Genomic DNA, 67,141 nt, shown 5'->3' on the forward strand with positions numbered 1-67,141 from the left:
GGAAAGACGAGTGCGGAGAGAGAAGCACGCAGGAGAGTGGAAGCGTCCCGCTTCGGGAGGCCGGAGCGCCCGGGCCGTGGGGCCGGGCTCTCCCGGGGCAGCGCTCCGAAGCGGAGGTGGGAAGCTGGTGGCTGCCTCGGCCTCTGTGGCATGGCCCGCGTTCCGGCCCCCTGGAGCTCCCTGGGAGAAACAAGAGAGGGGGGCATGCCAACAGCACCACCCCGCACTCGTCGCTCCACGGAGAAGCATGCCTTCCGAAAGCTGAGCCTGGAAAGCTCGAGTGAGCACCACAGCCTTCCCTCCGAGCGAGAAGCCTGGAGCCGAGCGGCCTTGGGCGTGCAGACCTCTCTGGCCGAGAGCGAGAGAGTGGGCGCGGCGGGTGGAGGCGGAAGCCCAGGGAAGGCTGCCTGCAGGGCCTGGGGTCGGTGGCCGACCGAGATGTCGGCCCCTTCTCTCGGCCTCACCGTAGCCCCGCAGAAGGGCTGCGAAAGCGGCTCCTGCTGCCACGGTGAAGCGCCACATGGAGCAGGCCAAACGGCCTAGTTCGGAGGGCGCGGGAGAACGTCTGACAGCAGCCTCGTTTCCCTCAGCTGCAGAGAGCCTTCGGACGACCCCAGCGGAGCAAGCGTTCGGAAAGCCCCGGGCTGCACAGCCGGCTCGCGGAGAGAGCCGAACGGCTGCGCCGGCCTCCCACCAGCCTCTCTGGGGTGGCTCTGAGCAGGGAGCCCTGCCCGAAGCGGGCGGTGGAAGCGCAGAGCTCCTGCCAAGGGAGAGCGTCAGGACGAGGCAGTGGCCCAGCAAGCCCCACTCCGTCCCGGGAAGAGAGAAGCGCTTGTGGCCCCTAGGAGCACAGAGCAAGGGCCAGACCCTCAGCTCCTTCTGCGCGCGTCACGGAGCGGTCCCTGTCAGCTCCCCCTTCCCCTCAGTCCCAGAGCCTTCCCTCAGACGCAGTGGAGGACGCCCACGCTCTGCCGGCTCGGGCCTCCACCCCGGGGACGTGTGGGTGCCGCCCGCGCCTCCGGTCCGGCGGCGGGCTTCAGGGAGTCAGGCACTTTGGAAGCATGGGCCGGGCACGAGAGCGAGACAGCGGGGCCCTGAATTCACAGCAACACCGTGCTCCGGGGAGAACGACGTCCGGGGAAAGACGAGTGCGGAGAGAGAAGCACGCAGGAGAGTGGAAGCGTCCCGCTTCGGGAGGCCGGAGCGCCCGGGCCGTGGGGCCGGGCTCTCCCGGGGCAGCGCTCCGAAGCGGAGGTGGGAAGCTGTTGGCTGCCTCGGCCTCTGTGGCATGGCCCGCGTTCCGGTCCCCTGGAGCTCCCTGGGAGAAACAAGAGAGGGGGGCATGCCAACAGCACCACCCCGCACTCGTCGCTCCACGGAGAAGCATGCCTTCGGAAAGCTGAGCCTGGAAAGCTCGAGTGAGCACCACAGCCTTCCCTCCGAGCGAGAAGCCTGGAGCCGAGCGGCCTTGGGCGTGCAGGCCTCTCTGGCCGAGAGCGAGAGAGTGGGCGCGGCGGGTGGAGGCGGAAGCCCAGGGAAGGCTGCCTGCAGGGCCTGGGGTCGGGGGCCGACCGAGATGTCGGCCCCTTCTCTCGGCCTCACCGTAGCCCCGCAGAAGGGCTGCGAAAGCGGCTACTGCTGCGACGGTGAAGCGCCACATGGAGCAGGACAAACGGCCTAGTTGGGAGGGCGCGGGAGAACGTCAGACAGCAGTCTCGTTTCCCTCAGGTGCAGAGAGCCTTCGGACGACCCAGCGGAGCAAGCGTTCGGAAAGCCCCGGGCTGCACAGCCGGCTCGCGGAGAGAGCCGAACGGCCGCGCCGGCCTCCCACCAGCCTCTCTGGGGTGGCTCTGAGCAGGGAGCCCTGCCCGAAGCGGGCGGTGGAAGCGCAGAGCTCCTGCCAAGGGAGAGCGTCAGGACGAGGCAGTGGCCCAGCAAGCCCCACTCCGTCCCGTGAAGAGAGAAGCGCTTGTGGCCCCTAGGAGCACAGAGCAAGGGCCAGACCCTCAGCTCCTTCTGTGCGCGTCACGGAGCGGTCCCTGTCAGCTCCCCCTTCCCCTCAGTCCCAGAGCCTTCCCTCAGACGCAGTGGAGGACCCCCACGCTCTGCCGGCTCGGGCCTCCACCCCGGGGACGTGTGGGTGCCGTCCGCGCCTCCGGTCCGGCGGTGGGCTTCAGGGAGTCAGGCACTTTGGAAGCATGGGCCGGGCACGAGAGCGAGACAGCGGGGCCCTGAATTCACAGCAACACCGTGCTCCGGGGAGAACGACGTCCGGGGAAAGACGAGTGCGGAGAGAGAAGCACGCAGGAGAGTGGAAGCGTCCCGCTTCGGGAGGCCGGAGCGCCCGGGCCGTGGGGCCGGGCTCTCCCGGGGCAGCGCTCCGAAGCGGAGGTGGGAAGCTGGTGGCTGCCTCGGCCTCTGTGGCATGGCCCGCGTTCCGGCCCCCTGGAGCTCCCTGGGAGAAACAAGAGAGGGGGGCATGCCAACAGCACCACCCCGCACTCGTCGCTCCACGGAGAAGCATGCCTTCGGAAAGCTGAGCCTGGAAAGCTCGAGTGAGCACCACAGCCTTCCCTCCGAGCGAGAAGCCTGGAGCCGAGCGGCCTTGGGCGTGCAGGCCTCTCTGGCCGAGAGCGAGAGAGTGGGCGCGGCGGGTGGAGGCGGAAGCCCAGGGAAGGCTGCCTGCAGGGCCTGGGGTCGGGGGCCGACCGAGATGTCGGCCCCTTCTCTCGGCCTCACCGTAGCCCCGCAGAAGGGCTGCGAAAGCGGCTCCTGCTGCGACGGTGAAGCACCACATGGAGCAGGACAAACGGCCTAGTTGGGAGGGCGCGGGAGAACGTCTGACAGCAGCCTCGTTTCCCTCAGCTGCAGAGAGCCTTCGGACGTCCCCAGCGGAGCAAGCGTTCGGAAAGCCCCGGGCTGCACAGCCGGCTCGCGGAGAGAGCCGAACGGCTGCGCCGGCCTCCCACCAGCCTCTCTGGGGTGGCTCTGAGCAGGGAGCCCTGCCCGAAGCGGGCGGTGGAAGCGCAGAGCTCCTGCCAAGGGAAAGCGTCAGGACGAGGCAGTGGCCCAGCAAGCCCCACTCCGTCCCGTGAAGAGAGAAGCGCTTGTGGCCCCTAGGAGCACAGAGCAAGGGCCAGACCCTCAGCTCCTTCTGCGCGCGTCACGGAGTGGTCCCTGTCAGCTCCCCCTTCCCCTCTGTCCCAGAGCCTTCCCTCAGACGCAGTGGAGGACGCCCACGCTCTGCCGACTCGGGCCTCCACCCCGGGGACGTGTGAGTGCCGCCCGCGCCTCCGGTCCGGCGGTGGGCTTCAGGGAGTCAGGCACTTTGGAAGCATGGGCCGGGCACGAGAGCGAGACAGCGGGGCCCTGAATTCACAGCAACACCGAGCTCCGGGGAGAACGACGTCCGGGGAAAGACGAGTGCGGAGAGAGAAGCACGCAGGAGAGTGGAAGCGTCCCGCTTCGGGAGGCCGGAGCGCCCGGGCCGTGGGGCCGGGCTCTCCCGGGGCAGCGCTCCGAAGCGGAGGTGGGAAGCTGGTGGCTGCCTCGGCCTCTGTGGCATGGCCCGCGTTCCGGCCCCCTGGAGCTCCCTGGGAGAAACAAGAGAGGGGGGGCATGCCAACAGCACCACCCCGCACTCGTCGCTCCACGGAGAAGCATGCCTTAGGAAAGCTGAGCCTGGAAAGCTCGAGTGAGCACCACAGCCTTCCCTCCGAGCGAGAAGCCTGGAGCCGAGCGGCCTTGGGCGTGCAGGCCTCTCTGGCCGAGAGCGAGAGAGTGGGCGCGGCGGGTGGAGGCGGAAGCCCAGGGAAGGCTGCCTGCAGGGCCTGGGGTCGGTGGCCGACCGAGATGTCGGCCCCTTCTCTCGGCCTCACCGTAGCCCCGCAGAAGGGCTGCGAAAGCGGCTCCTGCTGCGACGGTGAAGCGCCACATGGAGCAGGACAAACGGCCTAGTTCGGAGGGCGCGGGAGAACGTCTGACAGCAGCCTCGTTTCCCTCAGCTGCAGAGAGCCTTCGGAAGACCCCAGCGGAGCAAGCGTTCGGAAAGCCCCGGGCTGCACAGCCGGCTCGCGGAGAGAGCCGAACGGCTACGCCGGCCTCCCACCAGCCTCTCTGGGGTGGCTCTGAGCAGGGAGCCCTGCCGGAAGCGGGCGTTGGAAGCGCAGAGCTCCTGCCAAGGGAGAGCGTCAGGACGAGGCAGTGGCCCAGCAAGCCCCACTCCTTCCCGTGAAGAGAGAAGCGCTTGTGGCCCCTAGGAACACAGAGCAAGGGCCAGACCCTCAGCTCCTTCTGCGCGCGTCACGGAGCGGTCCCTGTCAGCTCCCCCTTCCCCTCAGTCCCAGAGCCTTCCCTCAGATGCAGTGGAGGACGCCCACGCTCTGCCGGCTCGGGCCTCCACCCCGGGGACGTGTGGGTGCCGCCCGCGCCTCCGGTCCGGCGGCGGGCTTCAGGGAGTCAGGCACTTTGGAAGCATGGGCCGGGCACGAGAGCGAGACAGCGGGGCCCTGAATTCACAGCAACACCGTGCTCCGGGGAGAACGACGTCCGGGGAAAGACGAGTGCGGAGAGAGAAGCACGCAGGAGAGTGGAAGCGTCCCGCTTCGGGAGGCCGGAGCGCCCGGGCCGTGGGGCCGGGCTCTCCCGGGGCAGCGCTCCGAAGCGGAGGTGGGAAGCTGGTGGCTGCCTCGGCCTCTGTGGCATGGCCCGCGTTCCGGCCCCCTGGAGCTCCCTGGGAGAAACAAGAGAGGGGGGCATGCCAACAGCACCACCCCGCACTCGTCGCTCCACGGAGAAGCATGCCTTCCGAAAGCTGAGCCTGGAAAGCTCGAGTGAGCACCACAGCCTTCCCTCCGAGCGAGAAGCCTGGAGCCGAGCGGCCTTGGGCGTGCAGACCTCTCTGGCCGAGAGCGAGAGAGTGGGCGCGGCGGGTGGAGGCGGAAGCCCAGGGAAGGCTGCCTGCAGGGCCTGGGGTCGGTGGCCGACCGAGATGTCGGCCCCTTCTCTCGGCCTCACCGTAGCCCCGCAGAAGGGCTGCGAAAGCGGCTCCTGCTGCCACGGTGAAGCGCCACATGGAGCAGGCCAAACGGCCTAGTTCGGAGGGCGCGGGAGAACGTCTGACAGCAGCCTCGTTTCCCTCAGCTGCAGAGAGCCTTCGGACGACCCCAGCGGAGCAAGCGTTCGGAAAGCCCCGGGCTGCACAGCCGGCTCGCGGAGAGAGCCGAACGGCTGCGCCGGCCTCCCACCAGCCTCTCTGGGGTGGCTCTGAGCAGGGAGCCCTGCCCGAAGCGGGCGGTGGAAGCGCAGAGCTCCTGCCAAGGGAGAGCGTCAGGACGAGGCAGTGGCCCAGCAAGCCCCACTCCGTCCCGGGAAGAGAGAAGCGCTTGTGGCCCCTAGGAGCACAGAGCAAGGGCCAGACCCTCAGCTCCTTCTGCGCGCGTCACGGAGCGGTCCCTGTCAGCTCCCCCTTCCCCTCAGTCCCAGAGCCTTCCCTCAGACGCAGTGGAGGACGCCCACGCTCTGCCGGCTCGGGCCTCCACCCCGGGGACGTGTGGGTGCCGCCCGCGCCTCCGGTCCGGCGGCGGGCTTCAGGGAGTCAGGCACTTTGGAAGCATGGGCCGGGCACGAGAGCGAGACAGCGGGGCCCTGAATTCACAGCAACACCGTGCTCCGGGGAGAACGACGTCCGGGGAAAGACGAGTGCGGAGAGAGAAGCACGCAGGAGAGTGGAAGCGTCCCGCTTCGGGAGGCCGGAGCGCCCGGGCCGTGGGGCCGGGCTCTCCCGGGGCAGCGCTCCGAAGCGGAGGTGGGAAGCTGTTGGCTGCCTCGGCCTCTGTGGCATGGCCCGCGTTCCGGTCCCCTGGAGCTCCCTGGGAGAAACAAGAGAGGGGGGCATGCCAACAGCACCACCCCGCACTCGTCGCTCCACGGAGAAGCATGCCTTCGGAAAGCTGAGCCTGGAAAGCTCGAGTGAGCACCACAGCCTTCCCTCCGAGCGAGAAGCCTGGAGCCGAGCGGCCTTGGGCGTGCAGGCCTCTCTGGCCGAGAGCGAGAGAGTGGGCGCGGCGGGTGGAGGCGGAAGCCCAGGGAAGGCTGCCTGCAGGGCCTGGGGTCGGGGGCCGACCGAGATGTCGGCCCCTTCTCTCGGCCTCACCGTAGCCCCGCAGAAGGGCTGCGAAAGCGGCTACTGCTGCGACGGTGAAGCGCCACATGGAGCAGGACAAACGGCCTAGTTGGGAGGGCGCGGGAGAACGTCAGACAGCAGTCTCGTTTCCCTCAGGTGCAGAGAGCCTTCGGACGACCCAGCGGAGCAAGCGTTCGGAAAGCCCCGGGCTGCACAGCCGGCTCGCGGAGAGAGCCGAACGGCCGCGCCGGCCTCCCACCAGCCTCTCTGGGGTGGCTCTGAGCAGGGAGCCCTGCCCGAAGCGGGCGGTGGAAGCGCAGAGCTCCTGCCAAGGGAGAGCGTCAGGACGAGGCAGTGGCCCAGCAAGCCCCACTCCGTCCCGTGAAGAGAGAAGCGCTTGTGGCCCCTAGGAGCACAGAGCAAGGGCCAGACCCTCAGCTCCTTCTGTGCGCGTCACGGAGCGGTCCCTGTCAGCTCCCCCTTCCCCTCAGTCCCAGAGCCTTCCCTCAGACGCAGTGGAGGACCCCCACGCTCTGCCGGCTCGGGCCTCCACCCCGGGGACGTGTGGGTGCCGTCCGCGCCTCCGGTCCGGCGGTGGGCTTCAGGGAGTCAGGCACTTTGGAAGCATGGGCCGGGCACGAGAGCGAGACAGCGGGGCCCTGAATTCACAGCAACACCGTGCTCCGGGGAGAACGACGTCCGGGGAAAGACGAGTGCGGAGAGAGAAGCACGCAGGAGAGTGGAAGCGTCCCGCTTCGGGAGGCCGGAGCGCCCGGGCCGTGGGGCCGGGCTCTCCCGGGGCAGCGCTCCGAAGCGGAGGTGGGAAGCTGGTGGCTGCCTCGGCCTCTGTGGCATGGCCCGCGTTCCGGCCCCCTGGAGCTCCCTGGGAGAAACAAGAGAGGGGGGCATGCCAACAGCACCACCCCGCACTCGTCGCTCCACGGAGAAGCATGCCTTCGGAAAGCTGAGCCTGGAAAGCTCGAGTGAGCACCACAGCCTTCCCTCTGAGCGAGAAGCCTGGAGCCGAGCGGCCTTGGGCGTGCAGGCCTCTCTGGCCGAGAGCGAGAGAGTGGGCGCGGCGGGTGGAGGCGGAAGCCCAGGGAAGGCTGCCTGCAGGGCCTGGGGTCGGGGGCCGACCGAGATGTCGGCCCCTTCTCTCGGCCTCACCGTAGCCCCGCAGAAGGGCTGCGAAAGCGGCTCCTGCTGCGACGGTGAAGCGCCACATGGAGCAGGACAAACGGCCTAGTTGGGAGGGCGCGGGAGAACGTCTGACAGCAGCCTCGTTTCCCTCAGCTGCAGAGAGCCTTCGGACGACCCCAGCGGAGCAAGCGTTCGGAAAGCCCCGGGCTGCACAGCCGGCTCGCGGAGAGAGCCGAACGGCTGCGCCGGCCTCCCACCAGCCTCTCTGGGGTGGCTCTGAGCAGGGAGCCCTGCCCGAAGCGGGCGGTGGAAGCGCAGAGCTCCTGCCAAGGGAAAGCGTCAGGACGAGGCAGTGGCCCAGCAAGCCCCACTCCGTCCCGTGAAGAGAGAAGCGCTTGTGGCCCCTAGGAGCACAGAGCAAGGGCCAGACCCTCAGCTCCTTCTGCGCGCGTCACGGAGTGGTCCCTGTCAGCTCCCCCTTCCCCTCTGTCCCAGAGCCTTCCCTCAGACGCAGTGGAGGACGCCCACGCTCTGCCGACTCGGGCCTCCACCCCGGGGACGTGTGAGTGCCGCCCGCGCCTCCGGTCCGGCGGTGGGCTTCAGGGAGTCAGGCACTTTGGAAGCATGGGCCGGGCACGAGAGCGAGACAGCGGGGCCCTGAATTCACAGCAACACCGAGCTCCGGGGAGAACGACGTCCGGGGAAAGACGAGTGCGGAGAGAGAAGCACGCAGGAGAGTGGAAGCGTCCCGCTTCGGGAGGCCGGAGCGCCCGGGCCGTGGGGCCGGGCTCTCCCGGGGCAGCGCTCCGAAGCGGAGGTGGGAAGCTGGTGGCTGCCTCGGCCTCTGTGGCATGGCCCGCGTTCCGGCCCCCTGGAGCTCCCTGGGAGAAACAAGAGAGGGGGGCATGCCAACAGCACCACCCCGCACTCGTCGCTCCACGGAGAAGCATGCCTTAGGAAAGCTGAGCCTGGAAAGCTCGAGTGAGCACCACAGCCTTCCCTCCGAGCGAGAAGCCTGGAGCCGAGCGGCCTTGGGCGTGCAGGCCTCTCTGGCCGAGAGCGAGAGAGTGGGCGCGGCGGGTGGAGGCGGAAGCCCAGGGAAGGCTGCCTGCAGGGCCTGGGGTCGGTGGCCGACCGAGATGTCGGCCCCTTCTCTCGGCCTCACCGTAGCCCCGCAGAAGGGCTGCGAAAGCGGCTCCTGCTGCGACGGTGAAGCGCCACATGGAGCAGGACAAACGGCCTAGTTCGGAGGGCGCGGGAGAACGTCTGACAGCAGCCTCGTTTCCCTCAGCTGCAGAGAGCCTTCGGAAGACCCCAGCGGAGCAAGCGTTCGGAAAGCCCCGGGCTGCACAGCCGGCTCGCGGAGAGAGCCGAACGTCTACGCCGGCCTCCCACCAGCCTCTCTGGGGTGGCTCTGAGCAGGGAGCCCTGCCGGAAGCGGGCGTTGGAAGCGCAGAGCTCCTGCCAAGGGAGAGCGTCAGGACGAGGCAGTGGCCCAGCAAGCCCCACTCCTTCCCGTGAAGAGAGAAGCGCTTGTGGCCCCTAGGAACACAGAGCAAGGGCCAGACCCTCAGCTCCTTCTGCGCGCGTCACGGAGCGGTCCCTGTCAGCTCCCCCTTCCCCTCAGTCCCAGAGCCTTCCCTCAGACGCAGTGGAGGACGCCCACGCTCTGCCGGCTCGGGCCTCCACCCCGGGGACGTGTGGGTGCCGCCCGCGCCTCCGGTCCGGCGGCGGGCTTCAGGGAGTCAGGCACTTTGGAAGCATGGGCCGGGCACGAGAGCGAGACAGCAGGGCCCTGAATTCACAGCAACACCGTGCTCCGGGGAGAACGACGTCCGGGGAAAGACGAGTGCGGAGAGAGAAGCACGCAGGAGAGTGGAAGCGTCCCGCTTCGGGAGGCCGGAGCGCCCGGGCCGTGGGGCCGGGCTCTCCCGGGGCAGCGCTCCGAAGCGGAGGTGGGAAGCTGGTGGCTGCCTCGGCCTCTGTGGCATGGCCCGCGTTCCGGCCCCCTGGAGCTCCCTGGGAGAAACAAGAGAGGGGGGCATGCCAACAGCACCACCCCGCACTCGTCGCTCCACGGAGAAGCATGCCTTCGGAAAGCTGAGCCTGGAAAGCTCGAGTGAGCACCACAGCCTTCCCTCCGAGCGAGAAGCCTGGAGCCGAGCGGCCTTGGGCGTGCAGGCCTCTCTGGCCGAGAGCGAGAGAGTGGGCGCGGCGGGTGGAGGCGGAAGCCCAGGGAAGGCTGCCTGCAGGGCCTGGGGTCGGGGGCCGACCGAGATGTCGGCCCCTTCTCTCGGCCTCACCGTAGCCCCGCAGAAGGGCTGCGAAAGCGGCTCCTGCTGCGACGGTGAAGCGCCGCATGGAGCAGGAAAAACGGCCTAGTTCGGAGGGCGCGGGAGAACGTCTGACAGCAGCCTCGTTTCCCTCAGCTGCAGAGAGCCTTCGGACGACCCAGCGGAGCAAGCGTTCGGAAAGCCCCGGGCTGCACAGCCGGCTCGCGGAGAGAGCCGAACGGCCGCGCCGGCCTCCCACCAGCCTCTCTGGGGTGGCTCTGAGCAGGAAGCCCTGCCCGAAGCGGTCGGTGGAAGCGCAGAGCTCCTGTCAAGGGAGAGTGTCAGGAGGAGGCAGTGGCCCAGCAAGCCCCACTCCGTCCCGTGAAGAGAGAAGCGCTTGTGGCCCCTAGGAGCACAGAGCAAGGGCCAGACCCTCAGCTCCTTCTGCGCGCGTCACGGAGCGGTCCCTGTCAGCTCCCCCTTCCCCTCAGTCCCAGAGCCTTCCCTCAGACGCAGTGGAGGACGCCCACGCTCTGCCGGCTCGGGCCTCCACCCCGGGGACGTGTGGGTGCCGCCCGCGCCTCCGGTCCGGCGGCGGGCTTCAGGGAGTCAGGCACTTTGGAAGCATGGGCCGGGCACGAGAGCGAGACAGCGGGGCCCTGAATTCACAGCAACACCGTGCTCCGGGGAGAACGACGTCCGGGGAAAGACGAGTGCGGAGAGAGAAGCACGCAGGAGAGTGGAAGCGTCCCGCTTCGGGAGGCCGGAGCGCCCGGGCCGTGGGGCCGGGCTCTCCCGGGGCAGCGCTCCGAAGCGGAGGTGGGAAGCTGGTGGCTGCCTCGGCCTCTGTGGCATGGCCCGCGTTCCGGCCCCCTGGAGCTCCCTGGGAGAAACAAGAGAGGGGGGCATGCCAACAGCACCACCCCGCACTCGTCGCTCCACGGAGAAGCATGCCTTCGGAAAGCTGAGCCTGGAAAGCTCGAGTGAGCACCACAGCCTTCCCTCCGAGCGAGAAGCCTGGAGCCGAGCGGCCTTGGGCGTGCAGGCCTCTCTGGCCGAGAGCGAGAGAGTGGGCGCGGCGGGTGGAGGCGGAAGCCCAGGGAAGGCTGCCTGCAGGGCCTGGGGTCGGGGGCCGACCGAGATGTCGGCCCCTTCTCTCGGCCTCACCGTAGCCCCGCAGAAGGGCTGCGAAAGCGGCTCCTGCTGCGACCCTGAAGCGCCACATGGAGCAGGACAAACGGCCTAGTTCGGAGGGCGCGGGAGAACGTCTGACAGCAGCCTCGTTTCCCTCAGCTGCAGAGAGCCTTCGGAAGACCCCAGCGGAGTAAGCGTTCGGAAAGCCCCGGGTTGCACAGCCGGCTCGCGGAGAGAGCCGAAAGGCTACGCCGGCGTCCCAACAGCCTCTCTGGGGTGGCTCTGAGCAGGGAGCCCTGCCGGAAGCGGGCGGTGGAAGCGCAGAGCTCCTGCCAAGGGAGAGCGTCAGGACGAGGCAGTGGCCCAGCAAGCCCCACTCCGTCCCGTGAAGAGAGAAGCGCTTGTGGCCCCTAGGAGCACAGAGCAAGGGCCAGACCCTCAGCTCCTTCTGCGCGCGTCACGGAGCGGTCCCTGTCAGCTCCCCCTTCCCCTCAGTCCCAGAGCCTTCCCTCAGACGCAGTGGAGGACGCCCACGCTCTGCCGGCTCGGGCCTCCACCCCGGGGACGTGTGGGTGCCGCCCGCGCCTCCGGTCCGGCGGCGGGCTTCAGGGAGTCAGGCACTTTGGAAGCATGGGCCGGGCACGAGAGCGAGACAGCGGGGCCCTGAATTCACAGCAACACCGTGCTCCGGGGAGAACGACGTCCGGGGAAAGACGAGTGCGGAGAGAGAAGCACGCAGGAGAGTGGAAGCGTCCCGCTTCGGGAGGCCGGAGCGCCCGGGCCGTGGGGCCGGGCTCTCCCGGGGCAGCGCTCCGAAGCGGAGGTGGGAAGCTGGTGGCTGCCTCGGCCTCTGTGGCATGGCCCGCGTTCCGGCCCCCTGGAGCTCCCTGGGAGAAACAAGAGAGGGGGGCATGCCAACAGCACCACCCCGCACTCGTCGCTCCACGGAGAAGCATGCCTTCCGAAAGCTGAGCCTGGAAAGCTCGAGTGAGCACCACAGCCTTCCCTCCGAGCGAGAAGCCTGGAGCCGAGCGGCCTTGGGCGTGCAGACCTCTCTGGCCGAGAGCGAGAGAGTGGGCGCGGCGGGTGGAGGCGGAAGCCCAGGGAAGGCTGCCTGCAGGGCCTGGGGTCGGTGGCCGACCGAGATGTCGGCCCCTTCTCTCGGCCTCACCGTAGCCCCGCAGAAGGGCTGCGAAAGCGGCTCCTGCTGCCACGGTGAAGCGCCACATGGAGCAGGCCAAACGGCCTAGTTCGGAGGGCGCGGGAGAACGTCTGACAGCAGCCTCGTTTCCCTCAGCTGCAGAGAGCCTTCGGACGACCCCAGCGGAGCAAGCGTTCGGAAAGCCCCGGGCTGCACAGCCGGCTCGCGGAGAGAGCCGAACGGCTGCGCCGGCCTCCCACCAGCCTCTCTGGGGTGGCTCTGAGCAGGGAGCCCTGCCCGAAGCGGGCGGTGGAAGCGCAGAGCTCCTGCCAAGGGAGAGCGTCAGGACGAGGCAGTGGCCCAGCAAGCCCCACTCCGTCCCGGGAAGAGAGAAGCGCTTGTGGCCCCTACGAGCACAGAGCAAGGGCCAGACCCTCAGCTCCTTCTGCGCGCGTCACGGAGCGGTCCCTGTCAGCTCCCCCTTCCCCTCAGTCCCAGAGCCTTCCCTCAGACGCAGTGGAGGACGCCCACGCTCTGCCGGCTCGGGCCTCCACCCCGGGGACCTGTGGGTGCCGCCCGCGCCTCCGGTCCGGCGGCGGGCTTCAGGGAGTCAGGCACTTTGGAAGCATGGGCCGGGCACGAGAGCGAGACAGCGGGGCCCTGAATTCACAGCAACACCGTGCTCCGGGGAGAACGACGTCCGGGGAAAGACGAGTGCGGAGAGAGAAGCACGCAGGAGAGTGGAAGCGTCCCGCTTCGGGAGGCCGGAGCGCCCGGGCCGTGGGGCCGGGCTCTCCCGGGGCAGCGCTCCGAAGCGGAGGTGGGAAGCTGGTGGCTGCCTCGGCCTCTGTGGCATGGCCCGCGTTCCGGCCCCCTGGAGCTCCCTGGGAGAAACAAGAGAGGGGGGCATGCCAACAGCACCACCCCGCACTCGTCGCTCCACGGAGAAGCATGCCTTCCGAAAGCTGAGCCTGGAAAGCTCGAGTGAGCACCACAGCCTTCCCTCCGAGCGAGAAGCCTGGAGCCGAGCGGCCTTGGGCGTGCAGGCCTCTCTGGCCGAGAGCGAGAGAGTGGGCGCGGCGGGTGGAGGCGGAAGCCCAGGGAAGGCTGCCTGCAGGGCCTGGGGTCGGGGGCCGACCGAGATGTCGGCCCCTTCTCTCGGCCTCACCGTAGCCCCGCAGAAGGGCTGCGAAAGCGGCTCCTGCTGCGACGGTGAAGCGCCGCATGGAGCAGGAAAAACGGCCTAGTTCGGAGGGCGCGGGAGAACGTCTGACAGCAGCCTCGTTTCCCTCAGCTGCAGAGAGCCTTCGGACGACCCAGCGGAGCAAGCGTTCGGAAAGCCCCGGGCTGCACAGCCGGCTCGCGGAGAGAGCCGAACGGCCGCGCCGGCCTCCCACCAGCCTCTCTGGGGTGGCTCTGAGCAGGAAGCCCTGCCCGAAGCGGTCGGTGGAAGCGCAGAGCTCCTGCCAAGGGAGAGCGTCAGGACGAGGCAGTGGCCCAGCAAGCCCCACTCCGTCCCGTGAAGAGAGAAGCGCTTGTGGCCCCTAGGAGCACAGAGCAAGGGCCAGACCCTCAGCTCCTTCTGCGCGCGTCACGGAGCGGTCCCTGTCAGCTCCCCCTTCCCCTCAGTCCCAGAGCCTTCCCTCAGACGCAGTGGAGGACGCCCACGCTCTGCCGGCTCGGGCCTCCACCCCGGGGACGTGTGGGTGCCGCCCGCGCCTCCGGTCCGGCGGCGGGCTTCAGGGAGTCAGGCACTTTGGAAGCATGGGCCGGGCACGAGAGCGAGACAGCGGGGCCCTGAATTCACAGCAACACCGTGCTCCGGGGAGAACGACGTCCGGGGAAAGACGAGTGCGGAGAGAGAAGCACGCAGGAGAGTGGAAGCGTCCCGCTTCGGGAGGCCGGAGCGCCCGGGCCGTGGGGCCGGGCTCTCCCGGGGCAGCGCTCCGAAGCGGAGGTGGGAAGCTGGTGGCTGCCTCGGCCTCTGTGGCATGGCCCGCGTTCCGGCCCCCTGGAGCTCCCTGGGAGAAACAAGAGAGGGGGGCATGCCAACAGCACCACCCCGCACTCGTCGCTCCACGGAGAAGCATGCCTTCCGAAAGCTGAGCCTGGAAAGCTCGAGTGAGCACCACAGCCTTCCCTCCGAGCGAGAAGCCTGGAGCCGAGCGGCCTTGGGCGTGCAGACCTCTCTGGCCGAGAGCGAGAGAGTGGGCGCGGCGGGTGGAGGCGGAAGCCCAGGGAAGGCTGCCTGCAGGGCCTGGGGTCGGTGGCCGACCGAGATGTCGGCCCCTTCTCTCGGCCTCACCGTAGCCCCGCAGAAGGGCTGCGAAAGCGGCTCCTGCTGCCACGGTGAAGCGCCACATGGAGCAGGCCAAACGGCCTAGTTCGGAGGGCGCGGGAGAACGTCTGACAGCAGCCTCGTTTCCCTCAGCTGCAGAGAGCCTTCGGACGACCCCAGCGGAGCAAGCGTTCGGAAAGCCCCGGGCTGCACAGCCGGCTCGCGGAGAGAGCCGAACGGCTGCGCCGGCCTCCCACCAGCCTCTCTGGGGTGGCTCTGAGCAGGGAGCCCTGCCCGAAGCGGGCGGTGGAAGCGCAGAGCTCCTGCCAAGGGAGAGCGTCAGGACGAGGCAGTGGCCCAGCAAGCCCCACTCCGTCCCGGGAAGAGAGAAGCGCTTGTGGCCCCTAGGAGCACAGAGCAAGGGCCAGACCCTCAGCTCCTTCTGCGCGCGTCACGGAGCGGTCCCTGTCAGCTCCCCCTTCCCCTCAGTCCCAGAGCCTTCCCTCAGACGCAGTGGAGGACGCCCACGCTCTGCCGGCTCGGGCCTCCACCCCGGGGACGTGTGGGTGCCGCCCGCGCCTCCGGTCCGGCGGCGGGCTTCAGGGAGTCAGGCACTTTGGAAGCATGGGCCGGGCACGAGAGCGAGACAGCGGGGCCCTGAATTCACAGCAACACCGTGCTCCGGGGAGAACGACGTCCGGGGAAAGACGAGTGCGGAGAGAGAAGCACGCAGGAGAGTGGAAGCGTCCCGCTTCGGGAGGCCGGAGCGCCCGGGCCGTGGGGCCGGGCTCTCCCGGGGCAGCGCTCCGAAGCGGAGGTGGGAAGCTGTTGGCTGCCTCGGCCTCTGTGGCATGGCCCGCGTTCCGGTCCCCTGGAGCTCCCTGGGAGAAACAAGAGAGGGGGGCATGCCAACAGCACCACCCCGCACTCGTCGCTCCACGGAGAAGCATGCCTTCGGAAAGCTGAGCCTGGAAAGCTCGAGTGAGCACCACAGCCTTCCCTCCGAGCGAGAAGCCTGGAGCCGAGCGGCCTTGGGCGTGCAGGCCTCTCTGGCCGAGAGCGAGAGAGTGGGCGCGGCGGGTGGAGGCGGAAGCCCAGGGAAGGCTGCCTGCAGGGCCTGGGGTCGGGGGCCGACCGAGATGTCGGCCCCTTCTCTCGGCCTCACCGTAGCCCCGCAGAAGGGCTGCGAAAGCGGCTACTGCTGCGACGGTGAAGCGCCACATGGAGCAGGACAAACGGCCTAGTTGGGAGGGCGCGGGAGAACGTCAGACAGCAGTCTCGTTTCCCTCAGGTGCAGAGAGCCTTCGGACGACCCAGCGGAGCAAGCGTTCGGAAAGCCCCGGGCTGCACAGCCGGCTCGCGGAGAGAGCCGAACGGCCGCGCCGGCCTCCCACCAGCCTCTCTGGGGTGGCTCTGAGCAGGGAGCCCTGCCCGAAGCGGGCGGTGGAAGCGCAGAGCTCCTGCCAAGGGAGAGCGTCAGGACGAGGCAGTGGCCCAGCAAGCCCCACTCCGTCCCGTGAAGAGAGAAGCGCTTGTGGCCCCTAGGAGCACAGAGCAAGGGCCAGACCCTCAGCTCCTTCTGTGCGCGTCACGGAGCGGTCCCTGTCAGCTCCCCCTTCCCCTCAGTCCCAGAGCCTTCCCTCAGACGCAGTGGAGGACCCCCACGCTCTGCCGGCTCGGGCCTCCACCCCGGGGACGTGTGGGTGCCGTCCGCGCCTCCGGTCCGGCGGTGGGCTTCAGGGAGTCAGGCACTTTGGAAGCATGGGCCGGGCACGAGAGCGAGACAGCGGGGCCCTGAATTCACAGCAACACCGTGCTCCGGGGAGAACGACGTCCGGGGAAAGACGAGTGCGGAGAGAGAAGCACGCAGGAGAGTGGAAGCGTCCCGCTTCGGGAGGCCGGAGCGCCCGGGCCGTGGGGCCGGGCTCTCCCGGGGCAGCGCTCCGAAGCGGAGGTGGGAAGCTGGTGGCTGCCTCGGCCTCTGTGGCATGGCCCGCGTTCCGGCCCCCTGGAGCTCCCTGGGAGAAACAAGAGAGGGGGGCATGCCAACAGCACCACCCCGCACTCGTCGCTCCACGGAGAAGCATGCCTTCGGAAAGCTGAGCCTGGAAAGCTCGAGTGAGCACCACAGCCTTCCCTCCGAGCGAGAAGCCTGGAGCCGAGCGGCCTTGGGCGTGCAGGCCTCTCTGGCCGAGAGCGAGAGAGTGGGCGCGGCGGGTGGAGGCGGAAGCCCAGGGAAGGCTGCCTGCAGGGCCTGGGGTCGGGGGCCGACCGAGATGTCGGCCCCTTCTCTCGGCCTCACCGTAGCCCCGCAGAAGGGCTGCGAAAGCGGCTCCTGCTGCGACGGTGAAGCACCACATGGAGCAGGACAAACGGCCTAGTTGGGAGGGCGCGGGAGAACGTCTGACAGCAGCCTCGTTTCCCTCAGCTGCAGAGAGCCTTCGGACGTCCCCAGCGGAGCAAGCGTTCGGAAAGCCCCGGGCTGCACAGCCGGCTCGCGGAGAGAGCCGAACGGCTGCGCCGGCCTCCCACCAGCCTCTCTGGGGTGGCTCTGAGCAGGGAGCCCTGCCCGAAGCGGGCGGTGGAAGCGCAGAGCTCCTGCCAAGGGAAAGCGTCAGGACGAGGCAGTGGCCCAGCAAGCCCCACTCCGTCCCGTGAAGAGAGAAGCGCTTGTGGCCCCTAGGAGCACAGAGCAAGGGCCAGACCCTCAGCTCCTTCTGCGCGCGTCACGGAGTGGTCCCTGTCAGCTCCCCCTTCCCCTCTGTCCCAGAGCCTTCCCTCAGACGCAGTGGAGGACGCCCACGCTCTGCCGACTCGGGCCTCCACCCCGGGGACGTGTGAGTGCCGCCCGCGCCTCCGGTCCGGCGGTGGGCTTCAGGGAGTCAGGCACTTTGGAAGCATGGGCCGGGCACGAGAGCGAGACAGCGGGGCCCTGAATTCACAGCAACACCGAGCTCCGGGGAGAACGACGTCCGGGGAAAGACGAGTGCGGAGAGAGAAGCACGCAGGAGAGTGGAAGCGTCCCGCTTCGGGAGGCCGGAGCGCCCGGGCCGTGGGGCCGGGCTCTCCCGGGGCAGCGCTCCGAAGCGGAGGTGGGAAGCTGGTGGCTGCCTCGGCCTCTGTGGCATGGCCCGCGTTCCGGCCCCCTGGAGCTCCCTGGGAGAAACAAGAGAGGGGGGGCATGCCAACAGCACCACCCCGCACTCGTCGCTCCACGGAGAAGCATGCCTTAGGAAAGCTGAGCCTGGAAAGCTCGAGTGAGCACCACAGCCTTCCCTCCGAGCGAGAAGCCTGGAGCCGAGCGGCCTTGGGCGTGCAGGCCTCTCTGGCCGAGAGCGAGAGAGTGGGCGCGGCGGGTGGAGGCGGAAGCCCAGGGAAGGCTGCCTGCAGGGCCTGGGGTCGGTGGCCGACCGAGATGTCGGCCCCTTCTCTCGGCCTCACCGTAGCCCCGCAGAAGGGCTGCGAAAGCGGCTCCTGCTGCGACGGTGAAGCGCCACATGGAGCAGGACAAACGGCCTAGTTCGGAGGGCGCGGGAGAACGTCTGACAGCAGCCTCGTTTCCCTCAGCTGCAGAGAGCCTTCGGAAGACCCCAGCGGAGCAAGCGTTCGGAAAGCCCCGGGCTGCACAGCCGGCTCGCGGAGAGAGCCGAACGGCTACGCCGGCCTCCCACCAGCCTCTCTGGGGTGGCTCTGAGCAGGGAGCCCTGCCGGAAGCGGGCGTTGGAAGCGCAGAGCTCCTGCCAAGGGAGAGCGTCAGGACGAGGCAGTGGCCCAGCAAGCCCCACTCCTTCCCGTGAAGAGAGAAGCGCTTGTGGCCCCTAGGAACACAGAGCAAGGGCCAGACCCTCAGCTCCTTCTGCGCGCGTCACGGAGCGGTCCCTGTCAGCTCCCCCTTCCCCTCAGTCCCAGAGCCTTCCCTCAGATGCAGTGGAGGACGCCCACGCTCTGCCGGCTCGGGCCTCCACCCCGGGGACGTGTGGGTGCCGCCCGCGCCTCCGGTCCGGCGGCGGGCTTCAGGGAGTCAGGCACTTTGGAAGCATGGGCCGGGCACGAGAGCGAGACAGCGGGGCCCTGAATTCACAGCAACACCGTGCTCCGGGGAGAACGACGTCCGGGGAAAGACGAGTGCGGAGAGAGAAGCACGCAGGAGAGTGGAAGCGTCCCGCTTCGGGAGGCCGGAGCGCCCGGGCCGTGGGGCCGGGCTCTCCCGGGGCAGCGCTCCGAAGCGGAGGTGGGAAGCTGGTGGCTGCCTCGGCCTCTGTGGCATGGCCCGCGTTCCGGCCCCCTGGAGCTCCCTGGGAGAAACAAGAGAGGGGGGCATGCCAACAGCACCACCCCGCACTCGTCGCTCCACGGAGAAGCATGCCTTCCGAAAGCTGAGCCTGGAAAGCTCGAGTGAGCACCACAGCCTTCCCTCCGAGCGAGAAGCCTGGAGCCGAGCGGCCTTGGGCGTGCAGACCTCTCTGGCCGAGAGCGAGAGAGTGGGCGCGGCGGGTGGAGGCGGAAGCCCAGGGAAGGCTGCCTGCAGGGCCTGGGGTCGGTGGCCGACCGAGATGTCGGCCCCTTCTCTCGGCCTCACCGTAGCCCCGCAGAAGGGCTGCGAAAGCGGCTCCTGCTGCCACGGTGAAGCGCCACATGGAGCAGGCCAAACGGCCTAGTTCGGAGGGCGCGGGAGAACGTCTGACAGCAGCCTCGTTTCCCTCAGCTGCAGAGAGCCTTCGGACGACCCCAGCGGAGCAAGCGTTCGGAAAGCCCCGGGCTGCACAGCCGGCTCGCGGAGAGAGCCGAACGGCTGCGCCGGCCTCCCACCAGCCTCTCTGGGGTGGCTCTGAGCAGGGAGCCCTGCCCGAAGCGGGCGGTGGAAGCGCAGAGCTCCTGCCAAGGGAGAGCGTCAGGACGAGGCAGTGGCCCAGCAAGCCCCACTCCGTCCCGGGAAGAGAGAAGCGCTTGTGGCCCCTAGGAGCACAGAGCAAGGGCCAGACCCTCAGCTCCTTCTGCGCGCGTCACGGAGCGGTCCCTGTCAGCTCCCCCTTCCCCTCAGTCCCAGAGCCTTCCCTCAGACGCAGTGGAGGACGCCCACGCTCTGCCGGCTCGGGCCTCCACCCCGGGGACGTGTGGGTGCCGCCCGCGCCTCCGGTCCGGCGGCGGGCTTCAGGGAGTCAGGCACTTTGGAAGCATGGGCCGGGCACGAGAGCGAGACAGCGGGGCCCTGAATTCACAGCAACACCGTGCTCCGGGGAGAACGACGTCCGGGGAAAGACGAGTGCGGAGAGAGAAGCACGCAGGAGAGTGGAAGCGTCCCGCTTCGGGAGGCCGGAGCGCCCGGGCCGTGGGGCCGGGCTCTCCCGGGGCAGCGCTCCGAAGCGGAGGTGGGAAGCTGTTGGCTGCCTCGGCCTCTGTGGCATGGCCCGCGTTCCGGTCCCCTGGAGCTCCCTGGGAGAAACAAGAGAGGGGGGCATGCCAACAGCACCACCCCGCACTCGTCGCTCCACGGAGAAGCATGCCTTCGGAAAGCTGAGCCTGGAAAGCTCGAGTGAGCACCACAGCCTTCCCTCCGAGCGAGAAGCCTGGAGCCGAGCGGCCTTGGGCGTGCAGGCCTCTCTGGCCGAGAGCGAGAGAGTGGGCGCGGCGGGTGGAGGCGGAAGCCCAGGGAAGGCTGCCTGCAGGGCCTGGGGTCGGGGGCCGACCGAGATGTCGGCCCCTTCTCTCGGCCTCACCGTAGCCCCGCAGAAGGGCTGCGAAAGCGGCTACTGCTGCGACGGTGAAGCGCCACATGGAGCAGGACAAACGGCCTAGTTGGGAGGGCGCGGGAGAACGTCAGACAGCAGTCTCGTTTCCCTCAGGTGCAGAGAGCCTTCGGACGACCCAGCGGAGCAAGCGTTCGGAAAGCCCCGGGCTGCACAGCCGGCTCGCGGAGAGAGCCGAACGGCCGCGCCGGCCTCCCACCAGCCTCTCTGGGGTGGCTCTGAGCAGGGAGCCCTGCCCGAAGCGGGCGGTGGAAGCGCAGAGCTCCTGCCAAGGGAGAGCGTCAGGACGAGGCAGTGGCCCAGCAAGCCCCACTCCGTCCCGTGAAGAGAGAAGCGCTTGTGGCCCCTAGGAGCACAGAGCAAGGGCCAGACCCTCAGCTCCTTCTGTGCGCGTCACGGAGCGGTCCCTGTCAGCTCCCCCTTCCCCTCAGTCCCAGAGCCTTCCCTCAGACGCAGTGGAGGACCCCCACGCTCTGCCGGCTCGGGCCTCCACCCCGGGGACGTGTGGGTGCCGTCCGCGCCTCCGGTCCGGCGGTGGGCTTCAGGGAGTCAGGCACTTTGGAAGCATGGGCCGGGCACGAGAGCGAGACAGCGGGGCCCTGAATTCACAGCAACACCGTGCTCCGGGGAGAACGACGTCCGGGGAAAGACGAGTGCGGAGAGAGAAGCACGCAGGAGAGTGGAAGCGTCCCGCTTCGGGAGGCCGGAGCGCCCGGGCCGTGGGGCCGGGCTCTCCCGGGGCAGCGCTCCGAAGCGGAGGTGGGAAGCTGGTGGCTGCCTCGGCCTCTGTGGCATGGCCCGCGTTCCGGCCCCCTGGAGCTCCCTGGGAGAAACAAGAGAGGGGGGCATGCCAACAGCACCACCCCGCACTCGTCGCTCCACGGAGAAGCATGCCTTCGGAAAGCTGAGCCTGGAAAGCTCGAGTGAGCACCACAGCCTTCCCTCTGAGCGAGAAGCCTGGAGCCGAGCGGCCTTGGGCGTGCAGGCCTCTCTGGCCGAGAGCGAGAGAGTGGGCGCGGCGGGTGGAGGCGGAAGCCCAGGGAAGGCTGCCTGCAGGGCCTGGGGTCGGGGGCCGACCGAGATGTCGGCCCCTTCTCTCGGCCTCACCGTAGCCCCGCAGAAGGGCTGCGAAAGCGGCTCCTGCTGCGACGGTGAAGCGCCACATGGAGCAGGACAAACGGCCTAGTTGGGAGGGCGCGGGAGAACGTCTGACAGCAGCCTCGTTTCCCTCAGCTGCAGAGAGCCTTCGGACGACCCCAGCGGAGCAAGCGTTCGGAAAGCCCCGGGCTGCACAGCCGGCTCGCGGAGAGAGCCGAACGGCTGCGCCGGCCTCCCACCAGCCTCTCTGGGGTGGCTCTGAGCAGGGAGCCCTGCCCGAAGCGGGCGGTGGAAGCGCAGAGCTCCTGCCAAGGGAAAGCGTCAGGACGAGGCAGTGGCCCAGCAAGCCCCACTCCGTCCCGTGAAGAGAGAAGCGCTTGTGGCCCCTAGGAGCACAGAGCAAGGGCCAGACCCTCAGCTCCTTCTGCGCGCGTCACGGAGTGGTCCCTGTCAGCTCCCCCTTCCCCTCTGTCCCAGAGCCTTCCCTCAGACGCAGTGGAGGACGCCCACGCTCTGCCGACTCGGGCCTCCACCCCGGGGACGTGTGAGTGCCGCCCGCGCCTCCGGTCCGGCGGTGGGCTTCAGGGAGTCAGGCACTTTGGAAGCATGGGCCGGGCACGAGAGCGAGACAGCGGGGCCCTGAATTCACAGCAACACCGAGCTCCGGGGAGAACGACGTCCGGGGAAAGACGAGTGCGGAGAGAGAAGCACGCAGGAGAGTGGAAGCGTCCCGCTTCGGGAGGCCGGAGCGCCCGGGCCGTGGGGCCGGGCTCTCCCGGGGCAGCGCTCCGAAGCGGAGGTGGGAAGCTGGTGGCTGCCTCGGCCTCTGTGGCATGGCCCGCGTTCCGGCCCCCTGGAGCTCCCTGGGAGAAACAAGAGAGGGGGGCATGCCAACAGCACCACCCCGCACTCGTCGCTCCACGGAGAAGCATGCCTTAGGAAAGCTGAGCCTGGAAAGCTCGAGTGAGCACCACAGCCTTCCCTCCGAGCGAGAAGCCTGGAGCCGAGCGGCCTTGGGCGTGCAGGCCTCTCTGGCCGAGAGCGAGAGAGTGGGCGCGGCGGGTGGAGGCGGAAGCCCAGGGAAGGCTGCCTGCAGGGCCTGGGGTCGGTGGCCGACCGAGATGTCGGCCCCTTCTCTCGGCCTCACCGTAGCCCCGCAGAAGGGCTGCGAAAGCGGCTCCTGCTGCGACGGTGAAGCGCCACATGGAGCAGGACAAACGGCCTAGTTCGGAGGGCGCGGGAGAACGTCTGACAGCAGCCTCGTTTCCCTCAGCTGCAGAGAGCCTTCGGAAGACCCCAGCGGAGCAAGCGTTCGGAAAGCCCCGGGCTGCACAGCCGGCTCGCGGAGAGAGCCGAACGTCTACGCCGGCCTCCCACCAGCCTCTCTGGGGTGGCTCTGAGCAGGGAGCCCTGCCGGAAGCGGGCGTTGGAAGCGCAGAGCTCCTGCCAAGGGAGAGCGTCAGGACGAGGCAGTGGCCCAGCAAGCCCCACTCCTTCCCGTGAAGAGAGAAGCGCTTGTGGCCCCTAGGAACACAGAGCAAGGGCCAGACCCTCAGCTCCTTCTGCGCGCGTCACGGAGCGGTCCCTGTCAGCTCCCCCTTCCCCTCAGTCCCAGAGCCTTCCCTCAGACGCAGTGGAGGACGCCCACGCTCTGCCGGCTCGGGCCTCCACCCCGGGGACGTGTGGGTGCCGCCCGCGCCTCCGGTCCGGCGGCGGGCTTCAGGGAGTCAGGCACTTTGGAAGCATGGGCCGGGCACGAGAGCGAGACAGCAGGGCCCTGAATTCACAGCAACACCGTGCTCCGGGGAGAACGACGTCCGGGGAAAGACGAGTGCGGAGAGAGAAGCACGCAGGAGAGTGGAAGCGTCCCGCTTCGGGAGGCCGGAGCGCCCGGGCCGTGGGGCCGGGCTCTCCCGGGGCAGCGCTCCGAAGCGGAGGTGGGAAGCTGGTGGCTGCCTCGGCCTCTGTGGCATGGCCCGCGTTCCGGCCCCCTGGAGCTCCCTGGGAGAAACAAGAGAGGGGGGCATGCCAACAGCACCACCCCGCACTCGTCGCTCCACGGAGAAGCATGCCTTCGGAAAGCTGAGCCTGGAAAGCTCGAGTGAGCACCACAGCCTTCCCTCCGAGCGAGAAGCCTGGAGCCGAGCGGCCTTGGGCGTGCAGGCCTCTCTGGCCGAGAGCGAGAGAGTGGGCGCGGCGGGTGGAGGCGGAAGCCCAGGGAAGGCTGCCTGCAGGGCCTGGGGTCGGGGGCCGACCGAGATGTCGGCCCCTTCTCTCGGCCTCACCGTAGCCCCGCAGAAGGGCTGCGAAAGCGGCTCCTGCTGCGACGGTGAAGCGCCGCATGGAGCAGGAAAAACGGCCTAGTTCGGAGGGCGCGGGAGAACGTCTGACAGCAGCCTCGTTTCCCTCAGCTGCAGAGAGCCTTCGGACGACCCAGCGGAGCAAGCGTTCGGAAAGCCCCGGGCTGCACAGCCGGCTCGCGGAGAGAGCCGAACGGCCGCGCCGGCCTCCCACCAGCCTCTCTGGGGTGGCTCTGAGCAGGAAGCCCTGCCCGAAGCGGTCGGTGGAAGCGCAGAGCTCCTGTCAAGGGAGAGTGTCAGGAGGAGGCAGTGGCCCAGCAAGCCCCACTCCGTCCCGTGAAGAGAGAAGCGCTTGTGGCCCCTAGGAGCACAGAGCAAGGGCCAGACCCTCAGCTCCTTCTGCGCGCGTCACGGAGCGGTCCCTGTCAGCTCCCCCTTCCCCTCAGTCCCAGAGCCTTCCCTCAGACGCAGTGGAGGACGCCCACGCTCTGCCGGCTCGGGCCTCCACCCCGGGGACGTGTGGGTGCCGCCCGCGCCTCCGGTCCGGCGGCGGGCTTCAGGGAGTCAGGCACTTTGGAAGCATGGGCCGGGCACGAGAGCGAGACAGCGGGGCCCTGAATTCACAGCAACACCGTGCTCCGGGGAGAACGACGTCCGGGGAAAGACGAGTGCGGAGAGAGAAGCACGCAGGAGAGTGGAAGCGTCCCGCTTCGGGAGGCCGGAGCGCCCGGGCCGTGGGGCCGGGCTCTCCCGGGGCAGCGCTCCGAAGCGGAGGTGGGAAGCTGGTGGCTGCCTCGGCCTCTGTGGCATGGCCCGCGTTCCGGCCCCCTGGAGCTCCCTGGGAGAAACAAGAGAGGGGGGCATGCCAACAGCACCACCCCGCACTCGTCGCTCCACGGAGAAGCATGCCTTCGGAAAGCTGAGCCTGGAAAGCTCGAGTGAGCACCACAGCCTTCCCTCCGAGCGAGAAGCCTGGAGCCGAGCGGCCTTGGGCGTGCAGGCCTCTCTGGCCGAGAGCGAGAGAGTGGGCGCGGCGGGTGGAGGCGGAAGCCCAGGGAAGGCTGCCTGCAGGGCCTGGGGTCGGGGGCCGACCGAGATGTCGGCCCCTTCTCTCGGCCTCACCGTAGCCCCGCAGAAGGGCTGCGAAAGCGGCTCCTGCTGCGACCCTGAAGCGCCACATGGAGCAGGACAAACGGCCTAGTTCGGAGGGCGCGGGAGAACGTCTGACAGCAGCCTCGTTTCCCTCAGCTGCAGAGAGCCTTCGGAAGACCCCAGCGGAGTAAGCGTTCGGAAAGCCCCGGGTTGCACAGCCGGCTCGCGGAGAGAGCCGAAAGGCTACGCCGGCGTCCCAACAGCCTCTCTGGGGTGGCTCTGAGCAGGGAGCCCTGCCGGAAGCGGGCGGTGGAAGCGCAGAGCTCCTGCCAAGGGAGAGCGTCAGGACGAGGCAGTGGCCCAGCAAGCCCCACTCCGTCCCGTGAAGAGAGAAGCGCTTGTGGCCCCTAGGAGCACAGAGCAAGGGCCAGACCCTCAGCTCCTTCTGCGCGCGTCACGGAGCGGTCCCTGTCAGCTCCCCCTTCCCCTCAGTCCCAGAGCCTTCCCTCAGACGCAGTGGAGGACGCCCACGCTCTGCCGGCTCGGGCCTCCACCCCGGGGACGTGTGGGTGCCGCCCGCGCCTCCGGTCCGGCGGCGGGCTTCAGGGAGTCAGGCACTTTGGAAGCATGGGCCGGGCACGAGAGCGAGACAGCGGGGCCCTGAATTCACAGCAACACCGTGCTCCGGGGAGAACGACGTCCGGGGAAAGACGAGTGCGGAGAGAGAAGCACGCAGGAGAGTGGAAGCGTCCCGCTTCGGGAGGCCGGAGCGCCCGGGCCGTGGGGCCGGGCTCTCCCGGGGCAGCGCTCCGAAGCGGAGGTGGGAAGCTGGTGGCTGCCTCGGCCTCTGTGGCATGGCCCGCGTTCCGGCCCCCTGGAGCTCCCTGGGAGAAACAAGAGAGGGGGGCATGCCAACAGCACCACCCCGCACTCGTCGCTCCACGGAGAAGCATGCCTTCCGAAAGCTGAGCCTGGAAAGCTCGAGTGAGCACCACAGCCTTCCCTCCGAGCGAGAAGCCTGGAGCCGAGCGGCCTTGGGCGTGCAGACCTCTCTGGCCGAGAGCGAGAGAGTGGGCGCGGCGGGTGGAGGCGGAAGCCCAGGGAAGGCTGCCTGCAGGGCCTGGGGTCGGTGGCCGACCGAGATGTCGGCCCCTTCTCTCGGCCTCACCGTAGCCCCGCAGAAGGGCTGCGAAAGCGGCTCCTGCTGCCACGGTGAAGCGCCACATGGAGCAGGCCAAACGGCCTAGTTCGGAGGGCGCGGGAGAACGTCTGACAGCAGCCTCGTTTCCCTCAGCTGCAGAGAGCCTTCGGACGACCCCAGCGGAGCAAGCGTTCGGAAAGCCCCGGGCTGCACAGCCGGCTCGCGGAGAGAGCCGAACGGCTGCGCCGGCCTCCCACCAGCCTCTCTGGGGTGGCTCTGAGCAGGGAGCCCTGCCCGAAGCGGGCGGTGGAAGCGCAGAGCTCCTGCCAAGGGAGAGCGTCAGGACGAGGCAGTGGCCCAGCAAGCCCCACTCCGTCCCGGGAAGAGAGAAGCGCTTGTGGCCCCTACGAGCACAGAGCAAGGGCCAGACCCTCAGCTCCTTCTGCGCGCGTCACGGAGCGGTCCCTGTCAGCTCCCCCTTCCCCTCAGTCCCAGAGCCTTCCCTCAGACGCAGTGGAGGACGCCCACGCTCTGCCGGCTCGGGCCTCCACCCCGGGGACCTGTGGGTGCCGCCCGCGCCTCCGGTCCGGCGGTGGGCTTCAGGGAGTCAGGCACTTTGGAAGCATGGGCCGGGCACGAGAGCGAGACAGCGGGGCCCTGAATTCACAGCAACACCGTGCTCCGGGGAGAACGACGTCCGGGGAAAGACGAGTGCGGAGAGAGAAGCACGCAGGAGAGTGGAAGCGTCCCGCTTCGGGAGGCCGGAGCGCCCGGGCCGTGGGGCCGGGCTCTCCCGGGGCAGCGCTCCGAAGCGGAGGTGGGAAGCTGGTGGCTGCCTCGGCCTCTGTGGCATGGCCCGCGTTCCGGCCCCCTGGAGCTCCCTGGGAGAAACAAGAGAGGGGGGCATGCCAACAGCACCACCCCGCACTCGTCGCTCCACGGAGAAGCATGCCTTCCGAAAGCTGAGCCTGGAAAGCTCGAGTGAGCACCACAGCCTTCCCTCCGAGCGAGAAGCCTGGAGCCGAGCGGCCTTGGGCGTGCAGGCCTCTCTGGCCGAGAGCGAGAGAGTGGGCGCGGCGGGTGGAGGCGGAAGCCCAGGGAAGGCTGCCTGCAGGGCCTGGGGTCGGGGGCCGACCGAGATGTCGGCCCCTTCTCTCGGCCTCACCGTAGCCCCGCAGAAGGGCTGCGAAAGCGGCTCCTGCTGCGACGGTGAAGCGCCGCATGGAGCAGGAAAAACGGCCTAGTTCGGAGGGCGCGGGAGAACGTCTGACAGCAGCCTCGTTTCCCTCAGCTGCAGAGAGCCTTCGGACGACCCAGCGGAGCAAGCGTTCGGAAAGCCCCGGGCTGCACAGCCGGCTCGCGGAGAGAGCCGAACGGCCGCGCCGGCCTCCCACCAGCCTCTCTGGGGTGGCTCTGAGCAGGAAGCCCTGCCCGAAGCGGTCGGTGGAAGCGCAGAGCTCCTGCCAAGGGAGAGCGTCAGGACGAGGCAGTGGCCCAGCAAGCCCCACTCCGTCCCGTGAAGAGAGAAGCGCTTGTGGCCCCTAGGAGCACAGAGCAAGGGCCAGACCCTCAGCTCCTTCTGCGCGCGTCACGGAGCGGTCCCTGTCAGCTCCCCCTTCCCCTCAGTCCCAGAGCCTTCCCTCAGACGCAGTGGAGGACGCCCACGCTCTGCCGGCTCGGGCCTCCACCCCGGGGACGTGTGGGTGCCGCCCGCGCCTCCGGTCCGGCGGCGGGCTTCAGGGAGTCAGGCACTTTGGAAGCATGGGCCGGGCACGAGAGCGAGACAGCGGGGCCCTGAATTCACAGCAACACCGTGCTCCGGGGAGAACGACGTCCGGGGAAAGACGAGTGCGGAGAGAGAAGCACGCAGGAGAGTGGAAGCGTCCCGCTTCGGGAGGCCGGAGCGCCCGGGCCGTGGGGCCGGGCTCTCCCGGGGCAGCGCTCCGAAGCGGAGGTGGGAAGCTGGTGGCTGCCTCGGCCTCTGTGGCATGGCCCGCGTTCCGGCCCCCTGGAGCTCCCTGGGAGAAACAAGAGAGGGGGGCATGCCAACAGCACCACCCCGCACTCGTCGCTCCACGGAGAAGCATGCCTTCCGAAAGCTGAGCCTGGAAAGCTCGAGTGAGCACCACAGCCTTCCCTCCGAGCGAGAAGCCTGGAGCCGAGCGGCCTTGGGCGTGCAGACCTCTCTGGCCGAGAGCGAGAGAGTGGGCGCGGCGGGTGGAGGCGGAAGCCCAGGGAAGGCTGCCTGCAGGGCCTGGGGTCGGTGGCCGACCGAGATGTCGGCCCCTTCTCTCGGCCTCACCGTAGCCCCGCAGAAGGGCTGCGAAAGCGGCTCCTGCTGCCACGGTGAAGCGCCACATGGAGCAGGCCAAACGGCCTAGTTCGGAGGGCGCGGGAGAACGTCTGACAGCAGCCTCGTTTCCCTCAGCTGCAGAGAGCCTTCGGACGACCCCAGCGGAGCAAGCGTTCGGAAAGCCCCGGGCTGCACAGCCGGCTCGCGGAGAGAGCCGAACGGCTGCGCCGGCCTCCCACCAGCCTCTCTGGGGTGGCTCTGAGCAGGGAGCCCTGCCCGAAGCGGGCGGTGGAAGCGCAGAGCTCCTGCCAAGGGAGAGCGTCAGGACGAGGCAGTGGCCCAGCAAGCCCCACTCCGTCCCGGGAAGAGAGAAGCGCTTGTGGCCCCTAGGAGCACAGAGCAAGGGCCAGACCCTCAGCTCCTTCTGCGCGCGTCACGGAGCGGTCCCTGTCAGCTCCCCCTTCCCCTCAGTCCCAGAGCCTTCCCTCAGACGCAGTGGAGGACGCCCACGCTCTGCCGGCTCGGGCCTCCACCCCGGGGACGTGTGGGTGCCGCCCGCGCCTCCGGTCCGGCGGCGGGCTTCAGGGAGTCAGGCACTTTGGAAGCATGGGCCGGGCACGAGAGCGAGACAGCGGGGCCCTGAATTCACAGCAACACCGTGCTCCGGGGAGAACGACGTCCGGGGAAAGACGAGTGCGGAGAGAGAAGCACGCAGGAGAGTGGAAGCGTCCCGCTTCGGGAGGCCGGAGCGCCCGGGCCGTGGGGCCGGGCTCTCCCGGGGCAGCGCTCCGAAGCGGAGGTGGGAAGCTGTTGGCTGCCTCGGCCTCTGTGGCATGGCCCGCGTTCCGGTCCCCTGGAGCTCCCTGGGAGAAACAAGAGAGGGGGGCATGCCAACAGCACCACCCCGCACTCGTCGCTCCACGGAGAAGCATGCCTTCGGAAAGCTGAGCCTGGAAAGCTCGAGTGAGCACCACAGCCTTCCCTCCGAGCGAGAAGCCTGGAGCCGAGCGGCCTTGGGCGTGCAGGCCTCTCTGGCCGAGAGCGAGAGAGTGGGCGCGGCGGGTGGAGGCGGAAGCCCAGGGAAGGCTGCCTGCAGGGCCTGGGGTCGGGGGCCGACCGAGATGTCGGCCCCTTCTCTCGGCCTCACCGTAGCCCCGCAGAAGGGCTGCGAAAGCGGCTACTGCTGCGACGGTGAAGCGCCACATGGAGCAGGACAAACGGCCTAGTTGGGAGGGCGCGGGAGAACGTCAGACAGCAGTCTCGTTTCCCTCAGGTGCAGAGAGCCTTCGGACGACCCAGCGGAGCAAGCGTTCGGAAAGCCCCGGGCTGCACAGCCGGCTCGCGGAGAGAGCCGAACGGCCGCGCCGGCCTCCCACCAGCCTCTCTGGGGTGGCTCTGAGCAGGGAGCCCTGCCCGAAGCGGGCGGTGGAAGCGCAGAGCTCCTGCCAAGGGAGAGCGTCAGGACGAGGCAGTGGCCCAGCAAGCCCCACTCCGTCCCGTGAAGAGAGAAGCGCTTGTGGCCCCTAGGAGCACAGAGCAAGGGCCAGACCCTCAGCTCCTTCTGTGCGCGTCACGGAGCGGTCCCTGTCAGCTCCCCCTTCCCCTCAGTCCCAGAGCCTTCCCTCAGACGCAGTGGAGGACCCCCACGCTCTGCCGGCTCGGGCCTCCACCCCGGGGACGTGTGGGTGCCGTCCGCGCCTCCGGTCCGGCGGTGGGCTTCAGGGAGTCAGGCACTTTGGAAGCATGGGCCGGGCACGAGAGCGAGACAGCGGGGCCCTGAATTCACAGCAACACCGTGCTCCGGGGAGAACGACGTCCGGGGAAAGACGAGTGCGGAGAGAGAAGCACGCAGGAGAGTGGAAGCGTCCCGCTTCGGGAGGCCGGAGCGCCCGGGCCGTGGGGCCGGGCTCTCCCGGGGCAGCGCTCCGAAGCGGAGGTGGGAAGCTGGTGGCTGCCTCGGCCTCTGTGGCATGGCCCGCGTTCCGGCCCCCTGGAGCTCCCTGGGAGAAACAAGAGAGGGGGGCATGCCAACAGCACCACCCCGCACTCGTCGCTCCACGGAGAAGCATGCCTTCGGAAAGCTGAGCCTGGAAAGCTCGAGTGAGCACCACAGCCTTCCCTCCGAGCGAGAAGCCTGGAGCCGAGCGGCCTTGGGCGTGCAGGCCTCTCTGGCCGAGAGCGAGAGAGTGGGCGCGGCGGGTGGAGGCGGAAGCCCAGGGAAGGCTGCCTGCAGGGCCTGGGGTCGGGGGCCGACCGAGATGTCGGCCCCTTCTCTCGGCCTCACCGTAGCCCCGCAGAAGGGCTGCGAAAGCGGCTCCTGCTGCGACGGTGAAGCACCACATGGAGCAGGACAAACGGCCTAGTTGGGAGGGCGCGGGAGAACGTCTGACAGCAGCCTCGTTTCCCTCAGCTGCAGAGAGCCTTCGGACGTCCCCAGCGGAGCAAGCGTTCGGAAAGCCCCGGGCTGCACAGCCGGCTCGCGGAGAGAGCCGAACGGCTGCGCCGGCCTCCCACCAGCCTCTCTGGGGTGGCTCTGAGCAGGGAGCCCTGCCCGAAGCGGGCGGTGGAAGCGCAGAGCTCCTGCCAAGGGAAAGCGTCAGGACGAGGCAGTGGCCCAGCAAGCCCCACTCCGTCCCGTGAAGAGAGAAGCGCTTGTGGCCCCTAGGAGCACAGAGCAAGGGCCAGACCCTCAGCTCCTTCTGCGCGCGTCACGGAGTGGTCCCTGTCAGCTCCCCCTTCCCCTCTGTCCCAGAGCCTTCCCTCAGACGCAGTGGAGGACGCCCACGCTCTGCCGACTCGGGCCTCCACCCCGGGGACGTGTGAGTGCCGCCCGCGCCTCCGGTCCGGCGGTGGGCTTCAGGGAGTCAGGCACTTTGGAAGCATGGGCCGGGCACGAGAGCGAGACAGCGGGGCCCTGAATTCACAGCAACACCGAGCTCCGGGGAGAACGACGTCCGGGGAAAGACGAGTGCGGAGAGAGAAGCACGCAGGAGAGTGGAAGCGTCCCGCTTCGGGAGGCCGGAGCGCCCGGGCCTTGGGGCCGGGCTCTCCCGGGGCAGCGCTCCGAAGCGGAGGTGGGAAGCTGGTGGCTGCCTCGGCCTCTGTGGCATGGCCCGCGTTCCGGCCCCCTGGAGCTCCCTGGGAGAAACAAGAGAGGGGGGGCATGCCAACAGCACCACCCCGCACTCGTCGCTCCACGGAGAAGCATGCCTTAGGAAAGCTGAGCCTGGAAAGCTCGAGTGAGCACCACAGCCTTCCCTCCGAGCGAGAAGCCTGGAGCCGAGCGGCCTTGGGCGTGCAGGCCTCTCTGGCCGAGAGCGAGAGAGTGGGCGCGGCGGGTGGAGGCGGAAGCCCAGGGAAGGCTGCCTGCAGGGCCTGGGGTCGGTGGCCGACCGAGATGTCGGCCCCTTCTCTCGGCCTCACCGTAGCCCCGCAGAAGGGCTGCGAAAGCGGCTCCTGCTGCGACGGTGAAGCGCCACATGGAGCAGGACAAACGGCCTAGTTCGGAGGGCGCGGGAGAACGTCTGACAGCAGCCTCGTTTCCCTCAGCTGCAGAGAGCCTTCGGAAGACCCCAGCGGAGCAAGCGTTCGGAAAGCCCCGGGCTGCACAGCCGGCTCGCGGAGAGAGCCGAACGGCTACGCCGGCCTCCCACCAGCCTCTCTGGGGTGGCTCTGAGCAGGGAGCCCTGCCGGAAGCGGGCGTTGGAAGCGCAGAGCTCCTGCCAAGGGAGAGCGTCAGGACGAGGCAGTGGCCCAGCAAGCCCCACTCCTTCCCGTGAAGAGAGAAGCGCTTGTGGCCCCTAGGAACACAGAGCAAGGGCCAGACCCTCAGCTCCTTCTGCGCGCGTCACGGAGCGGTCCCTGTCAGCTCCCCCTTCCCCTCAGTCCCAGAGCCTTCCCTCAGACGCAGTGGAGGACGCCCACGCTCTGCCGGCTCGGGCCTCCACCCCGGGGACGTGTGGGTGCCGCCCGCGCCTCCGGTCCGGCGGCGGGCTTCAGGGAGTCAGGCACTTTGGAAGCATGGGCCGGGCACGAGAGCGAGACAGCGGGGCCCTGAATTCACAGCAACACCGTGCTCCGGGGAGAACGACGTCCGGGGAAAGACGAGTGCGGAGAGAGAAGCACGCAGGAGAGTGGAAGCGTCCCGCTTCGGGAGGCCGGAGCGCCCGGGCCGTGGGGCCGGGCTCTCCCGGGGCAGCGCTCCGAAGCGGAGGTGGGAAGCTGGTGGCTGCCTCGGCCTCTGTGGCATGGCCCGCGTTCCGGCCCCCTGGAGCTCCCTGGGAGAAACAAGAGAGGGGGGCATGCCAACAGCACCACCCCGCACTCGTCGCTCCACGGAGAAGCATGCCTTCCGAAAGCTGAGCCTGGAAAGCTCGAGTGAGCACCACAGCCTTCCCTCCGAGCGAGAAGCCTGGAGCCGAGCGGCCTTGGGCGTGCAGACCTCTCTGGCCGAGAGCGAGAGAGTGGGCGCGGCGGGTGGAGGCGGAAGCCCAGGGAAGGCTGCCTGCAGGGCCTGGGGTCGGTGGCCGACCGAGATGTCGGCCCCTTCTCTCGGCCTCACCGTAGCCCCGCAGAAGGGCTGCGAAAGCGGCTCCTGCTGCCACGGTGAAGCGCCACATGGAGCAGGCCAAACGGCCTAGTTCGGAGGGCGCGGGAGAACGTCTGACAGCAGCCTCGTTTCCCTCAGCTGCAGAGAGCCTTCGGACGACCCCAGCGGAGCAAGCGTTCGGAAAGCCCCGGGCTGCACAGCCGGCTCGCGGAGAGAGCCGAACGGCTGCGCCGGCCTCCCACCAGCCTCTCTGGGGTGGCTCTGAGCAGGGAGCCCTGCCCGAAGCGGGCGGTGGAAGCGCAGAGCTCCTGCCAAGGGAGAGCGTCAGGACGAGGCAGTGGCCCAGCAAGCCCCACTCCGTCCCGGGAAGAGAGAAGCGCTTGTGGCCCCTAGGAGCACAGAGCAAGGGCCAGACCCTCAGCTCCTTCTGCGCGCGTCACGGAGCGGTCCCTGTCAGCTCCCCCTTCCCCTCAGTCCCAGAGCCTTCCCTCAGACGCAGTGGAGGACGCCCACGCTCTGCCGGCTCGGGCCTCCACCCCGGGGACGTGTGGGTGCCGCCCGCGCCTCCGGTCCGGCGGCGGGCTTCAGGGAGTCAGGCACTTTGGAAGCATGGGCCGGGCACGAGAGCGAGACAGCGGGGCCCTGAATTCACAGCAACACCGTGCTCCGGGGAGAACGACGTCCGGGGAAAGACGAGTGCGGAGAGAGAAGCACGCAGGAGAGTGGAAGCGTCCCGCTTCGGGAGGCCGGAGCGCCCGGGCCGTGGGGCCGGGCTCTCCCGGGGCAGCGCTCCGAAGCGGAGGTGGGAAGCTGTTGGCTGCCTCGGCCTCTGTGGCATGGCCCGCGTTCCGGTCCCCTGGAGCTCCCTGGGAGAAACAAGAGAGGGGGGCATGCCAACAGCACCACCCCGCACTCGTCGCTCCACGGAGAAGCATGCCTTCGGAAAGCTGAGCCTGGAAAGCTCGAGTGAGCACCACAGCCTTCCCTCCGAGCGAGAAGCCTGGAGCCGAGCGGCCTTGGGCGTGCAGGCCTCTCTGGCCGAGAGCGAGAGAGTGGGCGCGGCGGGTGGAGGCGGAAGCCCAGGGAAGGCTGCCTGCAGGGCCTGGGGTCGGGGGCCGACCGAGATGTCGGCCCCTTCTCTCGGCCTCACCGTAGCCCCGCAGAAGGGCTGCGAAAGCGGCTACTGCTGCGACGGTGAAGCGCCACATGGAGCAGGACAAACGGCCTAGTTGGGAGGGCGCGGGAGAACGTCAGACAGCAGTCTCGTTTCCCTCAGGTGCAGAGAGCCTTCGGACGACCCAGCGGAGCAAGCGTTCGGAAAGCCCCGGGCTCACAGCCGGCTCGCGGAGAGAGCCGAACGGCCGCGCCGGCCTCCCACCAGCCTCTCTGGGGTGGCTCTGAGCAGGGAGCCCTGCCCGAAGCGGGCGGTGGAAGCGCAGAGCTCCTGCCAAGGGAGAGCGTCAGGACGAGGCAGTGGCCCAGCAAGCCCCACTCCGTCCCGTGAAGAGAGAAGCGCTTGTGGCCCCTAGGAGCACAGAGCAAGGGCCAGACCCTCAGCTCCTTCTGTGCGCGTCACGGAGCGGTCCCTGTCAGCTCCCCCTTCCCCTCAGTCCCAGAGCCTTCCCTCAGACGCAGTGGAGGACCCCCACGCTCTGCCGGCTCGGGCCTCCACCCCGGGGACGTGTGGGTGCCGTCCGCGCCTCCGGTCCGGCGGTGGGCTTCAGGGAGTCAGGCACTTTGGAAGCATGGGCCGGGCACGAGAGCGAGACAGCGGGGCCCTGAATTCACAGCAACACCGTGCTCCGGGGAGAACGACGTCCGGGGAAAGACGAGTGCGGAGAGAGAAGCACGCAGGAGAGTGGAAGCGTCCCGCTTCGGGAGGCCGGAGCGCCCGGGCCGTGGGGCCGGGCTCTCCCGGGGCAGCGCTCCGAAGCGGAGGTGGGAAGCTGGTGGCTGCCTCGGCCTCTGTGGCATGGCCCGCGTTCCGGCCCCCTGGAGCTCCCTGGGAGAAACAAGAGAGGGGGGCATGCCAACAGCACCACCCCGCACTCGTCGCTCCACGGAGAAGCATGCCTTCGGAAAGCTGAGCCTGGAAAGCTCGAGTGAGCACCACAGCCTTCCCTCCGAGCGAGAAGCCTGGAGCCGAGCGGCCTTGGGCGTGCAGGCCTCTCTGGCCGAGAGCGAGAGAGTGGGCGCGGCGGGTGGAGGCGGAAGCCCAGGGAAGGCTGCCTGCAGGGCCTGGGGTCGGGGGCCGACCGAGATGTCGGCCCCTTCTCTCGGCCTCACCGTAGCCCCGCAGAAGGGCTGCGAAAGCGGCTCCTGCTGCGACGGTGAAGCGCCACATGGAGCAGGACAAACGGCCTAGTTGGGAGGGCGCGGGAGAACGTCTGACAGCAGCCTCGTTTCCCTCAGCTGCAGAGAGCCTTCGGACGACCCCAGCGGAGCAAGCGTTCGGAAAGCCCCGGGCTGCACAGCCGGCTCGCGGAGAGAGCCGAACGGCTGCGCCGGCCTCCCACCAGCCTCTCTGGGGTGGCTCTGAGCAGGGAGCCCTGCCCGAAGCGGGCGGTGGAAGCGCAGAGCTCCTGCCAAGGGAAAGCGTCAGGACGAGGCAGTGGCCCAGCAAGCCCCAATCCGTCCCGTGAAGAGAGAAGCGCTTGTGGCCCCTAGGAGCACAGAGCAAGGGCCAGACCCTCAGCTCCTTCTGCGCGCGTCACGGAGTGGTCCCTGTCAGCTCCCCCTTCCCCTCTGTCCCAGAGCCTTCCCTCAGACGCAGTGGAGGACGCCCACGCTCTGCCGACTCGGGCCTCCACCCCGGGGACGTGTGAGTGCCGCCCGCGCCTCCGGTCCGGCGGTGGGCTTCAGGGAGTCAGGCACTTTGGAAGCATGGGCCGGGCACGAGAGCGAGACAGCGGGGCCCTGAATTCACAGCAACACCGAGCTCCGGGGAGAACGACGTCCGGGGAAAGACGAGTGCGGAGAGAGAAGCACGCAGGAGAGTGGAAGCGTCCCGCTTCGGGAGGCCGGAGCGCCCGGGCCGTGGGGCCGGGCTCTCCCGGGGCAGCGCTCCGAAGCGGAGGTGGGAAGCTGGTGGCTGCCTCGGCCTCTGTGGCATGGCCCGCGTTCCGGCCCCCTGGAGCTCCCTGGGAGAAACAAGAGAGGGGGGCATGCCAACAGCACCACCCCGCACTCGTCGCTCCACGGAGAAGCATGCCTTCGGAAAGCTGAGCCTGGAAAGCTCGAGTGAGCACCACAGCCTTCCCTCCGAGCGAGAAGCCTGGAGCCGAGCGGCCTTGGGCGTGCAGGCCTCTCTGGCCGAGAGCGAGAGAGTGGGCGCGGCGGGTGGAGGCGGAAGCCCAGGGAAGGCTGCCTGCAGGGCCTGGGGTCGGTGGCCGACCGAGATGTCGGCCCCTTCTCTCGGCCTCACCGTAGCCCCGCAGAAGGGCTGCGAAAGCGGCTCCTGCTGCGACGGTGAAGCGCCACATGGAGCAGGACAAACGGCCTAGTTCGGAGGGCGCGGGAGAACGTCTGACAGCAGCCTCGTTTCCCTCAGCTGCAGAGAGCCTTCGGAAGACCCCAGCGGAGCAAGCGTTCGGAAAGCCCCGGGCTGCACAGCCGGCTCGCGGAGAGAGCCGAACGTCTACGCCGGCCTCCCACCAGCCTCTCTGGGGTGGCTCTGAGCAGGGAGCCCTGCCGGAAGCGGGCGTTGGAAGCGCAGAGCTCCTGCCAAGGGAGAGCGTCAGGACGAGGCAGTGGCCCAGCAAGCCCCACTCCTTCCCGTGAAGAGAGAAGCGCTTGTGGCCCCTAGGAACACAGAGCAAGGGCCAGACCCTCAGCTCCTTCTGCGCGCGTCACGGAGCGGTCCCTGTCAGCTCCCCCTTCCCCTCAGTCCCAGAGCCTTCCCTCAGACGCAGTGGAGGACGCCCACGCTCTGCCGGCTCGGGCCTCCACCCCGGGGACGTGTGGGTGCCGCCCGCGCCTCCGGTCCGGCGGCGGGCTTCAGGGAGTCAGGCACTTTGGAAGCATGGGCCGGGCACGAGAGCGAGACAGCAGGGCCCTGAATTCACAGCAACACCGTGCTCCGGGGAGAACGACGTCCGGGGAAAGACGAGTGCGGAGAGAGAAGCACGCAGGAGAGTGGAAGCGTCCCGCTTCGGGAGGCCGGAGCGCCCGGGCCGTGGGGCCGGGCTCTCCCGGGGCAGCGCTCCGAAGCGGAGGTGGGAAGCTGGTGGCTGCCTCGGCCTCTGTGGCATGGCCCGCGTTCCGGCCCCCTGGAGCTCCCTGGGAGAAACAAGAGAGGGGGGCATGCCAACAGCACCACCCCGCACTCGTCGCTCCACGGAGAAGCATGCCTTCGGAAAGCTGAGCCTGGAAAGCTCGAGTGAGCACCACAGCCTTCCCTCCGAGCGAGAAGCCTGGAGCCGAGCGGCCTTGGGCGTGCAGGCCTCTCTGGCCGAGAGCGAGAGAGTGGGCGCGGCGGGTGGAGGCGGAAGCCCAGGGAAGGCTGCCTGCAGGGCCTGGGGTCGGGGGCCGACCGAGATGTCGGCCCCTTCTCTCGGCCTCACCGTAGCCCCGCAGAAGGGCTGCGAAAGCGGCTCCTGCTGCGACGGTGAAGCGCCGCATGGAGCAGGAAAAACGGCCTAGTTCGGAGGGCGCGGGAGAACGTCTGACAGCAGCCTCGTTTCCCTCAGCTGCAGAGAGCCTTCCGACGACCCAGCGGAGCAAGCGTTCGGAAAGCCCCGGGCTGCACAGCCGGCTCGCGGAGAGAGCCGAACGGCCGCGCCGGCCTCCCACCAGCCTCTCTGGGGTGGCTCTGAGCAGGAAGCCCTGCCCGAAGCGGTCGGTGGAAGCGCAGAGCTCCTGTCAAGGGAGAGTGTCAGGAGGAGGCAGTGGCCCAGCAAGCCCCACTCCGTCCCGTGAAGAGAGAAGCGCTTGTGGCCCCTAGGAGCACAGAGCAAGGGCCAGACCCTCAGCTCCTTCTGCGCGCGTCACGGAGCGGTCCCTGTCAGCTCCCCCTTCCCCTCAGTCCCAGAGCCTTCCCTCAGACGCAGTGGAGGACGCCCACGCTCTGCCGGCTCGGGCCTCCACCCCGGGGACGTGTGGGTGCCGCCCGCGCCTCCGGTCCGGCGGCGGGCTTCAGGGAGTCAGGCACTTTGGAAGCATGGGCCGGGCACGAGAGCGAGACAGCGGGGCCCTGAATTCACAGCAACACCGTGCTCCGGGGAGAACGACGTCCGGGGAAAGACGAGTGCGGAGAGAGAAGCACGCAGGAGAGTGGAAGCGTCCCGCTTCGGGAGGCCGGAGCGCCCGGGCCGTGGGGCCGGGCTCTCCCGGGGCAGCGCTCCGAAGCGGAGGTGGGAAGCTGGTGGCTGCCTCGGCCTCTGTGGCATGGCCCGCGTTCCGGCCCCCTGGAGCTCCCTGGGAGAAACAAGAGAGGGGGGCATGCCAACAGCACCACCCCGCACTCGTCGCTCCACGGAGAAGCATGCCTTCGGAAAGCTGAGCCTGGAAAGCTCGAGTGAGCACCACAGCCTTCCCTCCGAGCGAGAAGCCTGGAGCCGAGCGGCCTTGGGCGTGCAGGCCTCTCTGGCCGAGAGCGAGAGAGTGGGCGCGGCGGGTGGAGGCGGAAGCCCAGGGAAGGCTGCCTGCAGGGCCTGGGGTCGGGGGCCGACCGAGATGTCGGCCCCTTCTCTCGGCCTCACCGTAGCCCCGCAGAAGGGCTGCGAAAGCGGCTCCTGCTGCGACCCTGAAGCGCCACATGGAGCAGGACAAACGGCCTAGTTGGGAGGGCGCGGGAGAACGTCTGACAGCAGCCTCGTTTCCCTCAGCTGCAGAGAGCCTTCGGACGTCCCCAGCGGAGCAAGCGTTCGGAAAGCCCCGGGCTGCACAGCCGGCTCGCGGAGAGAGCCGAACGGCTGCGCCGGCCTCCCACCAGCCTCTCTGGGGTGGCTCTGAGCAGGGAGCCCTGCCCGAAGCGGGCGGTGGAAGCGCAGAGCTCCTGCCAAGGGAAAGCGTCAGGACGAGGCAGTGGCCCAGCAAGCCCCACTCCGTCCCGTGAAGAGAGAAGCGCTTGTGGCCCCTAGGAGCACAGAGCAAGGGCCAGACCCTCAGCTCCTTCTGCGCGCGTCACGGAGTGGTCCCTGTCAGCTCCCCCTTCCCCTCTGTCCCAGAGCCTTCCCTCAGACGCAGTGGAGGACGCCCACGCTCTGCCGACTCGGGCCTCCACCCCGGGGACGTGTGAGTGCCGCCCGCGCCTCCGGTCCGGCGGTGGGCTTCAGGGAGTCAGGCACTTTGGAAGCATGGGCCGGGCACGAGAGCGAGACAGCGGGGCCCTGAATTCACAGCAACACCGAGCTCCGGGGAGAACGACGTCCGGGGAAAGACGAGTGCGGAGAGAGAAGCACGCAGGAGAGTGGAAGCGTCCCGCTTCGGGAGGCCGGAGCGCCCGGGCCGTGGGGCCGGGCTCTCCCGGGGCAGCGCTCCGAAGCGGAGGTGGGAAGCTGGTGGCTGCCTCGGCCTCTGTGGCATGGCCCGCGTTCCGGCCCCCTGGAGCTCCCTGGGAGAAACAAGAGAGGGGGGGCATGCCAACAGCACCACCCCGCACTCGTCGCTCCACGGAGAAGCATGCCTTAGGAAAGCTGAGCCTGGAAAGCTCGAGTGAGCACCACAGCCTTCCCTCCGAGCGAGAAGCCTGGAGCCGAGCGGCCTTGGGCGTGCAGGCCTCTCTGGCCGAGAGCGAGAGAGTGGGCGCGGCGGGTGGAGGCGGAAGCCCAGGGAAGGCTGCCTGCAGGGCCTGGGGTCGGTGGCCGACCGAGATGTCGGCCCCTTCTCTCGGCCTCACCGTAGCCCCGCAGAAGGGCTGCGAAAGCGGCTCCTGCTGCGACGGTGAAGCGCCACATGGAGCAGGACAAACGGCCTAGTTCGGAGGGCGCGGGAGAACGTCTGACAGCAGCCTCGTTTCCCTCAGCTGCAGAGAGCCTTCGGAAGACCCCAGCGGAGCAAGCGTTCGGAAAGCCCCGGGCTGCACAGCCGGCTCGCGGAGAGAGCCGAACGGCTACGCCGGCCTCCCACCAGCCTCTCTGGGGTGGCTCTGAGCAGGGAGCCCTGCCGGAAGCGGGCGTTGGAAGCGCAGAGCTCCTGCCAAGGGAGAGCGTCAGGACGAGGCAGTGGCCCAGCAAGCCCCACTCCTTCCCGTGAAGAGAGAAGCGCTTGTGGCCCCTAGGAACACAGAGCAAGGGCCAGACCCTCAGCTCCTTCTGCGCGCGTCACGGAGCGGTCCCTGTCAGCTCCCCCTTCCCCTCAGTCCCAGAGCCTTCCCTCAGACGCAGTGGAGGACGCCCACGCTCTGCCGGCTCGGGCCTCCACCCCGGGGACGTGTGGGTGCCGCCCGCGCCTCCGGTCCGGCGGCGGGCTTCAGGGAGTCAGGCACTTTGGAAGCATGGGCCGGGCACGAGAGCGAGACAGCGGGGCCCTGAATTCACAGCAACACCGTGCTCCGGGGAGAACGACGTCCGGGGAAAGACGAGTGCGGAGAGAGAAGCACGCAGGAGAGTGGAAGCGTCCCGCTTCGGGAGGCCGGAGCGCCCGGGCCGTGGGGCCGGGCTCTCCCGGGGCAGCGCTCCGAAGCGGAGGTGGGAAGCTGGTGGCTGCCTCGGCCTCTGTGGCATGGCCCGCGTTCCGGCCCCCTGGAGCTCCCTGGGAGAAACAAGAGAGGGGGGCATGCCAACAGCACCACCCCGCACTCGTCGCTCCACGGAGAAGCATGCCTTCCGAAAGCTGAGCCTGGAAAGCTCGAGTGAGCACCACAGCCTTCCCTCCGAGCGAGAAGCCTGGAGCCGAGCGGCCTTGGGCGTGCAGACCTCTCTGGCCGAGAGCGAGAGAGTGGGCGCGGCGGGTGGAGGCGGAAGCCCAGGGAAGGCTGCCTGCAGGGCCTGGGGTCGGTGGCCGACCGAGATGTCGGCCCCTTCTCTCGGCCTCACCGTAGCCCCGCAGAAGGGCTGCGAAAGCGGCTCCTGCTGCCACGGTGAAGCGCCACATGGAGCAGGCCAAACGGCCTAGTTCGGAGGGCGCGGGAGAACGTCTGACAGCAGCCTCGTTTCCCTCAGCTGCAGAGAGCCTTCGGACGACCCCAGCGGAGCAAGCGTTCGGAAAGCCCCGGGCTGCACAGCCGGCTCGCGGAGAGAGCCGAACGGCTGCGCCGGCCTCCCACCAGCCTCTCTGGGGTGGCTCTGAGCAGGGAGCCCTGCCCGAAGCGGGCGGTGGAAGCGCAGAGCTCCTGCCAAGGGAGAGCGTCAGGACGAGGCAGTGGCCCAGCAAGCCCCACTCCGTCCCGGGAAGAGAGAAGCGCTTGTGGCCCCTAGGAGCACAGAGCAAGGGCCAGACCCTCAGCTCCTTCTGCGCGCGTCACGGAGCGGTCCCTGTCAGCTCCCCCTTCCCCTCAGTCCCAGAGCCTTCCCTCAGACGCAGTGGAGGACGCCCACGCTCTGCCGGCTCGGGCCTCCACCCCGGGGACGTGTGGGTGCCGCCCGCGCCTCCGGTCCGGCGGCGGGCTTCAGGGAGTCAGGCACTTTGGAAGCATGGGCCGGGCACGAGAGCGAGACAGCGGGGCCCTGAATTCACAGCAACACCGTGCTCCGGGGAGAACGACGTCCGGGGAAAGACGAGTGCGGAGAGAGAAGCACGCAGGAGAGTGGAAGCGTCCCGCTTCGGGAGGCCGGAGCGCCCGGGCCGTGGGGCCGGGCTCTCCCGGGGCAGCGCTCCGAAGCGGAGGTGGGAAGCTGTTGGCTGCCTCGGCCTCTGTGGCATGGCCCGCGTTCCGGTCCCCTGGAGCTCCCTGGGAGAAACAAGAGAGGGGGGCATGCCAACAGCACCACCCCGCACTCGTCGCTCCACGGAGAAGCATGCCTTCGGAAAGCTGAGCCTGGAAAGCTCGAGTGAGCACCACAGCCTTCCCTCCGAGCGAGAAGCCTGGAGCCGAGCGGCCTTGGGCGTGCAGGCCTCTCTGGCCGAGAGCGAGAGAGTGGGCGCGGCGGGTGGAGGCGGAAGCCCAGGGAAGGCTGCCTGCAGGGCCTGGGGTCGGGGGCCGACCGAGATGTCGGCCCCTTCTCTCGGCCTCACCGTAGCCCCGCAGAAGGGCTGCGAAAGCGGCTACTGCTGCGACGGTGAAGCGCCACATGGAGCAGGACAAACGGCCTAGTTGGGAGGGCGCGGGAGAACGTCAGACAGCAGTCTCGTTTCCCTCAGGTGCAGAGAGCCTTCGGACGACCCAGCGGAGCAAGCGTTCGGAAAGCCCCGGGCTCACAGCCGGCTCGCGGAGAGAGCCGAACGGCCGCGCCGGCCTCCCACCAGCCTCTCTGGGGTGGCTCTGAGCAGGGAGCCCTGCCCGAAGCGGGCGGTGGAAGCGCAGAGCTCCTGCCAAGGGAGAGCGTCAGGACGAGGCAGTGGCCCAGCAAGCCCCACTCCGTCCCGTGAAGAGAGAAGCGCTTGTGGCCCCTAGGAGCACAGAGCAAGGGCCAGACCCTCAGCTCCTTCTGTGCGCGTCACGGAGCGGTCCCTGTCAGCTCCCCCTTCCCCTCAGTCCCAGAGCCTTCCCTCAGACGCAGTGGAGGACCCCCACGCTCTGCCGGCTCGGGCCTCCACCCCGGGGACGTGTGGGTGCCGTCCGCGCCTCCGGTCCGGCGGTGGGCTTCAGGGAGTCAGGCACTTTGGAAGCATGGGCCGGGCACGAGAGCGAGACAGCGGGGCCCTGAATTCACAGCAACACCGTGCTCCGGGGAGAACGACGTCCGGGGAAAGACGAGTGCGGAGAGAGAAGCACGCAGGAGAGTGGAAGCGTCCCGCTTCGGGAGGCCGGAGCGCCCGGGCCGTGGGGCCGGGCTCTCCCGGGGCAGCGCTCCGAAGCGGAGGTGGGAAGCTGGTGGCTGCCTCGGCCTCTGTGGCATGGCCCGCGTTCCGGCCCCCTGGAGCTCCCTGGGAGAAACAAGAGAGGGGGGCATGCCAACAGCACCACCCCGCACTCGTCGCTCCACGGAGAAGCATGCCTTCGGAAAGCTGAGCCTGGAAAGCTCGAGTGAGCACCACAGCCTTCCCTCCGAGCGAGAAGCCTGGAGCCGAGCGGCCTTGGGCGTGCAGGCCTCTCTGGCCGAGAGCGAGAGAGTGGGCGCGGCGGGTGGAGGCGGAAGCCCAGGGAAGGCTGCCTGCAGGGCCTGGGGTCGGGGGCCGACCGAGATGTCGGCCCCTTCTCTCGGCCTCACCGTAGCCCCGCAGAAGGGCTGCGAAAGCGGCTCCTGCTGCGACGGTGAAGCGCCACATGGAGCAGGACAAACGGCCTAGTTGGGAGGGCGCGGGAGAACGTCTGACAGCAGCCTCGTTTCCCTCAGCTGCAGAGAGCCTTCGGACGACCCCAGCGGAGCAAGCGTTCGGAAAGCCCCGGGCTGCACAGCCGGCTCGCGGAGAGAGCCGAACGGCTGCGCCGGCCTCCCACCAGCCTCTCTGGGGTGGCTCTGAGCAGGAAGCCCTGCCCGAAGCGGGCGGTGGAAGCGCAGAGCTCCTGCCAAGGGAAAGCGTCAGGACGAGGCAGTGGCCCAGCAAGCCCCACTCCGTCCCGTGAAGAGAGAAGCGCTTGTGGCCCCTAGGAGCACAGAGCAAGGGCCAGACCCTCAGCTCCTTCTGCGCGCGTCACGGAGTGGTCCCTGTCAGCTCCCCCTTCCCCTCTGTCCCAGAGCCTTCCCTCAGACGCAGTGGAGGACGCCCACGCTCTGCCGACTCGGGCCTCCACCCCGGGGACGTGTGAGTGCCACCCGCGCCTCCGGTCCGGCGGTGGGCTTCAGGGAGTCAGGCACTTTGGAAGCATGGGCCGGGCACGAGAGCGAGACAGCGGGGCCCTGAATTCACAGCAACACCGAGCTCCGGGGAGAACGACGTCCGGGGAAAGACGAGTGCGGAGAGAGAAGCACGCAGGAGAGTGGAAGCGTCCCGCTTCGGGAGGCCGGAGCGCCCGGGCCGTGGGGCCGGGCTCTCCCGGGGCAGCGCTCCGAAGCGGAGGTGGGAAGCTGGTGGCTGCCTCGGCCTCTGTGGCATGGCCCGCGTTCCGGCCCCCTGGAGCTCCCTGGGAGAAACAAGAGAGGGGGGCATGCCAACAGCACCACCCCGCACTCGTCGCTCCACGGAGAAGCATGCCTTAGGAAAGCTGAGCCTGGAAAGCTCGAGTGAGCACCACAGCCTTCCCTCCGAGCGAGAAGCCTGGAGCCGAGCGGCCTTGGGCGTGCAGGCCTCTCTGGCCGAGAGCGAGAGAGTGGGCGCGGCGGGTGGAGGCGGAAGCCCAGGGAAGGCTGCCTGCAGGGCCTGGGGTCGGTGGCCGACCGAGATGTCGGCCCCTTCTCTCGGCCTCACCGTAGCCCCGCAGAAGGGCTGCGAAAGCGGCTCCTGCTGCGACGGTGAAGCGCCACATGGAGCAGGACAAACGGCCTAGTTCGGAGGGCGCGGGAGAACGTCTGACAGCAGCCTCGTTTCCCTCAGCTGCAGAGAGCCTTCGGAAGACCCCAGCGGAGCAAGCGTTCGGAAAGCCCCGGGCTGCACAGCCGGCTCGCGGAGAGAGCCGAACGTCTACGCCGGCCTCCCACCAGCCTCTCTGGGGTGGCTCTGAGCAGGGAGCCCTGCCGGAAGCGGGCGTTGGAAGCGCAGAGCTCCTGCCAAGGGAGAGCGTCAGGACGAGGCAGTGGCCCAGCAAGCCCCACTCCTTCCCGTGAAGAGAGAAGCGCTTGTGGCCCCTAGGAACACAGAGCAAGGGCCAGACCCTCAGCTCCTTCTGCGCGCGTCACGGAGCGGTCCCTGTCAGCTCCCCCTTCCCCTCAGTCCCAGAGCCTTCCCTCAGACGCAGTGGAGGACGCCCACGCTCTGCCGGCTCGGGCCTCCACCCCGGGGACGTGTGGGTGCCGCCCGCGCCTCCGGTCCGGCGGCGGGCTTCAGGGAGTCAGGCACTTTGGAAGCATGGGCCGGGCACGAGAGCGAGACAGCAGGGCCCTGAATTCACAGCAACACCGTGCTCCGGGGAGAACGACGTCCGGGGAAAGACGAGTGCGGAGAGAGAAGCACGCAGGAGAGTGGAAGCGTCCCGCTTCGGGAGGCCGGAGCGCCCGGGCCGTGGGGCCGGGCTCTCCCGGGGCAGCGCTCCGAAGCGGAGGTGGGAAGCTGGTGGCTGCCTCGGCCTCTGTGGCATGGCCCGCGTTCCGGCCCCCTGGAGCTCCCTGGGAGAAACAAGAGAGGGGGGCATGCCAACAGCACCACCCCGCACTCGTCGCTCCACGGAGAAGCATGCCTTCGGAAAGCTGAGCCTGGAAAGCTCGAGTGAGCACCACAGCCTTCCCTCCGAGCGAGAAGCCTGGAGCCGAGCGGCCTTGGGCGTGCAGGCCTCTCTGGCCGAGAGCGAGAGAGTGGGCGCGGCGGGTGGAGGCGGAAGCCCAGGGAAGGCTGCCTGCAGGGCCTGGGGTCGGGGGCCGACCGAGATGTCGGCCCCTTCTCTCGGCCTCACCGTAGCCCCGCAGAAGGGCTGCGAAAGCGGCTCCTGCTGCGACGGTGAAGCGCCGCATGGAGCAGGAAAAACGGCCTAGTTCGGAGGGCGCGGGAGAACGTCTGACAGCAGCCTCGTTTCCCTCAGCTGCAGAGAGCCTTCGGACGACCCAGCGGAGCAAGCGTTCGGAAAGCCCCGGGCTGCACAGCCGGCTCGCGGAGAGAGCCGAACGGCCGCGCCGGCCTCCCACCAGCCTCTCTGGGGTGGCTCTGAGCAGGAAGCCCTGCCCGAAGCGGTCGGTGGAAGCGCAGAGCTCCTGTCAAGGGAGAGTGTCAGGAGGAGGCAGTGGCCCAGCAAGCCCCACTCCGTCCCGTGAAGAGAGAAGCGCTTGTGGCCCCTAGGAGCACAGAGCAAGGGCCAGACCCTCAGCTCCTTCTGCGCGCGTCACGGAGCGGTCCCTGTCAGCTCCCCCTTCCCCTCAGTCCCAGAGCCTTCCCTCAGACGCAGTGGAGGACGCCCACGCTCTGCCGGCTCGGGCCTCCACCCCGGGGACGTGTGGGTGCCGCCCGCGCCTCCGGTCCGGCGGCGGGCTTCAGGGAGTCAGGCACTTTGGAAGCATGGGCCGGGCACGAGAGCGAGACAGCGGGGCCCTGAATTCACAGCAACACCGTGCTCCGGGGAGAACGACGTCCGGGGAAAGACGAGTGCGGAGAGAGAAGCACGCAGGAGAGTGGAAGCGTCCCGCTTCGGGAGGCCGGAGCGCCCGGGCCGTGGGGCCGGGCTCTCCCGGGGCAGCGCTCCGAAGCGGAGGTGGGAAGCTGGTGGCTGCCTCGGCCTCTGTGGCATGGCCCGCGTTCCGGCCCCCTGGAGCTCCCTGGGAGAAACAAGAGAGGGGGGCATGCCAACAGCACCACCCCGCACTCGTCGCTCCACGGAGAAGCATGCCTTCGGAAAGCTGAGCCTGGAAAGCTCGAGTGAGCACCACAGCCTTCCCTCCGAGCGAGAAGCCTGGAGCCGAGCGGCCTTGGGCGTGCAGGCCTCTCTGGCCGAGAGCGAGAGAGTGGGCGCGGCGGGTGGAGGCGGAAGCCCAGGGAAGGCTGCCTGCAGGGCCTGGGGTCGGGGGCCGACCGAGATGTCGGCCCCTTCTCTCGGCCTCACCGTAGCCCCGCAGAAGGGCTGCGAAAGCGGCTCCTGCTGCGACCCTGAAGCGCCACATGGAGCAGGACAAACGGCCTAGTTCGGAGGGCGCGGGAGAACGTCTGACAGCAGCCTCGTTTCCCTCAGCTGCAGAGAGCCTTCGGAAGACCCCAGCGGAGTAAGCGTTCGGAAAGCCCCGGGTTGCACAGCCGGCTCGCGGAGAGAGCCGAAAGGCTACGCCGGCGTCCCAACAGCCTCTCTGGGGTGGCTCTGAGCAGGGAGCCCTGCCGGAAGCGGGCGGTGGAAGCGCAGAGCTCCTGCCAAGGGAGAGCGTCAGGACGAGGCAGTGGCCCAGCAAGCCCCACTCCGTCCCGTGAAGAGAGAAGCGCTTGTGGCCCCTAGGAGCACAGAGCAAGGGCCAGACCCTCAGCTCCTTCTGCGCGCGTCACGGAGCGGTCCCTGTCAGCTCCCCCTTCCCCTCAGTCCCAGAGCCTTCCCTCAGACGCAGTGGAGGACGCCCACGCTCTGCCGGCTCGGGCCTCCACCCCGGGGACGTGTGGGTGCCGCCCGCGCCTCCGGTCCGGCGGCGGGCTTCAGGGAGTCAGGCACTTTGGAAGCATGGGCCGGGCACGAGAGCGAGACAGCGGGGCCCTGAATTCACAGCAACACCGTGCTCCGGGGAGAACGACGTCCGGGGAAAGACGAGTGCGGAGAGAGAAGCACGCAGGAGAGTGGAAGCGTCCCGCTTCGGGAGGCCGGAGCGCCCGGGCCGTGGGGCCGGGCTCTCCCGGGGCAGCGCTCCGAAGCGGAGGTGGGAAGCTGGTGGCTGCCTCGGCCTCTGTGGCATGGCCCGCGTTCCGGCCCCCTGGAGCTCCCTGGGAGAAACAAGAGAGGGGGGCATGCCAACAGCACCACCCCGCACTCGTCGCTCCACGGAGAAGCATGCCTTCGGAAAGCTGAGCCTGGAAAGCTCGAGTGAGCACCACAGCCTTCCCTCCGAGCGAGAAGCCTGGAGCCGAGCGGCCTTGGGCGTGCAGACCTCTCTGGCCGAGAGCGAGAGAGTGGGCGCGGCGGGTGGAGGCGGAAGCCCAGGGAAGGCTGCCTGCAGGGCCTGGGGTCGGTGGCCGACCGAGATGTCGGCCCCTTCTCTCGGCCTCACCGTAGCCCCGCAGAAGGGCTGCGAAAGCGGCTCCTGCTGCCACGGTGAAGCGCCACATGGAGCAGGCCAAACGGCCTAGTTCGGAGGGCGCGGGAGAACGTCTGACAGCAGCCTCGTTTCCCTCAGCTGCAGAGAGCCTTCGGACGACCCCAGCGGAGCAAGCGTTCGGAAAGCCCCGGGCTGCACAGCCGGCTCGCGGAGAGAGCCGAACGGCCGCGCCGGCCTCCCACCAGCCTCTCTGGGGTGGCTCTGAGCAGGGAGCCCTGCCCGAAGCGGGCGGTGGAAGCGCAGAGCTCCTGCCAAGGGAGAGCGTCAGGACGAGGCAGTGGCCCAGCAAGCCCCACACCGTCCCGGGAAGAGAGAAGCGCTTGTGGCCCCTACGAGCACAGAGCAAGGGCCAGACCCTCAGCTCCTTCTGCGCGCGTCACGGAGCGGTCCCTGTCAGCTCCCCCTTCCCCTCAGTCCCAGAGCCTTCCCTCAGACGCAGTGGAGGACGCCCACGCTCTGCCGGCTCGGGCCTCCACCCCGGGGACCTGTGGGTGCCGCCCGCGCCTCCGGTCCGGCGGTGGGCTTCAGGGAGTCAGGCACTTTGGAAGCATGGGCCGGGCACGAGAGAGAGACAGCGGGGCCCTGAATTCACAGCAACACCGTGCTCCGGGGAGAACGACGTCCGGGGAAAGACGAGTGCGGAGAGAGAAGCACGCAGGAGAGTGGAAGCGTCCCGCTTCGGGAGGCCGGAGCGCCCGGGCCGTGGGGCCGGGCTCTCCCGGGGCAGCGCTCCGAAGCGGAGGTGGGAAGCTGGTGGCTGCCTCGGCCTCTGTGGCATGGCCCGCGTTCCGGCCCCCTGGAGCTCCCTGGGAGAAACAAGAGAGGGGGGCATGCCAACAGCACCACCCCGCACTCGTCGCTCCTCGGAGAAGCATGCCTTAGGAAAGCTGAGCCTGGAAAGCTCGAGTGAGCACCACAGCCTTCCCTCCGAGCGAGAAGCCTGGAGCCGAGCGGCCTTGGGCGTGCAGGCCTCTCTGGCCGAGAGCGAGAGAGTGGGCGCGGCGGGTGGAGGCGGAAGCCCAGGGAAGGCTGCCTGCAGGGCCTGGGGTCGGGGGCCGACCGAGATGTCGGCCCCTTCTCTCGGCCTCACCATAGCCCCGCAGAAGGGCTGCGAAAGCAGCTCCTGCTGCGACGGTGAAGCGCCACATGGAGCAGGACAAACGGCCTAGTTCGGAGGGCGCGGGAGAACGTCTGACAGCAGCCTCGTTTCCCTCAGCTGCAGAGAGCCTTCGGAAGACCCCAGCGGAGCAAGCGTTCGGAAAGCCCCGGGTTGCACAGCCGGCTCGCGGAGAGAGCCGAAAGGCTACGCCGGCCTCCCACCAGCCTCTCTGGGGTGGCTCTGAGCAGGGAGCCCTGCCGGAAGCGGGCGGTGGAAGCGCAGAGCTCCTGCCAAGGGAGAGCGTCAGGACGAGGCAGTGGCCCAGCAAGCCCCACTCCGTCCCGTGAAGAGAGAAGCGCTTGTGGCCCCTAGGAGCACAGAGCAAGGGCCAGACCCTCAGCTCCTTCTGCGCGCGTCACGGAGCGGTCCCTGTCAGCTCCCCCTTCCCCTCAGTCCCAGAGCCTTCCCTCAGACGCAGTGGAGGACGCCCACGCTCTGCCGGCTCGGGCCTCCACCCCGGGGACGTGTGGGTGCCGCCCGCGCCTCCGGTCCGGCGGCGGGCTTCAGGGAGTCAGGCACTTTGGAAGCATGGGCCGGGCACGAGAGCGAGACAGCGGGGCCCTGAATTCACAGCAACACCGTGCTCCGGGGAGAACGACGTCCGGGGAAAGACGAGTGCGGAGAGAGAAGCACGCAGGAGAGTGGAAGCGTCCCGCTTCGGGAGGCCGGAGCGCCCGGGCCGTGGGGCCGGGCTCTCCCGGGGCAGCGCTCCGAAGCGGAGGTGGGAAGCTGGTGGCTGCCTCGGCCTCTGTGGCATGGCCCGCGTTCCGGCCCCCTGGAGCTCCCTGGGAGAAACAAGAGAGGGGGGCATGCCAACAGCACCACCCCGCACTCGTCGCTCCACGGAGAAGCATGCCTTCGGAAAGCTGAGCCTGGAAAGCTCGAGTGAGCACCACAGCCTTCCCTCCGAGCGAGAAGCCTGGAGCCGAGCGGCCTTGGGCGTGCAGGCCTCTCTGGCCGAGAGCGAGAGAGTGGGCGCGGCGGGTGGAGGCGGAAGCCCAGGGAAGGCTGCCTGCAGGGCCTGGGGTCGGGGGCCGACCGAGATGTCGGCCCCTTCTCTCGGCCTCACCGTAGCCCCGCAGAAGGGCTGCGAAAGCGGCTCCTGCTGCGACGGTGAAGCGCCACATGGAGCAGGACAAACGGCCTAGTTCGGAGGGCGCGGGAGAACGTCTGACAGCAGCCTCGTTTCCCTCAGCTGCAGAGAGCCTTCGGACGACCCCAGCGGAGCAAGCGTTCGGAAAGCCCCGGGCTGCACAGCCGGCTCGCGGAGAGAGCCGAACGGCTGCGCCGGCCTCCCACCAGCCTCTCTGGGGTGGCTCTGAGCAGGGAGCCCTGCCCGAAGCGGGCGGTGGAAGCGCAGAGCTCCTGCCAAGGGAGAGCGTCAGGACGAGGCAGTGGCCCAGCAAGCCCCACTCCGTCCCGTGAAGAGAGAAGCGCTTGTGGCCCCTAGGAGCACAGAGCAAGGGCCAGACCCTCAGCTCCTTCTGCGCGCGTCACGGAGCGGTCCCTGTCAGCTCCCCCTTCCCCTCAGTCCCAGAGCCTTCCCTCAGACGCAGTGGAGGACGCCCACGCTCTGCCGGCTCGGGCCTCCACCCCGGGGACCTGTGGGTGCCGCCCGCGCCTCCGGTCCGGCGGCGGGCTTCAGGGAGTCAGGCACTTTGGAAGCATGGGCCGGGCACGAGAGCGAGACAGCGGGGCCCTGAATTCACAGCAACACCGTGCTCCGGGGAGAACGACGTCCGGGGAAAGACGAGTGCGGAGAGAGAAGCACGCAGGAGAGTGGAAGCGTCCCGCTTCGGGAGGCCGGAGCGCCCGGGCCATGGGGCCGGGCTCTCCCGGGGCAGCGCTCCGAAGCGGAGGTGGGAAGCTGTTGGCTGCCTCGGCCTCTGTGGCATGGCCCGCGTTCCGGCCCCCTGGAGCTCCCTGGGAGAAACAAGAGAGGGGGGCATGCCAACAGCACCACCCCGCACTCGTCGCTCCACGGAGAAGCATGCCTTCGGAAAGCTGAGCCTGGAAAGCTCGAGTGAGCACCACAGCCTTCCCTCCGAGCGAGAAGCCTGGAGCCGAGCGGCCTTGGGCGTGCAGGCCTCTCTGGCCGAGAGCGAGAGAGTGGGCGCGGCGGGTGGAGGCGGAAGCCCAGGGAAGGCTGCCTGCAGGGCCTGGGGTCGGGGGCCGACCGAGATGTCGGCCCCTTCTCTCGGCCTCACCGTAGCCCCGCAGAAGGGCTGCGAAAGCGGCTCCTGCTGCGACGGTGAAGCGCCACATGGAGCAGGACAAACGGCCTAGTTGGGAGGGCGCGGGTGAACGTCTGACAGCAGCCTCATTTCCCTCAGCTGCAGAGAGCCTTCGGACGACCCCAGCGGAGCAAGCGTTCGGAAAGCCCCGGGCTGCACAGCCGGCTCGCGGAGAGAGCCGAACGGCTGCGCCGGCCTCCCACCAGCCTCTCTGGGGTGGCTCTGAGCAGGGAGCCCTGCCCGAAGCGGGCGGTGGAAGCGCAGAGCTCCTGCCAAGGGAAAGCGTCAGGACGAGGCAGTGGCCCAGCAAGCCCCACTCCGTCCCGTGAAGAGAGAAGCGCTTGTGGCCCCTAGGAGCACAGAGCAAGGGCCAGACCCTCAGCTCCTTCTGCGCGCGTCACGGAGCGGTCCCTGTCAGCTCCCCCTTCCCCTCTGTCCCAGAGCCTTCCCTCAGACGCAGTGGAGGACGCCCACGCTCTGCCGACTCGGGCCTCCACCCCGGGGACGTGTGGGTGCCGCCCGCGCCTCCGGTCCGGCGGTGGGCTTCAGGGAGTCAGGCACTTTGGAAGCATGGGCCGGGCACGAGAGCGAGACAGCGGGGCCCTGAATTCACAGCAACACCGAGCTCCGGGGAGAACGACGTCCGGGGAAAGACGAGTGCGGAGAGAGAAGCACGCAGGAGAGTGGAAGCGTCCCGCTTCGGGAGGCCGGAGCGCCCGGGCCGTGGGGCCGGGCTCTCCCGGGGCAGCGCTCCGAAGCGGAGGTGGGAAGCTGGTGGCTGCCTCGGCCTCTGTGGCATGGCCCGCGTTCCGGCCCCCTGGAGCTCCCTGGGAGAAACAAGAGAGGGGGGCATGCCAACAGCACCACCCCGCACTCGTCGCTCCACGGAGAAGCATGCCTTAGGAAAGCTGAGCCTGGAAAGCTCGAGTGAGCACCACAGCCTTCCCTCCGAGCGAGAAGCCTGGAGCCGAGCGGCCTTGGGCGTGCAGGCCTCTCTGGCCGAGAGCTAGAGAGTGGGCGCGGCGGGTGGAGGCGGAAGCCCAGGGAAGGCTGCCTGCAGGGCCTGGGGTCGGTGGCCGACCGAGATGTCGGCCCCTTCTCTCGGCCTCACCGTAGCCCCGCAGAAGGGCTGCGAAAGCGGCTCCTGCTGCGACGGTGAAGCGCCACATGGAGCAGGACAAACGGCCTAGTTCGGAGGGCGCGGGAGAACGTCTGACAGCAGCCTCGTTTCCCTCAGCTGCAGAGAGCCTTCGGAAGACCCCAGCGGAGCAAGCGTTCGGAAAGCCCCGGGCTGCACAGCCGGCTCGCGGAGAGAGCCGAACGGCTACGCCGGCCTCCCACCAGCCTCTCTGGGGTGGCTCTGAGCAGGGAGCCCTGCCGGAAGCGGGCGTTGGAAGCGCAGAGCTCCTGCCAAGGGAGAGCGTCAGGACGAGGCAGTGGCCCAGCAAGCCCCACTCCGTCCCGTGAAGAGAGAAGCGCTTGTGGCCCCTAGGAACACAGAGCAAGGGCCAGACCCTCAGCTCCTTCTGCGCGCGTCACGGAGCGGTCCCTGTCAGCTCCCCCTTCCCCTCAGTCCCAGAGCCTTCCCTCAGACGCAGTGGAGGACGCCCACGCTCTGCCGGCTCGGGCCTCCACCCCGGGGACGTGTGGGTGCCGCCCGCGCCTCCGGTCCGGCGGCGGGCTTCAGGGAGTCAGGCACTTTGGAAGCATGGGCCGGGCACGAGAGCGAGACAGCGGGGCCCTGAATTCACAGCAACACCGTGCTCCGGGGAGAACGACGTCCGGGGAAAGACGAGTGCGGAGAGAGAAGCACGCAGGAGAGTGGAAGCGTCCCGCTTCGGGAGGCCGGAGCGCCCGGGCCGTGGGGCCGGGCTCTCCCGGGGCAGCGCTCCGAAGCGGAGGTGGGAAGCTGTTGGCTGCCTCGGCCTCTGTGGCATGGCCCGCGTTCCGGTCCCCTGGAGCTCCCTGGGAGAAACAAGAGAGGGGGGCATGCCAACAGCACCACCCCGCACTCGTCGCTCCACGGAGAAGCATGCCTTCGGAAAGCTGAGCCTGGAAAGCTCGAGTGAGCACCACAGCCTTCCCTCCGAGCGAGAAGCCTGGAGCCGAGCGGCCTTGGGCGTGCAGGCCTCTCTGGCCGAGAGCGAGAGAGTGGGCGCGGCGGGTGGAGGCGGAAGCCCAGGGAAGGCTGCCTGCAGGGCCTGGGGTCGGTGGCCGACCGAGATGTCGGCCCCTTCTCTCGGCCTCACCGTAGCCCCACAGAAGGGCTGCGAAAGCGGCTCCTGCTGCGACGGTGAAGCGCCGCATGGAGCAGGACAAACGGCCTAGTTCGTAGGGCGCGGGAGAACGTCTGACAGCAGCCTCGTTTCCCTCAGCTGCAGAGAGCCTTCGGACGACCCCAGTGGAGCAAGCGTTCGGAAAGCCCCGGGCTGCACAGCCGGCTCGCGGAGAGAGCCGAACGGCCGCGCCGGCCTCCCACCAGCCTCTCTGGGGTGGCTCTGAGCAGGGAGCCCTGCCCGAGACGGGCGGTGGAAGCGCAGAGCTCCTGCCAAGGGAGAGCGTCAGGACGAGGCAGTGGCCCAGCAAGCCCCACTCCGTCCCGTGAAGAGAGAAGCGCTTGTGGCCCCTAGGAGCACAGAGCAAGGGCCAGACCCTCAGCTCCTTCTGCGCGCGTCACGGAGCGGTCCCTGTCAGCTCCCCCTTCCCCTCAGTCCCAGAGCCTTCCCTCAGACGCAGTGGAGGACGCCCACGCTCTGCCGGCTCGGGCCTCCACCCCGGGGACGTGTGGGTGCCGCCCGCGCCACCGGTCCGGCGGCGGGCTTCAGGGAGTCAGGCACTTTGGAAGCATGGGCCGGGCACGAGAGCGAGACAGCGGGGCCCTGAATTCACAGCAACACCGTGCTCCGGGGAGAACGACGTCCGGGGAAAGACGAGTGCGGAGAGAGAAGCACGCAGGAGAGTGGAAGCGTCCCGCTTCGGGAGGCCGGAGCGCCCGGGCCGTGGGGCCGGGCTCTCCCAGGCTAGCGCTCCGAAGCGGAGGTGGGAAGCTGTTGGCTGCCTCGGCCTCTGTGGCATGGCCCGCGTTCCGGTCCCCTGGAGCTCCCTGGGAGAAACAAGAGAGGGGGGCATGCCAACAGCACCACCCCGCACTCGTCGCTCCACGGAGAAGCATGCCTTCGGAAAGCTGAGCCTGGAAAGCTCGAGTGAGCACCACAGCCTTCCCTCCGAGCGAGAAGCCTGGAGCCGAGCGGCCTTGGGCGTGCAGGCCTCTCTGGCCGAGAGCGAGAGAGTGGGCGCGGCGGGTGGAGGCGGAAGCCCAGGGAAGGCTGTCTGCAGGGCCTGGGGTCGGGGGCCGACCGAGATGTCGGCCCCTTCTCTCGGCCTCACCGTAGCCCCGCAGAAGGGCTGCGAAAGCGGCTCCTGCTGCGACGGTGAAGCGCCACATGGAGCAGGACAAACGGCCTAGTTCGGAGGGCGCGGGAGAACGTCTGACAGCAGCCTCGTTTCCCTCAGGTGCAGAGAGCCTTCGGACGACCCAGCGGAGCAAGCGTTCGGAAAGCCCCGGGCTGCACAGCCGGCTCGCGGAGAGAGACGAACGGCCGCGCCGGCCTCCCACCAGCCTCTCTGGGGTGGCTCTGAGCAGGAAGCCCTGCCCGAAGCGGTCGGTGGAAGCGCAGACCTCCTGTCAAGGGAGAGTGTCAGGAGGAGGCAGTGGCCCAGCAAGCCCCACTCCGTCCCGTGAAGAGAGAAGCGCTTGTGGCCCCTAGGAGCACAGAGCAAGGGCCAGACCCTCAGCTCCTTCTGCGCGCGTCACGGAGCGGTCCCTGTCAGCTCCCCCTTCCCCTCAGTCCCAGAGCCTTCCCTCAGACGCAGTGGAGGACGCCCACGGTCTGCCGGCTCGGGCCTCCACCCCGGGGACCTGTGGGTGCCGCCCGCGCCTCCGGTCCGGCGGCGGGCTTCAGGGAGTCAGGCACTTTGGAAGCATGGGCCGGGCACGAGAGCGAGACAGCGGGGCCCTGAACTCACAGCAACACCGTGCTCCGGGGAGAACGACGTCCGGGGAAAGACGAGTGCGGAGAGAGAAGCACGCAGGAGAGTGGAAGCGTCCCGCTTCGGGAGGCCGGAGCTCCCGGGCCGTGGGGCCGGGCTCTCCCGGGGCAGCGCTCCGAAGCGGAGGTGGGAAGCTGGTGGCTGCCTCGGCCTCTGTGGCATGGCCCGCGTTCCGGCCCCCTGGAGCTCCCTGGGAGAAACAAGAGAGGGGGGCATGCCAACAGCACCACCCCGCACTCGTCGCTCCACGGAGAAGCATGCCTTCGGAAAGCTGAGCCTGGAAAGCTCGAGTGAGCACCACAGCCTTCCCTCCGAGCGAGAAGATTGGAGCCGAGCGGCCTTGGGCGTGCAGGCCTCTCTGGCCGAGAGCGAGAGAGTGGGCGCGGCGGGTGGAGGCGGAAGCCCAGGGAAGGCTGCCTGCAGGGCCTGGGGTCGGGGGCCGACCGAGATGTCGGCCCCTTCTCTCGGCCTCACCGTAGCCCCGCAGAAGGGCTGCGAAAGCGGCTCCTGCTGCGACGGTGACGCGCCACATGGAGCAGGACAAACGGCCTAGTTCGGAGGGCGCGGGAGAACGTCTGACAGAAGCCTCGTTTCCCTCAGCTGCAGAGAGCCTTCGGACGACCCCAGCGGAGCAAGCGTTCGGAAAGCCCCGGGCTGCACAGCCGGCTCGCGGAGAGAGCCGAACGGCTGCGCCGGCCTCCCACCAGCCTCTCTGGGGTGGCTCTGAGCAGGGAGCCCTGCCCGAAGCGGGCGGTGGAAGCGCAGAGCTCCTGCCAAGGGAGAGCGTCAGGACGAGGCAGTGGCCCAGCAAGCCCCACTCCGTCCCGTGAAGAGAGAAGCGCTTGTGGCCCCTACGAGCACAGAGCAAGGGCCAGACCCTCAGCTCCTTCTGCGCGCGTCACGGAGCGGTCCCTGTCAGCTCCCCCTTCCCCTCAGTCCCAGAGCCTTCCCTCAGACGCAGTGGAGGACGCCCACGCTCTGCCGGCTCGGGCCTCCACCCCGGGGACGTGTGGGTGCCGCCCGCGCCTCCGGTCCGGCGGTGGGCTTCAGGGAGTCAGGCACTTTGGAAGCATGGGCCGGGCACGAGAGCGAGACAGCGGGGCCCTGAATTCACAGCAACACCGTGCTCCGGGGAGAACGACGTCCGGGGAAAGACGAGTGCGGAGAGAGAAGCACGCAGGAGAGTGGAAGCGTCCCGCTTCGGGAGGCCGGAGCGCCCGGGCCGTGGGGCCGGGCTCTCCCGGGGCAGCGCTCCGAAGCGGAGGTGGGAAGCTGGTGGCTGCCTCGGCCTCTGTGGCATGGCCCGCGTTCCGGCCCCCTGGAGCTCCCTGGGAGAAACAAGAGAGGGGGGCATGCCAACAGCACCACCCCGCACTCGTCGCTCCACGGAGAAGCATGCCTTCGGAAAGCTGAGCCTGGAAAGCTCGAGTGAGCACCACAGCCTTCCCTCCGAGCGAGAAGCCTGGAGCAGAGCGGCCTTGGGCGTGCAGGCCTCTCTGGTCGAGAGCGAGAGAGTGGGCGCGGCGGGTGGAGGCGGAAGCCCAGGGAAGGCTGCCTGCAGGGCCTGGGGTCGGGGGCCGACCGAGATGTCGGCCCCTTCTCTCGGCCTCACCGTAGCCCCGCAGAAGGGCTGCGAAAGCGGCTCCTGCTGCGACGGTGAAGCGCCACATGGAGCAGGACAAACGGCCTAGTTGGGAGGGCGCGGGAGAACGTCAGACAGCAGCCTTGTTTCCCTGAGCGGCAGAGAGCCTTCGGACGACCCCAGCGGAGCAAGCGTTCGGAAAGCCCCGGGCTGCACAGCCGGCTCGCGGAGAGAGCCGAACGGCCGCGTCGGCCTCCCACCAGCCTCTCTGGGGTGGCTCTGAGCAGGGAGCCCTGCCCGAAGCGGGCGGTGGAAGCGCAGAGCTCCTGCCAAGGGAGAGCGTCAGGACGAGGCAGTGGCCCAGCAAGCCCCACTCCGTCCCGTGAAGAGAGAAGCGCTTGTGGCCCCTACGAGCACAGAGCAAGGGCCAGACCCTCAGCTCCTTCTGCGCGCGTCACGGAGCGGTCCCTGTCAGCTCCCCCTTCCCCTCAGTCCCAGAGCCTTCCCTCAGACGCAGTGGAGGACGCCCACGCTCTGCCGGCTCGGGCCTCCACCCCGGGGACGTGTGGGTGCCGCCCGCGCCTCCGGTCCGGCGGTGGGCTTCAGGGAGTCAGGCACTTTGGAAGCATGGGCCGGGCACGAGAGCGAGACAGCGGGGCCCTGAATTCACAGCAACACCGTGCTCCGGGGAGAACGACGTCCGGGGAAAGACGAGTGCGGAGAGAGAAGCACGCAGGAGAGTGGAAGCGTCCCGCTTCGGGAGGCCGGAGCGCCCGGGCCGTGGGGCCGGGCTCTCCCGGGGCAGCGCTCCGAAGCGGAGGTGGGAAGCTGGTGGCTGCCTCGGCCTCTGTGGCATGGCCCGCGTTCCGGCCCCCTGGAGCTCCCTGGGAGAAACAAGAGAGGGGGGCATGCCAACAGCACCACCCCGCACTCGTCGCTCCACGGAGAAGCATGCCTTCGGAAAGCTGAGCCTGGAAAGCTCGAGTGAGCACCACAGCCTTCCCTCCGAGCGAGAAGCCTGGAGCAGAGCGGCCTTGGGCGTGCAGGCCTCTCTGGTCGAGAGCGAGAGAGTGGGCGCGGCGGGTGGAGGCGGAAGCCCAGGGAAGGCTGCCTGCAGGGCCTGGGGTCGGGGGCCGACCGAGATGTCGGCCCCTTCTCTCGGCCTCACCGTAGCCCCGCAGAAGGGCTGCGAAAGCGGCTCCTGCTGCGACGGTGAAGCGCCACATGGAGCAGGACAAACGGCCTAGTTGGGAGGGCGCGGGAGAACGTCAGACAGCAGCCTTGTTTCCCTGAGCGGCAGAGAGCCTTCGGACGACCCCAGCGGAGCAAGCGTTCGGAAAGCCCCGGGCTGCACAGCCGGCTCGCGGAGAGAGCCGAACGGCCGCGTCGGCCTCCCACCAGCCTCTCTGGGGTGGCTCTGAGCAGGGAGCCCTGCCCGAAGCGGGCGGTGGAAGCGCAGAGCTCCTGCCAAGGGAGAGCGTCAGGACGAGGCAGTGGCCCAGCAAGCCCCACTCCGTCCCGTGAAGAGAGAAGCGCTTGTGGCCCCTACGAGCACAGAGCAAGGGCCAGACCCTCAGCTCCTTCTGCGCACGTCACGGAGCGGTCCCTGTCAGCTCCCCCTTCCCCTCAGTCCCAGAGCCTTCCCTCAGACGCAGTGGAGGACGCCCACGCTCTGCCGGCTCGGGCCTCCACCCCGGGGACGTGTGGGTGCCGCCCGCGCCTCCGGTCCGGCGGCGGGCTTCAGGGAGTCAGGCACTTTGGAAGCATGGGCCGGGCACGAGAGCGAGACAGCGGGGCCCTGAATTCACAGCAACACCGTGCTCCGGGGAGAACGACGTCCGGGGAAAGACGAGTGCGGAGAGAGAAGCACGCAGGAGAGTGGAAGCGTCCCGCTTCGGGAGGCCGGAGCGCCCGGGCCGTGGGGCCGGGCTCTCCCGGGGCAGCGCTCCGAAGCGGAGGTGGGAAGCTGTTGGCTGCCTCGGCCTCTGTGGCATGGCCCGCGTTCCGGTCCCCTGGAGCTCCCTGGGAGAAACAAGAGAGGGGTGCATGCCAACAGCACCACCCCGCACTCGTCGCTCCACGGAGAAGCATGCCTTCGGAAAGCTGAGCCTGGAAAGCTCGAGTGAGCACCACAGCCTTCCCTCCGAGCGAGAAGCCTGGAGCCGAGCGGCCTTGGGCGTGCAGGCCTCTCTGGCCGAGAGCGAGAGAGTGGGCGCGGCGGGTGGAGGCGGAAGCCCAGGGAAGGCTGCCTGCAGGGCCTGGGGTCGGGGGCCGACCGAGATGTCGGCCCCTTCTCTCGGCCTCACCGTAGCCCCGCAGAAGGGCTGCGAAAGCGGCTACTGCTGCGACGGTGAAGCGCCACATGGAGCAGGACAAACGGCCTAGTTGGGAGGGCGCGGGAGAACGTCAGACAGCAGTCTCGTTTCCCTCAGGTGCAGAGAGCCTTCGGACGACCCAGCGGAGCAAGCGTTCGGAAAGCCCCGGGCTGCACAGCCGGCTCGCGGAGAGAGCCGAACGGCCGCGCCGGCCTCCCACCAGCCTCTCTGGGGTGGCTCTGAGCAGGGAGCCCTGCCCGAAGCGGGCGGTGGAAGCGCAGAGCTCCTGCCAAGGGAGAGCGTCAGGACGAGGCAGTGGCCCAGCAAGCCCCACTCCGTCCCGTGAAGAGAGAAGCGCTTGTGGCCCCTAGGAGCACAGAGCAAGGGCCAGACCCTCAGCTCCTTCTGTGCGCGTCACGGAGCGGTCCCTGTCAGCTCCCCCTTCCCCTCAGTCCCAGAGCCTTCCCTCAGACGCAGTGGAGGACCCCCACGCTCTGCCGGCTCGGGCCTCCACCCCAGGGACGTGTGGGTGCCGTCCGCGCCTCCGGTCCGGCGGTGGGCTTCAGGGAGTCAGGCACTTTGGAAGCATGGGCCGGGCACGAGAGCGAGACAGCGGGGCCCTGAATTCACAGCAACACCGTGCTCCGGGGAGAACGACGTCCGGGGAAAGACGAGTGCGGAGAGAGAAGCACGCAGGAGAGTGGAAGCGTCCCGCTTCGGGAGGCCGGAGCGCCCGGGCCGTGGGGCCGGGCTCTCCCGGGGCAGCGCTCCGAAGCGGAGGTGGGAAGCTGGTGGCTGCCTCGGCCTCTGTGGCATGGCCCGCGTTCCGGCCCCCTGGAGCTCCCTGGGAGAAACAAGAGAGGGGGGCATGCCAACAGCACCACCCCGCACTCGTCGCTCCACGGAGAAGCATGCCTTCGGAAAGCTGAGCCTGGAAAGCTCGAGTGAGCACCACAGCCTTCCCTCCGAGCGAGAAGCCTGGAGCCGAGCGGCCTTGGGCGTGCAGGCCTCTCTGGCCGAGAGCGAGAGAGTGGGCGCGGCGGGTGGAGGCGGAAGCCCAGGGAAGGCTGCCTGCAGGGCCTGGGGTCGGGGGCCGACCGAGATGTCGGCCCCTTCTCTCGGCCTCACCGTAGCCCCGCAGAAGGGCTGCGAAAGCGGCTCCTGCTGCGACGGTGAAGCGCCACATGGAGCAGGACAAACGGCCTAGTTCGGAGGGCGCGGGAGAACGTCTGACAGCAGCCTCGTTTCCCTCAGCTGCAGAGAGCCTTCGGACGACCCCAGCGGAGCAAGCGTTCGGAAAGCCCCGGGCTGCACAGCCGGCTCGCGGAGAGAGCCGAACGGCTGCGCCGGCCTCCCACCAGCCTCTCTGGGGTGGCTCTGAGCAGGGAGCCCTGCCCGAAGCGGGCGGTGGAAGCGCAGAGCTCCTGCCAAGGGAGAGCGTCAGGACGAGGCAGTGGCCCAGCAAGCCCCACTCCGTCCCGTGAAGAGAGAAGCGCTTGTGGCCCCTAGGAGCACAGAGCAAGGGCCAGACCCTCAGCTCCTTCTGCGCGCGTCACGGAGCGGTCCCTGTCAGCTCCCCCTTCCCCTCAGTCCCAGAGCCTTCCCTCAGACGCAGTGGAGGACGCCCACGCTCTGCCGGCTCGGGCCTCCACCCCGGGGACCTGTGGGTGCCGCCCGCGCCTCCGGTCCGGCGGCGGGCTTCAGGGAGTCAGGCACTTTGGAAGCATGGGCCGGGCACGAGAGCGAGACAGCGGGGCCCTGAATTCACAGCAACACCGTGCTCCGGGGAGAACGACGTCCGGGGAAAGACGAGTGCGGAGAGAGAAGCACGCAGGAGAGTGGAAGCGTCCCGCTTCGGGAGGCCGGAGCGCCCGGGCCATGGGGCCGGGCTCTCCCGGGGCAGCGCTCCGAAGCGGAGGTGGGAAGCTGGTGGCTGCCTCGGCCTCTGTGGCATGGCCCGCGTTCCGGCCCCCTGGAGCTCCCTGGGAGAAACAAGAGAGGGGGGCATGCCAACAGCACCACCCCGCACTCGTCGCTCCACGGAGAAGCATGCCTTAGGAAAGCTGAGCCTGGAAAGCTCGAGTGAGCACCACAGCCTTCCCTCCGAGCGAGAAGCCTGGAGCCGAGCGGCCTTGGGCGTGCAGGCCTCTCTGGCCGAGAGCGAGAGAGTGGGCGCGGCGGGTGGAGGCGGAAGCCCAGGGAAGGCTGCCTGCAGGGCCTGGGGTCGGTGGCCGACCGAGATGTCGGCCCCTTCTCTCGGCCTCACCGTAGCCCCGCAGAAGGGCTGCGAAAGCGGCTCCTGCTGCGACGGTGAAGCGCCACATGGAGCAGGACAAACGGCCTAGTTCGGAGGGCGCGGGAGAACGTCTGACAGCAGCCTCGTTTCCCTCAGCTGCAGAGAGCCTTCGGAAGACCCCAGCGGAGCAAGCGTTCGGAAAGCCCCGGGCTGCACAGCCGGCTCGCGGAGAGAGCCGAACGGCTACGCCGGCCTCCCACCAGCCTCTCTGGGGTGGCTCTGAGCAGGGAGCCCTGCCGGAAGCGGGCGTTGGAAGCGCAGAGCTCCTGCCAAGGGAGAGCGTCAGGACGAGGCAGTGGCCCAGCAAGCCCCACTCCGTCCCGTGAAGAGAGAAGCGCTTGTGGCCCCTAGGAACACAGAGCAAGGGACAGACCCTCAGCTCCTTCTGCGCGCGTCACGGAGCGGTCCCTGTCAGCTCCCCCTTCCCCTCAGTCCCAGAGCCTTCCCTCAGACGCAGTGGAGGACGCCCACGCTCTGCCGGCTCGGGCCTCCACCCCGGGGACGTGTGGGTGCCGCCCGCGCCTCCGGTCCGGCGGCGGGCTTCAGGGAGTCAGGCACTTTGGAAGCATGGGCCGGGCACGAGAGCGAGACAGCAGGGCCCTGAATTCACAGCAACACCGTGCTCCGGGGAGAACGACGTCCGGGGAAAGACGAGTGCGGAGAGAGAAGCACGCAGGAGAGTGGAAGCGTCCCGCTTCGGGAGGCCGGAGCGCCCGGGCCGTGGGGCCGGGCTCTCCCGGGGCAGCGCTCCGAAGCGGAGGTGGGAAGCTGGTGGCTGCCTCGGCCTCTGTGGCATGGCCCGCGTTCCGGCCCCCTGGAGCTCCCTGGGAGAAACAAGAGAGGGGGGCATGCCAACAGCACCACCCCGCACTCGTCGCTCCACGGAGAAGCATGCCTTCCGAAAGCTGAGCCTGGAAAGCTCGAGTGAGCACCACAGCCTTCCCTCCGAGCGAGAAGCCTGGAGCCGAGCGGCCTTGGGCGTGCAGGCCTCTCTGGCCGAGAGCGAGAGAGTGGGCGCGGCGGGTGGAGGCGGAAGCCCAGGGAAGGCTGCCTGCAGGGCCTGGGGTCGGGGGCCGACCGAGATGTCGGCCCCTTCTCTCGGCCTCACCGTAGCCCCGCAGAAGGGCTGCGAAAGCGGCTCCTGCTGCGACGGTGAAGCGCCGCATGGAGCAGGACAAACGGCCTAGTTCGGAGGGCGCGGGAGAACGTCTGACAGCAGCCTCGTTTCCCTCAGCTGCAGAGAGCCTTCGGACGACCCAGCGGAGCAAGCGTTCGGAAAGCCCCGGGCTGCACAGCCGGCTCGCGGAGAGAGCCGAACGGCCGCGCCGGCCTCCCACCAGCCTCTCTGGGGTGGCTCTGAGCAGGAAGCCCTGCCCGAAGCGGTCGGTGGAAGCGCAGAGCTCCTGTCAAGGGAGAGTGTCAGGAGGAGGCAGTGGCCCAGCAAGCCCCACTCCGTCCCGTGAAGAGAGAAGCGCTTGTGGCCCCTAGGAGCACAGAGCAAGGGCCAGACCCTCAGCTCCTTCTGCGCGCGTCACGGAGCGGTCCCTGTCAGCTCCCCCTTCCCCTCAGTCCCAGAGCCTTCCCTCAGACGCAGTGGAGGACGCCCACGCTCTGCCGGCTCGGGCCTCCACCCCGGGGACGTGTGGGTGCCGCCCGCGCCTCCGGTCCGGCGGCGGGCTTCAGGGAGTCAGGCACTTTGGAAGCATGGGCCGGGCACGAGAGCGAGACAGCGGGGCCCTGAATTCACAGCAACACCGTGCTCCGGGGAGAACGACGTCCGGGGAAAGACGAGTGCGGAGAGAGAAGCACGCAGGAGAGTGGAAGCGTCCCGCTTCGGGAGGCCGGAGCGCCCGGGCCGTGGGGCCGGGCTCTCCCGGGGCAGCGCTCCGAAGCGGAGGTGGGAAGCTGGTGGCTGCCTCGGCCTCTGTGGCATGGCCCGCGTTCCGGCCCCCTGGAGCTCCCTGGGAGAAACAAGAGAGGGGGGCATGCCAACAGCACCACCCCGCACTCGTCGCTCCACGGAGAAGCATGCCTTCGGAAAGCTGAGCCTGGAAAGCTCGAGTGAGCACCACAGCCTTCCCTCCGAGCGAGAAGCCTGGAGCCGAGCGGCCTTGGGCGTGCAGGCCTCTCTGGCCGAGAGCGAGAGAGTGGGCGCGGCGGGTGGAGGCGGAAGCCCAGGGAAGGCTGCCTGCAGGGCCTGGGGTCGGGGGCCGACCGAGATGTCGGCCCCTACTCTCGGCCTCACCGTAGCCCCGCAGAAGGGCTGCGAAAGCGGCTCCTGCTGCGACGGTGAAGCGCCACATGGAGCAGGACAAACGGCCTAGTTCGGAGGGCGCGGGAGAACGTCTGACAGCAGCCTCGTTTCCCTCAGCTGTAGAGAGCCTTCGGAAGACCCCAGCGGAGTAAGCGTTCGGAAAGCCCCGGGTTGCACAGCCGGCTCGCGGAGAGAGCCGAAAGGCTACGCCGGCCTCCCAACAGCCTCTCTGGGGTGGCTCTGAGCAGGGAGCCCTGCCGGAAGCGGGCGGTGGAAGCGCAGAGCTCCTGCCAAGGGAGAGCGTCAGGACGAGGCAGTGGCCCAGCAAGCCCCACTCCGTCCCGTGAAGAGAGAAGCGCTTGTGGCCCCTACGAGCACAGAGCAAGGGCCAGACCCTCAGCTCCTTCTGCGCGCGTCACGGAGCGGTCCCTGTCAGCTCCCCCTTCCCCTCAGTCCCAGAGCCTTCCCTCAGACGCAGTGGAGGACGCCCACGCTCTGCCGGCTCGGGCCTCCACCCCGGGGACGTGTGGGTGCCGCCCGCGCCTGCGGTCCGGCGGCGGGCTTCAGGGAGTCAGGCACTTTGGAAGCATGGGCCGGGCACGAGAGCGAGACAGCGGGGCCCTGAATTCACAGCAACACCGTGCTCCGGGGAGAACGACGTCCGGGGAAAGACGAGTGCGGAGAGAGAAGCACGCAGGAGAGTGGAAGCGTCCCGCTTCGGGAGGCCGGAGCGCCCGGGCCGTGGGGCCGGGCTCTCCCGGGGCAGCGCTCCGAAGCGGAGGTGGGAAGCTGGTGGCTGCCTCGGCCTCTGTGGCATGGCCCGCGTTCCGGCCCCCTGGAGCTCCCTGGGAGAAACAAGAGAGGGGGGCATGCCAACAGCACCACCCCGCACTCGTCGCTCCACGGAGAAGCATGCCTTCCGAAAGCTGAGCCTGGAAAGCTCGAGTGAGCACCACAGCCTTCCCTCCGAGCGAGAAGCCTGGAGCCGAGCGGCCTTGGGCGTGCAGACCTCTCTGGCCGAGAGCGAGAGAGTGGGCACGGCGGGTGGAGGCGGAAGCCCAGGGAAGGCTGCCTGCAGGGCCTGGGGTCGGTGGCCGACCGAGATGTCGGCCCCTTCTCTCGGCCTCACCGTAGCCCCGCAGAAGGGCTGCGAAAGCGGCTCCTGCTGCGACGGTGAAGCGCCACATGGAGCAGGCCAAACGGCCTAGTTCGGAGGGCGCGGGAGAACGTCTGACAGCAGCCTCGTTTCCCTCAGCTGCAGAGAGCCTTCGGACGACCCCAGCGGAGCAAGCGTTCGGAAAGCCCCGGGCTGCACAGCCGGCTCGCGGAGAGAGCCGAACGGCTGCGCCGGCCTCCCACCAGCCTCTCTGGGGTGGCTCTGAGCAGGGAGCCCTGCCCGAAGCGGGCGGTGGAAGCGCAGAGCTCCTGCCAAGGGAGAGCGTCAGGACGAGGCAGTGGCCCAGCAAGCCCCACTCCGTCCCGGGAAGAGAGAAGCGCTTGTGGCCCCTACGAGCACAGAGCAAGGGCCAGACCCTCAGCTCCTTCTGCGCGCGTCACGGAGCGGTCCCTGTCAGCTCCCCCTTCCCCTCAGTCCCAGAGCCTTCCCTCAGACGCAGTGGAGGACGCCCACGCTCTGCCGGCTCGGGCCTCCACCCCGGGGACGTGTGGGTGCCGCCCGCGCCTCCGGTCCGGCGGCGGGCTTCAGGGAGTCAGGCACTTTGGAAGCATGGGCCGGGCACGAGAGCGAGACAGCGGGGCCCTGAATTCACAGCAACACCGTGCTCCGGGGAGAACGACGTCCGGGGAAAGACGAGTGCGGAGAGAGAAGCACGCAGGAGAGTGGAAGCGTCCCGCTTCGGGAGGCCGGAGCGCCCGGGCCGTGGGGCCGGGCTCTCCCGGGGCAGCGCTCCGAAGCGGAGGTGGGAAGCTGGTGGCTGCCTCGGCCTCTGTGGCATGGCCCGCGTTCCGGTCCCCTGGAGCTCCCTGGGAGAAACAAGAGAGGGGGGCATGCCAACAGCACCACCCCGCACTCGTCGCTCCACGGAGAAGCATGCCTTCGGAAAGCTGAGCCTGGAAAGCTCGAGTGAGCACCACAGCCTTCCCTCCGAGCGAGAAGCCTGGAGCCGAGCGGCCTTGGGCGTGCAGGCCTCTCTGGCCGAGAGCGAGAGAGTGGGCGCGGCGGGTGGAGGCGGAAGCCCAGGGAAGGCTGCCTGCAGGGCCTGGGGTCGGGGGCCGACCGAGATGTCGGCCCCTTCTCTCGGCCTCACCGTAGCCCCGCAGAAGGGCTGCGAAAGCGGCTCCTGCTGCAACGGTGAAGCGCCACATGGAGCAGGACAAACGGCCTAGTTGGGAGGGCGCGGGAGAACGTCAGACAGCAGTCTCGTTTCCCTCAGGTGCAGAGAGCCTTCGGACGACCCAGCGGAGCAAGCGTTCGGAAAGCCCCGGGCTGCACAGCCGGCTCGCGGAGAGAGCCGAACGGCCGCGCCGGCCTCCCACCAGCCTCTCTGGGGTGGCTCTGAGCAGGGAGCCCTGCCCGAAGCGGGCGGTGGAAGCGCAGAGCTCCTGCCAAGGGAGAGCGTCAGGACGAGGCAGTGGCCCAGCAAGCCCCACTCCGTCCCGTGAAGAGAGAAGCGCTTGTGGCCCCTAGGAGCACAGAGCAAGGGCCAGACCCTCAGCTCCTTCTGTGCGCGTCACGGAGCGGTCCCTGTCAGCTCCCCCTTCCCCTCAGTCCCAGAACCTTCCCTCAGACGCAGTGGAGGACCCCCACGCTCTGCCGGCTCGGGCCTCCACCCCGGGGACGTGTGGGTGCCGTCCGCGCCTCCGGTCCGGCGGTGGGCTTCAGGGAGTCAGGCACTTTGGAAGCATGGGCCGGGCACGAGAGCGAGACAGCGGGGCCCTGAATTCACAGCAACACCGTGCTCCGGGGAGAACGACGTCCGGGGAAAGACGAGTGCGGAGAGAGAAGCACGCAGGAGAGTGGAAGCGTCCCGCTTCGGGAGGCCGGAGCGCCCGGGCCGTGGGGCCGGGCTCTCCCGGGGCAGCGCTCCGAAGCGGAGGTGGGAAGCTGGTGGCTGCCTCGGCCTCTGTGGCATGGCCCGCGTTCCGGCCCCCTGGAGCTCCCTGGGAGAAACAAGAGAGGGGGGCATGCCAACAGCACCACCCCGCACTCGTCGCTCCACGGAGAAGCATGCCTTCGGAAAGCTGAGCCTGGAAAGCTCGAGTGAGCACCACAGCCTTCCCTCCGAGCGAGAAGCCTGGAGCCGAGCGGCCTTGGGCGTGCAGGCCTCTCTGGCCGAGAGCGAGAGAGTGGGCGCGGCGGGTGGAGGCGGAAGCCCAGGGAAGGCTGCCTGCAGGGCCTGGGGTCGGGGGCCGACCGAGATGTCGGCCCCTTCTCTCGGCCTCACCGTAGCCCCGCAGAAGGGCTGCGAAAGCGGCTCCTGCTGCGACGGTGAAGCGCCACATGGAGCAGGACAAACGGCCTAGTTGGGAGGGCGCGGGAGAACGTCTAACAGCAGCCTCGTTTCCCTCAGCTGCAGAGAGCCTTCGGACGACCCCAGCGGAGCAAGCGTTCGGAAAGCCCCGGGCTGCACAGCCGGCTCGCGGAGAGAGCCGAACGGCTGCGCCGGCCTCCCACCAGCCTCTCTGGGGTGGCTCTGAGCAGGGAGCCCTGCCCGAAGCGGGCGGTGGAAGCGCAGAGCTCCTGCCAAGGGAAAGCGTCAGGACGAGGCAGTGGCCCAGCAAGCCCCACTCCGTCCCGTGAAGAGAGAAGCGCTTGTGGCCCCTAGGAGCACAGAGCAAGGGCCAGACCCTCAGCTCCTTCTGCGCGCGTCACGGAGCGGTCCCTGTCAGCTCCCCCTTCCCCTCTGTCCCAGAGCCTTCCCTCAGACGCAGTGGAGGACGCCCACGCTCTGCCGACTCGGGCCTCCACCCCGGGGACGTGTGAGTGCCGCCCGCGCCTCCGGTCCGGCGGTGGGCTTCAGGGAGTCAGGCACTTTGGAAGCATGGGCCGGGCACGAGAGCGAGACAGCGGGGCCCTGAATTCACAGCAACACCGAGCTCCGGGGAGAACGACGTCCGGGGAAAGACGAGTGC

Source organism: Martes martes (genome assembly GCF_963455335.1).
Source record: "Martes martes genome assembly, chromosome: 18".
Taxonomy (NCBI): Eukaryota; Metazoa; Chordata; class Mammalia; order Carnivora; family Mustelidae; genus Martes; species Martes martes.